General features: G+C 37.8%; 3 protein-coding genes across 4 annotated transcripts; 1 reads left to right on the top strand and 2 right to left on the bottom strand.

The window, feature by feature from the left end:
• The first annotated feature begins 18,408 nt into the window (after positions 1–18,408).
• On the top strand, positions 18,409–22,374 carry LOC104093849 (eukaryotic initiation factor 4A-15). Of its 2 annotated transcripts, XM_018770001.3 has the most exons (6): positions 18,421–18,568; positions 18,678–18,718; positions 19,319–19,388; positions 19,593–19,699; positions 20,041–20,471; positions 21,430–22,374. In XM_018770001.3, exons 3-6 carry the CDS (start codon positions 19,321–19,323, stop codon positions 22,063–22,065), a joined length of 1,242 nt encoding a protein of 413 aa, XP_018625517.1. In that variant the 5' UTR covers positions 18,421–18,568; positions 18,678–18,718; positions 19,319–19,320; the 3' UTR covers positions 22,066–22,374. The 2 variants fall into 2 exon arrangements, with proteins under 2 accessions (XP_009597977.1, XP_018625517.1); XM_009599682.4 differs by lacking the exon at positions 18,678–18,718 and having other exon boundaries at positions 18,409–18,568.
• A 5,251-nt stretch (positions 22,375–27,625) lies between these two features.
• On the bottom strand, positions 27,626–28,261 carry LOC138892271 (uncharacterized). The gene has a single exon (XM_070175976.1). It carries the CDS (start codon positions 28,259–28,261, stop codon positions 27,626–27,628), a length of 636 nt encoding a protein of 211 aa, XP_070032077.1.
• Positions 28,262–29,361: 1,100 nt separating this feature from the next.
• On the bottom strand, positions 29,362–36,156 carry LOC104093850 (casein kinase 1-like protein 2). The gene is made up of 14 exons (XM_009599684.4): positions 35,880–36,156; positions 35,727–35,767; positions 32,834–32,903; positions 32,577–32,725; positions 32,395–32,490; positions 32,232–32,302; positions 31,573–31,634; positions 31,414–31,477; positions 31,258–31,342; positions 31,057–31,183; positions 30,889–30,971; positions 30,755–30,818; positions 30,482–30,609; positions 29,362–30,127 (listed from the first exon to the last, which is right to left on the bottom strand). Exons 1-14 carry the CDS (start codon positions 35,953–35,955, stop codon positions 29,828–29,830), a joined length of 1,416 nt encoding a protein of 471 aa, XP_009597979.1. The 5' UTR covers positions 35,956–36,156; the 3' UTR covers positions 29,362–29,827.
• Positions 36,157–72,089: the final 35,933 nt, after the last annotated feature.

The raw sequence follows: 72,089 nt of genomic DNA, 5'->3' as shown, positions 1-72,089 counted from the left end.
CAAAGAGTATAGAAAGTATGAGCCAAAAAGAGAAAATGGAGTGCTTAAGGAAAGATGAAACCATCATATACCGATAAGTCCTACCTTGATCCAAAAGTCTTCATTACATTCCCGCAAAAGCCCTATATGATTTCAAGTTGAGTGAGCTTACATTAGTGGTGATTTACATAAGGGGCAAGCTTATGGTACTTAGAGCCGGACCTGTGACATTCTTTTGAGAGAGATGAGCGCAGTTCTTCACAATCCTTGTTTTGAGTGTTACATTCTAAAGTGAGATTTTCTCATGGAGAGTAGAGAAGGAGGAATTTGGGTTCCACAATGACCTATGTGATAGAACAAGCTTCCTTGGTGAATTAAGTCAACTTTTGATGCTCTAGTATCACATTAGAACTATGGTACTCAAAAGGTCAAAACATGGTGTTGTTGATAATTCATTTGTGTTGAGGGTAATTGTTAGTCCCAATTGATGCATGATTGATTCACCTTAGGCCAGCTGAAATGTCATTTTTTCTAGTGGAGGTGGGATTTGCCTTATTTGCTTGAGGATAAGCAAAAGCTTAAGTTTGGAGGAGTTGATAAGTAAGGATTTTAACCTATTATTTGCTCTCTTTTACTTGTGTTTTAGGCCAAAAATGCTTGAAGGTATTCCCGGAAACTAATGAAATATGCTTGCTTGTAGGAATTGTTCAAAATGAGCAAAAGGAATCAAAATCAATTCACAAAGGAGTCAAAAGTTGAATAAAAACCAAGGCTGGGCAAAGAGGTCTGAAGTGCAGACCGCACAAATATTGTGCGGCCGCGAAATCCATGATACGGCCGCGATCATAATTATGCGGTCCGCAAGAGGGAGATTCAGAGAGTGTGATTTTGGGCTAAATGATGAGCACAGACCGCACAAGAAATGTGTGGCCGCAAAAGTCCCTATGTGGCCGTAATAGAAATTACGCAGACCGAGATGACTGAGATTCAGAGAGCTGACAACTTGAGCAAAAGAGAGAAGTGCGGACCGTACTAGAATTGTACGACCGCGGAAGTCCCTTGTGCGGCTGCGATAGAAATTATGCGGTCCGCAAGATGAAGAATCAGAGAGTTAATTTCAAACCAAACTCAAGCAAGTGCGGACCGCATCACTTTTATGCGGCCGCATAATCTGGAGTGCGACCCCACTTAGAATTATGCGGTCCGCGAAAGTTCAGCTCAACCTAGATCCAAAAGAGAAGAACGCGGACCACATCAGAATTATGCGGTCGTGAAAGCAAGAGTGCGGCCGCAATCAGAATTATGCGACCGCACAACCTCTGCAGGGGCATTTTTGTTAGATATTTTCAGCTTAGTATAAATAGAAGTTTTTGTCATTTTAGGGGATGTTATTTTTGGTATGAGTACCTGAGACGGTTGACTTTTCTGTTTTCGAAAATTTTGTACTTGATTCACTTCTTAACATTAGATTTTCATTCCATAAATTAATATTATGGATTTTATCTTCATTTCATCTTTAATTTCTGTTATTTGCATGAGTAGCTAAACCCATAGCTAGGGTTGTGACCCAACCCTAGTGTGGGTATTCAATGGATATTTGATTTTAGGGCTTGAATGTGAATGCATTAGTGATATTTAGCCTAGTTCTTGCTAGAACTCAAGAATTAATGGTTGCAAACATTGATCCATGCCTTTATGGCTTAGTTTCTACTTGAGAAAGATGGACTAAGTCTAGGAAAACTAGGCTAACAAGGAATTGGGGTGAACTCAAGAAATTAATAGCCCCAATTAAAGGGTTAAACCTAGAGATAGTAATACCCGACTTGAGCTAATATCACTTGATTTGCATGAATACCAATTTGGACTTGAGAAAGCCAAATTGGGCAAAATCACTCAAATTACCGAGAGGTATAGAGTGAGTACCCATGTGTGATAGCTATATTACAATCCTAACTAATCAAGTTTGCCCTAGATTTTGCTACCTGCTAGGTATCCACCTAGGTAGAAGTCACTACCTTAGTCTCTTTAAACATTTGAAAAACAACAACAAAAATATTGTATTTAGTTTCAATTATTGCAATCTTTAGAGTAAGGTTAGAAGTAAAAATCAAACCCAAACTTGTGGAAGTGTAATTAGATTCAAAACCCGCATCTAGCTTAGATATAAACCTAATTCCAAATATTAACTCACTGTGGATTCGATCCCGACCTACTTGGGTTAAAACTGCATCGACCACCCTCGCTACTCATTAGTAGTGTAGGCTTGGACCCGATCAGTTGATCATCACATAATTCCAATTATATTGGGAGAAAAGCTACGTGACATTAGACCTAATTTTAGTATAATTATGAACGTAACTTGCGATAACGTTTTCCGACTTTTATCATACAACTTGTTTGACTTCAAAACTTATGACATATATATTATATGATTCAAATACCTTAAAACACGACCTCCTTAAATTATTAAGCACCCCTAGTTTTACCCTGAAAGTACGGGTTACAACATCTTTGATTCGTTAAACTTCTAACTTCTAATATTTGTTAACCACTCTTATACACCCCCGTAATATTTAAAACCAATAGAATTAACTTCTTATCATCTCAAAGATAATCTCTTCTTGGATTTACATTGACTAACTTATGATGCGATTTAACATACGTGAATATGGGTTGTAACACCCTCCCCTAGTAACATTCGTCATCGAATGTAAGGGTTTATGGGGAGTCTAACTCATCATGGATTTCGACGAAAATTTTTCGTAGAGTTTCCCCTATAAAATGGACACTAGCCAAACCTGCAAGTAGTTAAACCTAACCTACGTCCCCACAAGGCTATACAAAGCATTATAGATATGTACATTTACTATGTATCACCATTTTGTATTAAGGAAGAGTATTCTCAAGCTATTGTTTACCTCATAGAGCCATTTCAGTTTCCGTTGCATCTTACATTCTCCCGTCATCCTCGTTATCTAAGGATAAATAGAAAATGATTTAGGATATACGTACGAGGTAAAAAGTATACAAAAAGGGTCAGTTGTTAGGAACTTTCAATCTGGAATAGGTAAGGGTATTTAGACTTCAACACCTCTTCCGCTTCCCATGTCATTTCTTCCATATTCTTGTTCATCCACAATACTTTGACGGAAGCTACATCCTTTGTTCTCAGCTGGCGGACTAGTCGATCTAATATAGCCACTAGCACTTCTTCATATGATAGATCCTCCATAACTTGTACATCTTCGATAGGGACAATCCGAGAAGAGTCACCAATACATTTTCTCAACATAGATACATGGAATATCGGGTGGACGAATTCCAATTCTGATGACAATTCTAACTCATAAGAAACCTGTCCAATTCGTCGAAGAATCTTGTACGGCCCGATATACGGTGTACTAATCATATCAACTTACCCTTCTTCCCATAACTCATAACACCATGCATCAGAGAGATCCGTAGAAAAGCCCAATCACCTACCTCAAACTCTAGATGACGGCGTCAGACATCAGAATAAGACTTTTGCCTGCTTTGCGCTATCCTCAGTCATTCTTGTATCGCATTCACCTTCTCAATGGCTTGGTGAATCAAATATGGCCCATATAATTCTGATCACCGACTTTGAACCATCCAATTGGTGATCTACATCTCCTGCCAATCACACTTGACGAATAGTCATCCTAATTACCATTAAAATCTAGAACATAATCTCGTAACATATCTTTGAATGTCTAAATGGTACGTTCAGCATGTCCGTTAGTTTGCGAATGGAATGCAGTGCTGAGATTCACTTGTGTGCCTAAACCCTTCTGAAACAACCTCCAAAAGTTAGCTATAAACGGAGTACCTCGGTCTAATACAGTAGATACCGACACACTGTGAAGCCTAACAATCTCCTTGATATACAGCCTCGCATAATCTTCAACCATGTGAGTTGTCTTAACCGGCAGAAAGTGAGCAGATTTCAGAAGTCGATCAACTATCAACCATATGGAGTCGAGCTTATGATAAGAGCTAGGTAATCCAGTAATGAAGTCCATATTGATCGCGTCACATTTCCATGTCGGAATCTCTATATTCTGAATCAGTCCACCAGACTTCTTACTTGTTGACAATTAGGACACTAATATACGAATTTTGCAATAGCCTTCTTCATGTTGTCCCACCTAATACAGCTCCTTAACATCATGATACATCTTTGTCAAGCCGGGATGGATGGAATATCGGAACTGATAAATCTTTATCATAATCGTTTCTCGTAGCCCTGCCATATTAGACACACATAATCGGCCCTGATATCTTAGTGCCTTATCTTCTCCAATCTCAAAAGCTGTAATATTATGCTGCTGAATGCCCTTTCTCAATCGTACTAAGGTACCAGAGATGATTCTGCCGTATTCTGTATCGTAACACCTCCATCATCAGAGTCTAACAATCTAATTCTCATATTGGCCAGATGATGAAGCTCTTTAGTCAATACTTGTCTTCCTGCCTCAATGTGTACTAACTACTAAGCTGCCCATTGACTTACGGCTGAGATTGTCTGCTACAATATTGGCTTTACTGGAATGGTACAATATCTCGACATCGTAGTCTTTCAGTAATTCAAGCCACCGTCACTGCCTCAAATTCAACTCCTTCTGCTCGAAGATGTATTGTAAACTCTTGTGATCTATGTAGATGTAAACATGAATGTCATATAAGTAGTTCCGCCATATCTTCAAAGCATATACTACTGCAGCCAATTCCAAATAATGAGTCAGATAGTTCTTTTCATGTTTCTTCAGTTGTCTTGATGCATAAGCAATTACCTTCCCGTGTTGTATCAATACGCACCTCAAACATATACTCGAGGCATCACAATATACCACATAACTTTTGTTCCTTCTGGGAGAGTGAGGACTGGCGCAGACGTTAATCGATTCTTCAGCTCCTGAAAACTACGTTCACAAGTGTCAGACCACTAAAACTTGTTAGCTTTCTATGTTAACTTAGTCAATGGTGCTGATATAGAGGAAAACCCTTCTACAAACTACCTATAATAGCCTGCTAGCCCCAAGAAGCTGCGGACTTCTGACGGTGTTGTAGGTCTCGGCCAATTCTTTGCTGCATCGATCTTCTAAGTGTAGACACTAATACTCTCGTTAGATATCACATGTCCAAGGAATGCTACTGAGTTCAACCAGAATTCACATATGGAGAGGTTAGCATATAACTTACGATCTTGGAGGGTCTATAATTCTATCCGCAAGTGGCCTGCATATTCCGCCTTCGAATAGGAATACACCAAAATTTCATCAATGAATATGATCACTAACATGTCAAGATATGGTTTGAATACACTATTCATGAGATCCATAAAAGTTGTTAGGGCATTTATTAGCCCGAACGACATCACCAAGAACTCAAAGTGCACATATCTTGTTTAGAAGTTCGTCTTAAGATATCCTTCTCCTTAACCCTTATCTGATGATACCCTGAATGCAAGTCAATCTTGGAGAAATACTTGTCACCATGGAGTTGGTCAAACAGATCCTTAATCCTCAGAAGTGGATACTTGTTCTTTGTAGTAACCTTATTCAGATGTCGATAATCGATACATAACCTTAACGACCTGACTTTCTTGCGCACGAACAAGGGCTTCATTAGGCGGCTTCGCCTCCGCATCTCTAACGCGAACGAGATGATAATTTTAACCCTTCGAGATCATCTTCCTTGCCTTAATATAGGAAATAAACCTACCTTTCAGCATAATAATATTGCCCTTCCATTGAATGACGAGTTCACCGGGAAACTAAAACCTAACCATCTTCGTACGACAATCAAAGTTTGCATAACATTATGCGAACCAGTCCATTCCCATTATCACATCAAAATCAACCATTTCTAACTCAAATAAATCTATCAAGGTATGACGACTATAAATCATCACTGTACAACCTCTATATACCCTTCTAGCATTCATAAAATCTCATACTGGAGTGGATAGCGCAAATAGTTTACTTATCAATTCAGGTTCAACGCCAAACTTATTAGCCACAAAATGTGTAACATATGATAATATAGATCCCCGATCAATCAATGCATATACATCATAAGAAAACACAGACAATATACATGTGACAATATCCAAAGACGACTCGAGATCCTGTCATCCTGCTAGAGCATAGATTCGATTATGAGTACCGCTCGAACTCGGCACTGCACCTCTAGATTAATAAAATTATGAACTCTCGCACTAACCGATCTATCAGCAACACTGGTACACTGCCTCTGAGCTTAAGAGGCTACCAATCTAATCAACAACTGCACTGCATTCCGCATGTCCTAGTCTATTGTGCCAGACAGAGGAATTAGAGATATTGGGTCTCTCCTAATCTCCTTAAGAGGGGACATAGTAGATAAGGTCTGAGACAACATCTTGCTCTAAGCCTCACTCTGGCCTGCTCTGACTGGAGGCATGTTACATTTCGTGTTTTCGTACGTTAAAGTTTCGTCGTAAGTTAATCGACGTAGGCTCGGGAATGAGATTATTTTTGAGGTTATAAGTATTTATGTTATTTATAACAAGGGATAAGTAAATGCCGTGAAGGTTAAAGGGTAAACAAATCAAAGAAAATGAGTTTCGTTAAAGGTTGTCAATTTGGGATAAAGTACGGTCGAAGCTATAATACCCAATATTTATGGACTAGTGCCATACAAGGTACCACATGATCATGATAGTAAGGTATATAATGTGTGTTAAAAGTTATTAGAATTTTAAGTAATTTGAGATAATTCTTAATTATATGGATAATTAGTTAATTATTAATTTTAAGTAGGAGATTAACAAAGTAATTAGAGTTTGTGGATAAGCTTAATGGAGACCCAATGTGGCAGTAAGGGATTTAGGTAACAATGACTCTTTGGCTAAGGGCTAGGTGACATATTTAGGGAATTTGTTGGCTAAGTCATCACATAAAGTGGGGCCCACGCCTATGATTAAGACACATACATATGTCATTAAAGGGAAATGTATATGTTGTAAGGTAACATATGTAGCTTCATCAAAAAGTTCTTATGAGCCCACAATGATAAGATATCTTCCTACCCCATTAAAGTGTGATGTTATGCTTGCAAAGTAACAGATGGAGCCTCAAGACAATTCATATGAAACTGCATAATACTATAGCAGTGTGAAATTTTGATTCTAAGGGAGTACGGTACAATCTTTCTCAAGAATATCATATGGATTTTTCCCTACTTCGATCCAATGTTACATGTTTTCTCGCAATTGACGTGTGTTAGAGGGATTGTCAAGAGAATCGGTTCAGGTATGTTAAGGCTATCCCTTCTTTCCTTTTGGCATGATCCCTATGATACAAATGAAACGAGCAAATGCACAACTTTCATAAATGACTCTATTCATAGAAGCACTAGGGGTGCCTATGTTCTTGATTCCCCGTGTGTCTTATTAGTATATCTCCTGTTCATGGGTCTCAGAAAAATATGTAGTTGATAAAATTTATCCGAAGACATATTGATTTTATCAAATTTCGAGAGATTTTATTGACTTACTTTTCATTGCATTCATTTATACATGTACATTGACCCATAATCAGATGGCGTTATATATATATATATATATATATATATATATATATATATATATATATATATGGGGTATGAGGAAAGGTTACGACGTTATATACGCAGCACCACCTGATCAGTTAGTATATGTTGATGATTTCGTCCACAGAGGCCGAGATGATATGATGGGATGCCCTCAGAGGCTTGATGATGTTATGTACACATATACCCATGCGTGATACAACATTTATACACATACATGACTTTATAAATATTTCAGGATTCACAAAGTTATTTAGACTTACAGGCAGATTCCTTTACTCCATGTTTTATTTATGTCTTTTATGTACTGATTTTCATGCCTTACATACTCGGTACATTATTCGTACTGATGCTCCTATTTCCCGGGGCCTGCGTTTCATACCCGTAGGTACAGGTAGACAGGCTGACGGTCCCCCTATTTAGGATCCTTGATCATCGAGAGTTGGTGTGCTCCACTTGATTCGTAGCTATTATTAGTTTTGGTACGCTATTTTTGTATGTAAATATGGGTATGACGGGCCCCAGTCCCATCCTTTATACAGTTATATACTCTATTAAAGGTTTGTAGACAGTCAAGTATAGTTGGATAGTATGTGGCCTTGTCGGCTTCTAGTTTTGGATATATAGTTATCTATAGCAGCCTTGTCGGCTCGCCCTACCGTATTCCGCATGTATATGTATATATGTCTTTTGGACATATTTTCCTCACATATGTTATTCACGTGACACAATTGTTTATTGACAGATGTTATTCATGTTTATATCTTAGACGCATGCTTAGGGGTGTTCGACAGGTAGGAATCGGGCACTCGTCATGGCCTATTGGTTTGGGTCGTGACAAAAGTGGTATCAGAGCAGTTCTTTCCTAGGGTTGTCTACAGACCGTGTCTAGTAGAGTCTTGTTTATGAGTGTGTTGTGCACCACACTTATAGACATGAGGCTACATGATATTTAAGATGGTTACTTTTCTTTCTAATCTAGATTGTGCGATAGAACTGAGTCGTAAGTATTCACTCCTAATCTTTACCTTATTTATGTTCTTAGTGATGCCTATTATTACTAGATGACAGGCGCCAGCCGCTAGCACGGGTTAGAAGGCTACGAAAGTGTTAAAAGGAGATATAAGCTACACTATGGAGTCAGACCCATCATAGATCATGTGTTTTATGGAGGATGATCCTTCCGAGGATCCATATGAGTCATCTGTTCGAGTAGTTTCGATTTCGCCGGTAGCAGATGGGGTGAGAGGAGTTTCGACCTTACCAAGGCCCTTAATTTCATTATCAGGGCCCGTTGATCAAGGTATAAGGGGAGTGGTACACGGATTGGCACAACAGGATTCCCCTCATGTTCAAAACTATGTCAAGGTATTTACAGACACCAGCTCTTCTTAGGTTCCAAATAGTCCACAGTCTTAGGAGTCCGTCAATCAAGGTTCGTCTGTGTATGTCATGGGCTATGCAGAGGAAGAGAAGAGTAGTCGGGCCAAGAGGAGGAAGGTAGTTGATAAGGATATGAAGATTCCGCTTCGAAGTGTGTCTGATCGAGGCTCTCATATAGGACGAGGTGAGGACCCTCTACTGTAGGCTGCCTCCAGATATCAACTTTTGGTTAGTGAGCTCCACTTCTTCCTGAAGTATTACCAAGTCAAGGTTATGTATATGTTAGGTTATTTTATGAGGACGTCGGGAGCCCTGTCCAGACTTATATATATTATGGTCATGCTTTCTTAGAGGTTTTGCAGACAGCATCCTATGTATAGTTTTGGGTATGACATGTCTACTACCTTATCAGCCCCTATGTATCTATATAAACCTTCTTTTTTGAATTAGTTATGCGAGTTAAGTTCTAATATTGTTACTTTTATATATATATATATATATATATACCTTATCAGCCCCTATGTATCTATATAAACCTTCTTTTTTGAATTAGTTATGCGAGTTAAGTTCTAATATTGTTACTTTTATATATATATATATATATATATATATATATATATATATATATATATATATGGCGTGTAATGGCCCGTGATAAGTTTGATAATAAACAAGGATAAGGTACGTGGCGCTCAGTTGAGTAGACAGGTGAATAAGGTGACGATCAAGAATAAGTACCCGCTCCCGAGGATCGATGATTTATTTGATCAGTTGCAAGGTGCCAAATGTTTCTCGAAGATAGACTTGAGGTCCAGGTACTATTAGGTAAGAGTTAAGGAGAAAGATATTCCGAAGACATCATTCATGACCAGATACATGCACTTTGAGTTTCATGATTGTATTTATCGATGATATATTGGGTTATTCCTGTTCAGAGACTGAGCATGCAAATCATTTGCGTACTGTGCTCAGAGTTCTACTAAAAAAGGGGGGAAGTTGTATGCAAAATTCTCTAAATGTGAATTCTGGTTGAATACTGTAGCTTTCCTAAGACCCATACCCAAGCCCATTAGTGGGGCCATATAAATATAGATATATCTCAATTGCACTTAGAAAATAATTCATAATCCATCTCTCTCTATTGCAACATGAAGAAGCTCCAAAATATCAGCCCAAGATCTCTCACAAAGTTATCCTAAGGTTCAAGACCAAACTCACAAGTTGGTAAGATGATTTCTCTCTTGGAAGATCAAGATCACCTAGTTATCCCTCTACTTTGTGGTTTGGGGGTAAAGAGCTTATTTGAGCTTGAAGTAAAGCTTAGTTGGATGAGTATTCTTACTGCTAAGGTAAGGTTTAACTTCTCCTATGTATATTTAAGATCATCTATGTATATTTAGTTCATTTGATAAAGGAAACTTATGAAGTAAGTTGAACCTCATGATTGAAGTGTTATAGTTACTTGACTATTTTGGAGTTGAATTCTTGATATTTTATGGCTGGAAGTCAGTATAAATAACTTAAGAATACTATTGCTATTGTGGTTGATGTGTTTGGAAGAAGAGAATACTTGGAAAGTGCAAGTTAGAACTTGGTTCAATAAAGACTTGGCCTAGACTCACTACACCGACAGAGGTTCGTAGATTCCTCGGCTTGGCAGGTTATTATAGGATATTTGTAGAGGGATTTTCTTCGCTTTCAGCACCATTGACAAAGTTGGCACAGAAGGGAGCTAAGTTTCAATGGACTGATGCTTGCAAGCGGAGTTTCCAGGCATTGAAAGATAGATTAACTTCAACACCGGTTCTAACGCTCCCAGAGGGAACCGATGGTTATGCTATCTATTGTGACGCTTCAGGCATTGGATTGGGTTGTGTACTGATGCAGCATGGTAAGGTTGTAGCTTATGCTTTTAGACAACTAAGAAATCACAAGAAGAATTACTTGACCCACAATTTAGAGTTAGCCGTGGTGATTCATGCACTAAAGATGTGGAGGCACTATTTATATGGCATTCATGTTGATATCTATACGGATCATAAGAGCCTTCAGTATATATTCAAGCAAAAGGAATTGAATTTACGACAAAGGATATGGTTGGAGCTACTGAAAGACTATGACGTTGATATTTTATACCATCCAGGGAAGGTGAATGTAGTAGCCGATGCTCTCAGCCATAAATCTATGGGTAGCCTATCATATTTACAGCCAGAAAAGAGGGGGATGGCCCATGAGATTTATCAGCTAGCTAGTCTTGGAGTTCGATTACTGGACTCAGGTGATACCGGAGTTACTATTCAGGACACGGCAACATCCTCTTTAGTAACTGAAGTGAAGGAACGCCAGTACGAGGACCCTGTGTTAGCTCATTATAGAGATACAATCCCTCAGAAGGAGAAGACACCATTTGAGATTACAGGAGATGGGGTCCTCAGATAATGATGACGATTATGTTTCCCTAATGTTGCAGGGCTGCGCCGGCAGGTTATGGGAGAGACTCACTATTCTTGTTATTCTGTCCATCTAGGAGCAACACAGATGTATCATGATATCAGGGAAATATATTGGTGGGACAGAATGAAAAAGGATATAGCGGAGTTTGTTGCTCAATGCCCTAACTATCAGTAGGTTAATATTGAGCATAAGAAACCCGGTGGATTATTGCAGGCTATAGAGATTCCGACTTGGAAATGGGAAGTAATTAATATGGATTTCATCGTAGGCTTACCTCGTACCCAGCGTAAGTTCGATTCTATATGGGTGATTGTTGATAGACTTACAAAATCAGCCTATTTTCTGCCCGTTAATACTACATATTTCGCATAAGATTATGCAAGGCTTTATGTTAAGGAGATAGTACGACTTCATGGTGTCCCTATATCTATTATCTCGGATAGAGGAGCTCAGTTTACAGCTAATTTCTAAAGGTCCTTCCAAAAAGGATTGGGGACTCAGGTAAGTCTTAGTATAACCTTTCATCCCCAGACAGACGGACAGGTTGAGCGTACTATTCAGACACTTGAGGATATGTTACGGGCTTGTGTGATAGACTTCAAGGGTAGCTGGGATGATCATCTGCCGCTTATTGAGTTTGCGTATAATAATAGCTATCATTTTAGTATTTATATGGCTCTATACGAAGCTCTTTATGAACGGAAGTGTAGGTCACCTAAAAGATGGTTCGATGTTGGGGAAACTATGTTAGTAGGACCAGAATTGGTACAACAGGCAATCGAGAAGATTAAGCTTATACAGGAAAGGCTATTAACAGCTCAAAGTCGTCAAAAGTCTTATGCGGATAATCGATGACGAGACTTGGAGTTTCAAGTTGACAACTGGGTATTCCTAAAGGTATCACCGATGAAAGGTGTTATGAGGTTCGGTAAGAAAGGAAAACTTAGCCACCGAGTGGACCATATAAGATCATAAGCAAGGTAGGCCAGGTAGCATATGAGTTAGACTTGCCTTCTGACTTGGAGTCTGTACATCCAGTCTTTCATGTGTCTATGCTCCATAAATGTATCGGAGATCCTTCCAGAGTCATGTCAGTTGACGATATTCAAGTCGTAGAGCAGCTATCATATGAGGAAACTCCCATTGTTATACTAGATAGACAGGTTCGGAGATTGAGAACTAAGGACGTAGCTTAGATTAAAGTACTTTGGAGAAACAATAATATGGAAGAAATGACTTGGGAAGCCGAAGAAGACATGGAGTCTAGGTATCCCCACTTGTTTCCTCTTCCAGAGAAGGATCCGACTGAGACATCACAACCTTAAGGTGCGTGTATGGATTCTTGTGTTAGTTGTGGTCATTGGTCGTGTGAGGCTATTGTCGTTATTGGTGATTGTGGCAATATGTAGCATTTAATTATTGAGTTTTCTATAGGAAGGGTTGGCAGTAGTACTATTACAACGGCAACTCTACCAAAATTTATATAGATCCCGGGAAGTTAAACATTCGAGGTCGAATGTTTTTAAGGGGGGAAGAATGTTACATTTCGCATTTTCGTACGTTAAAGTTTCATCGTAAATTAATCGATGTAGGCTCGGGAGTGAGATTACTTTTGAGGTTATAAGTATTTATGATATTTATAATAAAGGATAAGTAAATGCCGTTAAGGTTAGAGGGTAAACAAATTAAAGAAAACGAGTTTCATTAAAGGTTGTCAATTTGGGATAAAATACGGTCGAAGCTATAATACCCGGTATTTATGGACTAGTGCCATACAAAGTACCACATGATCATGATAGTAAGGTATATAAAGTGTGTTAAAAGTAATTAGTATTTTAAGTAATTTGAGATAATTTTTAATTATGTGGATAATTAGTTATATTGATTTTTAGTGGGAGACTAACAAAGTAATTAGAGTTTGTGGATAAGCTTAATGGAGACCCAACGTGGAAGCATGGGATTTAGGTAACAATGACTCTTTGGCTAAGGGATAGGTGACATATTTAGGGAATTTGTTGGCCGGTCAGTCAATATCAGTAGGGGTCCTCTTGCCTAAAAAAAGGAGTCAGCCCAACATGGACAATGATAGGCAGACCAAAGATTTACGCAGTCGTTGCGTCCTTGCTTTGAGCACCGGCATAGCAGAATTCGAATCCGCTGGCTCAGATGAGTGGCTCTTGGCTTCGTAAACATATCTATGTTGTTACTTTCTCACTACCAGAATCACCATTTGGCAGGGCTACTAGGACTTGGGTCTCTCTCTTGGGCGGGGCATCAAGTACATCTATCTTTACCGATTAACCAATTTCTAAACGCTGGAGTAGATCCTAAAGAGATACCACTTCCTCATGAATTTATCTTGAATCGAGATCTTTTGGCTCAACTTTATCCCAGTTTGCCGAGGGAGCAACCCCATTTTTCACCTTGAATTGGTCAAAATATGCGGAATTTCTTACTTTTCGTGGAGGATTAGATCCTGTAACTGGGGGTCTGTGGCTGACTGATATTGCCCATCGCCATTTAGCTATTGCATTTATTTTTCTCGTTGCTGGTCATATGTATAGAACCAATTTCGGGATTGGGCACAGTATGAAAGATCTTTGAAATCCTTGATAGTCTGGAAAGGGAACGCGAATCTAGCCACCACTTTCTTTATTTAAAGAAAAAGAAAGAGGGTGCGGGTCAAATCCGCATCTTTGCGCCCTTTACTTACTTCAAGGGATGGTGCGTCCGATACATGATTGGTTAATGACGATTCTCAACAGCATCTGTAAGATCTCGAGGCTTACTAGACGGAATTCGATCAAAAATGAAAACTTTGGATATTTTTCTTAGAAGGAGATGAACTACCTATAGATTTGTATGTAAGTGCACGATAGGTTACGGTGTTATATACGCAGCACCACCTGATCAGTTGGTATACGTTGATGATTTCGTCCACAGAGGCCGAGATGATATGATAGGATGTCCTCAGAGGCTTGATGTTGTTATGTACACATATACCTACGCATGATACAACATTTATACGCACATGCATGACTTTATAAATATTTCAGGATTCACAAAATTATTTAGACTTACAGGCAGATTCCTTTACTCCATGTTTCATTTATGTCTTTTATGTACTGATTTTCATGCCTTACATACTCGGTACATTATTCGTACTGATGCTCCTATTTACCGGGGCCTGCGTTTCATGCCCGCAAGTGCAGGTAGACAGGATGACGGTCCCCCTATTTAGGATCCTTGATCAGCAAGAGTTGGTGTGCTCTACTTGATCCGGAGCTGTTATTAGTTTTGGTACGCTATTTTTATATGTAGATATAGGTACGGCGGCCCCCAGTCCCGTCCTTTATACAATTTTACACTTTATTAGAGGTTTGTAGACAGTCATGTATAGTTGGATAGTATGTGGCCTTGTCGGCTTCTAGTTTTGGATATATAGTTATCTATAGCAGCCTTGTCGGCTTGCCCTACCGTATTCCGCATGTATATGTATATATGTCTTTTGGACATATTTTCCTCACGTATGCTATTCACGTGACATAACAGTTTATTGACATATGTTATTCATGTTTATATCTTAGATGCATGCTTAGGGGTGTTCGACAGGTAGGAGTCGGGCACTCGTCATGGCCCATCGGTTTGGGTCGTGATAAGGCACCTGACTGGTACCCTCTCCCGCAGTTGTATCAAGTCGTCTACTAGTCGTTTGTTTCCTAGTCAAAGGCATCGTTGAAAGAAAACAAGGTAAATATTAGAGATAAACACTTAAGACTCCGCTCTCTAACTCACGGTGTAGATTTAGAAGGAAGGTAACAACCCTACATGTCCTGTAGCCTCCTGATTATAAATGTGGCACGCTACATATCTATAATCAAGACTCTACTAGACACGGATCATAGACAACTTCTAGGACAGACTTGCTCTGATACCAAGTTTGTCACGACCCAAACTGGAGGGCCATGACTGGAACCCATGCCATATTTGTCGAGCAGCGACTGGCATTTTATCTAACCTTTCTTATTATCCGTAAGGGCCGACGAGGCTAGCATAAATGGTAGACATGAATTATAAACAACCAACAATGACAGATAACGACATGAACATATGTAACATGGGCCGACAAGGTTGTCATAAAGCTATATATAAGGTACGAGCCGACAAGGTCTCCATGATAGACTATACAACAAAAATCAGCCGACAAGGCTATCTAAAACTATACATGAGACAACACCTATCTGTGATCCTCTAAAGAAACATAAGTGCTGTAACATTACCGAGACATGATCCCGACTTACCCATAATTTCTATAATAAAAATACATACCAAGACCACGACAAGTCTGAAGAAGGGATCTCGCCAATAACTGCTGAACTGGGCAGCCTACTATAGTGGGGGAGCTTTATCTACTTGTCTATCAAAATCTGCAGCACGACATGCAACATCCACAAATAAAAGAGACGTTAGTACGAATAAAATACTGAGTATGTAAGGCAGGAAAGCATAAATAAGAATAATAATGTAAAGAGAGATATAAAAGATACAACCTGTAATATCGGAGTGCCTCTAAGGGCGACTAACATGAAATGTGTGTGTGTGTATATATACACACACACACACACACACTTTAAAAAACATACGCCTTTGTGGGCATCATCATCATCATCATATTATACCCAGCCATAATAGGCTCCGTAAAAATGTACTCGGCCATCATAAGGCTCAATAGAATCGTACTCGACCACGTGGAGCTCGGTAAAATCCAACTGATCAGTGGTTGCACAATAGGTTCCGTACCCGGCTGACTATAGAGCGGCTCGGTAGAGTAAAATAGGTACATATATATAATGCATGTTGGACTCATAAAATCACATTTTGAACCTTTCAGAGTGATGTAAGGTCGGTAACCTCCGTATATATTATTAGAGCTAACTCGTCATTATGAATCTTATAAGAATCAGGAAATACCAATAACATTTGATAACATAATAATGAGAGAAGCAACATCAACATGAATCATTCCATAAGGAGGGAAACGATGTAAGTATTGTTAGTTTCTAAGAGTGAAGTATATTTAGAAGCTTGTTCGTTTACATTACGTACAATCGGAGTCGTGCAAAATAAAGAAATGGATTGCCTCACATACTTTGTATATACTGCCGAACCTCAAGGTATGCAAACATCACTGCTCCTTAGTCTACAATAAGAAAAATGATACTATCGTTATCGTTTAAGTGTCGTAACTATTAATATCAATCACAACCTATTTTATGATAAAATGGGCAGCACCTCTCCTATTTATATGACTTCCCATAAGTTACAACAATCACCAAACAACCCAAATAACATCAACAATAATCATATTAAGCCTCTCAAACAGTTTAACAATTGTTACGAGCGGTAAGCTCGGTTCATGTCTAATAACACTATATTTCGAATCCTTCCCCTCTTATTTATATTCAGGAAAATGTTGATAATAACAACACAATATACTCAGGTTATTCCATAAATTTTCCAGCCATAAAACGCTGCAAGAACATCTCCCAAATAGTCCAACAATCAACATACTAACAAGCCTTCCGATAGATATCTCACAAGTTCTAGCTTCAATGACTTAGCAGTAACTTGGATAAGCTTAAATACATGAAGAGTAAGAGGTTCCTTACCTTCAAACAGATAGAAAAACTCCAATTTGAGATTACTTCACCACGAAGTATCCTTCCAACGCAACCCCAAGAACAAGGAAGAGAAATTAGCAGGCACTTCGAGTTTCTCGACACTAGAATTACTTTGAAATACTTGAAATCACTTAGGGTTGATATGAAACCCTTGAGAGAGTATTTTTCAGAACTTAAACCACTTAAAACACCCCTCCCCCCAAACACACGAGCTGGAACCACCACACCAAAATCAGCAACCACAAGAAGAACAAGAAACTCACTAGCATCACGGGATTTGCGACACTTGATTTGTGTTGTTTGTCCTTTGTTTGGGTCTTGAATCACGAGATAACTTTGGGAGAAGGTTTGTAGGTGTCCGAGTTCCGGAGAGAGTGAAAAATAATGAGTAAAAACGAGATGTAGGCGTCACATATAAATCAAGATATTTCCACCGCCTCAAGTGGATCCCAACAGGACTGACTACACAGTCTCACAAAAACGCGAATATGTCTATACTCTGATTTCTTATTGATGAACGGTTTAATGCATTGGAAACTAGACTCGTAGACCTCCAATTTTGTGGGTAGATCATCCCGTATTTCCAATTATATTGGGAGAAAAGCTACATAACATTAGACCCAAATTTTAGTAGAATTGTGAACGTAACTTGCAATAGCTTCTTCCGACTTTTGTCATACAACTTGCTTGACTTCAAAACTTATGATACGGATATTATATGATTCAAATACCTTAAAACACGATCTCCTCAGCATATTAAGCACCCCTAATTTTACCCCAAAAGTACGAGTTACAACATATTTGATTCGTTTAACTTCTATTTTCTAATACTTGTTAACCATTCTTATACACCCTTGTAATATTTAAGACCAATAGGATTAACTTCTTATCATCTCAAAGATAATCTCTTTTCGGATTTACATCGACTAACTTCGACGCAATTTAACGTTCACGAATATGGGTTGTAACATGGTTGTTTCACGTTATGTAATCATTTATGTTTTTCTGATTTAATATTTTTTAACAAAATCATTATATTCACTCGTCTTAGCCGCGTGATATGTCACTTTGTGCACATCAATTATGTCACCGCTGCATAAGCATGATTAACGGTTAGACGCTTGTTAATGATTATATTTGTTTAATGTCAAATTAGGCACGAAGTCCTACTTGTGTGCTATTTCTTGAACCAAAAACAAAAAAAAACAATGTTTCTCTAAGGAAGCCATAAAAAAATCGGCACGTGTAGTTGTGAAGGGCAAAATGGTGAAAGCAGAAAAAGAAGGCAACGCTTTTCGTTACTTCTGGAACCCTCGCACTCACACACTTCTTTCCTCTAACATCGCAGTCTCCCTCTCAAAAACTCCCAATACGTTCAAGATCCGAGGAGCTTGCGGAAAACCCTAATTTTCATCACTTTCTCTTTTGTCATATCTCCATCTTACTTTCATCTTCAGGTACGTTTCCGTTAGCATCGCGTATATGAAACAAAGTTGAGATTTTGTGGCATTTATTTAACTCAACTATTACGTACAAGTGCATAACTTGTGATATTGAATGCTGCAGAATTGGTACTTTCGAGCGAATGAGGGCCTAGTTTGTAGAAGATTGTGAACAACTGTTACTTATGGATTTTAGCCTAGTTTTCTTTACCTACTGTTAGGACTTATGGATTGAATTCGTCATTCTTGAACAGAGAATTATTTCACAGTCTCTCATTGCATTTCTCTGCCTATTCTTTTAGCTGGTAGGTTAGGTGGTGGTGTGAGAACGAAATTTAAACAAAAACATTTAAGTTAATTTCCATAAGAAGTAAATCTTTTTATCAAATCATTGTTGCATGTCAATTATGGGTTGAAACAACCAGATAAAGACTAGGAATTTGCAAATTAAGAACTAACCAAGTAACGATTTGTTTGAGAATCACTGTAGAAAAGATGAAGATCTAAACTTTGTCTTCACATATAATATTATGTAGTTCATTTTTCCTTCTCAAATTCAATGGTGCAGTTCTAAATGTGCAACTGGGGCGAAATAGGTGTTTTAACATTCTCTAAGTCAAAGCATAGTGAAATGAACCAATGAATACCTGCTCATTTGTAATAAGTTCAGTCAACTTGTCTTGAGTTATGGTGATATCAATTATTTGATAATGTTTAATTTTATCCATGATTCTTTGTTGCTGATGTGCTGTGAATGCTTTCCAGTCATGGCGGGTGCAGCTCCAGAAGGATCACAGTTTGATGCTCGGCAATTTGACTCAAAAATGAATGAGTTGTAAGTAGCAGGAGCCAATTATTTTGTTGCTCTCTAATTATGCATCTATAGAAGACTGCACTTGCTTCTTCCTCATTTTTTTTTTGTTTTTTTCTGTATTTATTACTCGAATGAGTTCTGATGCATGCATTTTACTTATATATGCCACGCTATACTTTATAGCATGGATCCAAAAAACTGACTTTTCTTGGATTTTCATTGTAGGCTTTCAGCTGATGGGCAAGATTTCTTTACTTCATATGATGAGGTTTATGATAGTTTTGATGCCATGGGTTTGCAGGAGAACCTTCTGAGGGGCATTTATGCATACGGTTGGTTGAAACATTTTTCCACTTTTCTTCTGCTTGACTAATGCATGCATTATAAAGAAGAAGGGGTGGTGGACTGTTAATATTCTAGGTACAACTGAGTACTTCTGTCCCCTGTTGTTTTGTGACATTTCAGTTTGTGGTTCTGGATCAATGTGAATGTTGTCCTTTTGCTTAACCAATCAAGAAAAGGAAAAAAAATATGAAGAAAGAAACAATGGAATTGCTGCACATACGAGCTCTCCCGCTGATATTGTTATAGTCGGATATTCTCTTTGTTCTGGGCATTGTTCTATCCATTAATCAGGTTACAATGTACTTAATATTGGACTATTTCCATGTAGGTTTTGAGAAACCCTCAGCAATCCAGCAAAGAGGAATTGTACCCTTTTGCAAAGGTCTTGATGTAATTCAACAGGCGCAATCTGGAACTGGGAAAACTGCTACTTTTTGTTCTGGAATTCTGCAGCAACTTGCCTATGAACTGCTGGAATGTCAAGCTTTAGTCTTGGCGCCTACTCGTGAGCTTGCACAACAAATTGAAAAGGTCATGAGGGCACTTGGTGACTACCTTGGTGTGAAGGTACATGCATGTGTGGGAGGGACCAGCGTACGAGAGGACCAACGCATCCTTTCAAGTGGTGTTCATGTTGTTGTGGGAACGCCTGGACGTGTATTTGACATGCTGAGAAGACAGTCACTTCGCCCTGATCATATAAAGATATTTGTATTAGACGAGGCCGATGAAATGCTTTCCAGAGGTTTCAAGGATCAGGTCAACTATTTTAGATTGAAAACTGCCCCTCTGACCAATATGCTTTTTCTCTCCCCCATACATGTGTGCATGTTTCTTTGTACATCCGTACCCTCTTGACATATCTGTAGTGTGAAAGGTTCTCCAACCAGTAAGCTTTTCTGAGATTTTTGTTATTATAATCTGGTGCAATGAATATTTTCTTTTGTTAGTTTTCCATCGTACATGAAAATTGTGACTTGCGAGAAATGGTCCAATTGCTTGGTGCCAGGAGAGGGAGGGAGGCTCAGTTAATGGGAAAGATGGTTGTAGTGCGCAGTGCTGTTAGAGTACTCAATAAGCTCAAAATTTTAGTGGAAAGGGACACGAACAAAATCTCTGTTTTCTCTGTATTGTTATCCTTTCTTTCATATCAAGTATGTTGAACTAAATCCATGTCTTCATTCGCCTAACTATGTGATGTGATAATTTCGTTTTAGCTTTACACTGTTGTCCAAGTTGTTTGGGGCCGAGACATAGTTGTTGCGCCGTTGTAATTGGGTGTGATTTTCTTTTTATCCTTCCCTTTTCCTATGGTGTCTTGAAGGTCTTTCAACATTACTACTCCCTCTGTTTCAAAAGATTGACACTATTTCCTTATTAGTCTGTTTTAAAAAAAAAGGCACCTTTCAATATTTCCTTAATAAGAAGCATTTATAGCCACACAAATGCTATGGTAGGTTTCAGACCACAAGTTTCAAAAGTTTTATTGCCACACAAATGTTATGGCTTATTTAAGACCACATATCTCAAAAGTCTTCCCTTCTTTATTAAAGTTTGTGCCAAGTCAAACTAAGATAATCTTTATTGAAACGGAGGGAGTATGAATTAAATTAGAACCCCCCCGACACACACACTTGCATGTGTTTGTACATCCACTGTTGTCGACATGACTTATTTGCCCCAAGATTTATGCTCGTTCAACTCTTTTTGCCTCCAGATCTATGATATTTTCCAGCTTCTGCCTCCTAAGATTCAGGTTGGTGTATTCTCTGCTACTATGCCTCCTGAGGCACTTGAAATCACAAGAAAGTTCATGAACAAACCTGTAAGGATTCTTGTGAAGCGTGATGAGCTGACCTTAGAAGGTATCAAACAGTTTTACGTCAATGTGGATAAGGAAGAATGGAAGCTCGAAACCCTGTGCGACCTGTATGAAACATTAGCCATTACACAGAGTGTGATCTTTGTGAATACCCGTCGCAAAGTTGATTGGTTGACAGATAAGATGCGAAGCAGAGACCATACAGTGTCAGCTACCCATGGTGATATGGACCAGAACACTAGAGATATTATAATGCGTGAATTCCGTTCCGGGTCCTCCCGTGTTCTCATCACTACTGATCTTTTGGCCCGAGGAATTGATGTCCAACAAGTCTCCCTAGTTATAAACTTTGATCTTCCCACGCAGCCTGAGAATTATCTTCATCGTATTGGACGTAGTGGACGGTTTGGTAGGAAGGGTGTGGCCATCAACTTCGTTACAAAGGATGATGAGAGGATGCTGTCTGATATTCAGAGGTTTTACAACGTTGTTATTGAGGAGCTGCCAGCGAATGTTGCTGATCTCCTGTAAAAGCTTTTTCCTTGCTTCAGTGGCAAAAATATAGAAGCTGGTACTGTTTGGGCGGGGTTCTCTCTCCACACATATACCTCTTTTCTCCCTCCGCCCTCTCCTTTCATTTTCATATTTTCGTTGTGTAATGAATGTCTAATTTAATGGTCCTAGTGTCTGAGATTATGAACTTGTGAGTAATTTACACTAGCGTTGTTTAATCAATCACTATATTATACATTGGTGTAGCTGCTGCTAGTTTTTGACATCAAAGGGTTGTATCTGAAGTACAATGTCAAAGTATGAAATCATTCACGTTGTACTTGCAAAGAGATGCTTCAATTGGGACGGCAGATTTGAAATTGGGAGACAATTTCTCTACTACAAACAATTTTAATGTACTTTGCTAATGCAGTTCCCGAATTGATTCCAAGTCTTTATATTCATGATTAGAAATCATTTGTCTAAAATTTGGAAATTATGAATACTAGGTAGTGTTGGCAAAATGGATAAAAATAATAATTAGTCATCCATATTATCCATTAAAATATTAGTTGGATAATGAACTTTTTAAAAATGGGTCAAATATGGATAAAAATCATATTATCCACTTAGAAAATGGATAGCCAATAGATAACTAATGAGTTTAATTTTTACATTTGTAAAGACTCAAATTGGGGGTTACTCAAGTTTGGGAGACTAGAAATTTTCTCAAAAGTGAGCATATTCAAGAAGCCATGATAATATGGATATTCATATTATCCACAGGTCAACCCATTTTCTATCCGTATTAAATATAGATCGGGTTGGATAATTTATTCGTTTTGCATTACCTGTTTTCGACCGCCCATATCCGATCCGACCCTCCCCGCCCGTTTGCCACTCCTCATACTAGGTGTAGATATAAATTGAGTTAGAGATGCAATGAATATTAAGTCTTTTCATTTGACTAAGCCTTGCATAGAATTATCCGACATTTATACTAGTTAAAAATTGTTATGAAATATAACTCAAATTAACAATATAGAACAAGAAAAAACAAGCTAAGAGATATAGAGAGAAAGGGAGAAGAGATTTTTATTTCTTCTTTAATTGTGTGTATTTTTCTATCTTTTACAAGACCTTTATATAGACATGAAAAGTGAATAAAATATGTCATTGAACATAGAAAATATGTCATTGAATATGTCATTAAGCATTTGAGATGAATATCATGGAGGAAGAGTAGACATCCACCATAATTTGATATTTCTTATAACACTCCCCGTTGGATATCCATAGATAATGTGCATCGTTAAAACCTTATTAGAGAAAAAAAATCCTAGTGAAGGAAAAAGAGTACACATGTTTAGAAATACGCTTTTTGGTTGCCTCATTAAAAACCTTGCAAGAAAAACCCAGTGGGACAAAACCTTGTAAGGGAAAAAGGGTACACCGCGTATTAACTCCCCCTGATGAGAGCATCAATTCACATCCTTGAGCCTTCACATCCCAATCTTGTACACTAGTTTCTTGAAGGTTGACGTCGGTAGAGATTTGGTGAACAAATCAGCCATATTTTCACTTGAACGGATATGTTGCACATTGATATCACCATTCTTTTGAAGATCATGTGTGAAAAATAATTTTGGTGAAATGTGCTTTGTTCTATCTCCTTTTATGAATTCTCCCTTCAATTGAGCTATGCATGCTGCATTGTCTTCATACAAAATTGTGGGTAGTTTGTCACGCTTCAAACCACATTTGTATCGAATAAGGTGTATTACAGACCTCAACCATACACATTCTCGACTTGCTTCATGAATAACAATTATCTCAGCATGATTAGATGAAGATTGATTGCTTAGTCGATCGCCAAGATATTGCAGTGCCTCCATATGTAAACATATAGCCTGTTTGAGATCGAGCCTTGTGTGATCAGATAAATACCCAGCATCGGCATAACCAACAAGATCGGGACTGTAATCATTGCCATAAAATAAGCCCATATCGGTAGTCCCTTTTAGATACCGCAATATATATTTGATTCCATTCCAATGTCTCCTTGTAGGAGCAGAGTTATATCTTGCTAAGACATTAACTTAAAACGTTATGTCAGGCCTTGCGGTGTTATAAAGATACATTAGCACACCAATTGCACTAAGATATGGTACTTCAGGACCAAGAAGCTCTTCATTCTTTTCTTGAGGTCGGAACGGGTCCTTATTCACATCAAGTGATCGAACAACCATTAGAGTACTTAATGGATGTGCTCCATCCATGTAAAACCGTTTCAATAGCTTTTCTATGTAGGCAATTGATGAACAAAAATCCCGTTTGCCAAATGTTCAATTTGCAAACTGAGACATAATTTTGTCTTTCCGAGATCTTTCATCTCGAATTCCTTCTTTAAATAATCAATTTCCTTTTGGAGTTCTATAGGAGTTCCAATAAGGTTTATGTCATCAACATATACGGCAAGTACAACAAACTCCGATGTTGTTTTCTTTATAAAAGCACATGGACAAATGGAATCATTTATATAACCTTCCTTTAATAAATATACACTAAGGCGGTTATATCATATTCTTCCTGATTGTTTTAGATCATACAAAGATCTTTGCAATTTGATTGAAAACATTTTTCTTGACTTTGAATTATGTACGTCAGGCATTTTAAATCCCTCGGGAATTTTCATGTATATCTCATTATCAAGTGAGCCGTATAGGTAGGCTGTATCCACATCTATTAAATGCATGTCAAGCGTTTCATGGACAGCAATACTAATGAGATAACAGAACGTTATAGCATCCATAACAGGAAAATACATCTCTTCATAATCGACACCAGGCCTTTGTGAAAATCCTTGTGCAACAAGGCATGCCTTATATCTTTGTACCTCATTTTTCTCACTCATTTTACGTACAAAGACCCATTTATAGCCAACAGGTTTAACACCATTAGGTGTTTGGACTATAGACCTAAAAACTTCACGTTTCGCAAGTGAATCCAACTCAGATTGGATTGCTTCTTGCCATTTTGGCCAATCACATCTTTGTAAACATTCTCCAATAGATTGAGGTTCGAGATCCTCATTATCTTGCATAATGCTAGATGCAACATTGTATGCAAAGACATAATCTACCACTATATTCAATTGATTTAAATTTGTCTCAATATCGATTGGATTTATTGATAGTTCCTTATTTTTTTGAGTCTCAGGCTCATCGATATCCTCATGAATTTCAGGATTGGTTAAATCATGGGTTTCTTTATGAGACTCTTTCGTAGTGTCATCTTGATCATTTATTTTCCTTTTCCTAGGATTTCGATCCTTAGAACCCAATGGTCTGCCACGCTTTAGACATGTTTTTGACTCATTAGCTATGACACTAGAAGATTTTTCAACAGGGACATCAATACAGATTGGAACATTCTCTGCACGGATATGTGATTTCGTTATCCTTTTCAGATCCGTAAATGCATCTGGCATTTGATTTGCTATTTTTTGCAAATGGATAATCTTTTGTACCTCTTTTTTCACAAATAGAGGCACGTGGATCAAGATGAGATAATGATGGATTTTTTCACGAAATTTCCCATTTGATTTCGCCAATTTCTCCCCCTAATTTGGGGAAAAATGCCTCATCGAATTGACAATCTGCATATCGAGCAGTGAACAAATCTCCCATTAATATTTCGAAGTAGCAAATAATGGAGGGCGATTCAAACCCAACATATATTCCTAACCTTCTTTGGGGAACCATCTTGGTACGATATGGCGGTACTACAGGCACATATACAGCGCATCCAAAAATTCTTAGATGAGATATATTAGGTTCATGACCCAAAACTAATTGCAACGGGGAATATTTCTGATAATTTGTCGGCCTGAGACGAATTAGCATTGCTGCATACAAAATGGCATGACCCCAAACAGAAGTGGGTAATTTCGTTTTCATGAGTAACAGTCTTGCTATCAATTGCAGACGTTTAATCAAAGACTCTGCAAGGCCATTTTGAGTGTGAACATGAGCTACAATATGTTTCACTTTTATCCCAATTGATAAGCAATAATTATTAAATGCTTGGGATGAAAACTCAGCAGCATTATCAAGTCGAATAGACTTAATTGGATTATCGAGAAACTGTGCCCGTAATCGAATTATTTGTGCCATTAATTTTGCAAACGCCAGGTTGCGAGATGACAATAGGCACACATGAGACCATCTAGAAGATGCATCTATTAAGACCATAAAATATCTAAACGACCCACTAAGTGGATGAATAGGTCCACAAATATCCCCTTGTATACGTTCCAAAAACGCAGGGCACTCAATCCCAATCTTTGTTGGTGATGGTCTAATAATCAACTTGCCTTGATAACAAGAAGTGCAAGAAAACTCATTATTTAAAAGAATATTTAAATTCTTTAATGGATGCCCATTTGAGTTCTCTATAATTCGTCTCATCATAATTGATTCAGGATGTCCCAATCGATCATGCCAAAGTACAAAAGTATTGGAATTAGAAACCTTTTGGTTTACAATAGAATGTGCCTCAATTGCACTAATTCTTGTCCAATACATACCACAAGATAAAGATGGGAACTTCTCAATAACCCTTTTCTGGCCAGAGACATTCTTGGTAACGATGAGATATTCGAGATTATTCTCATCTATTGTCTCAATATGAAATCCATTTAGACTGATATCTTTAAAACTCAACAAGTTCCTCTTGGACTTGGAAGAGAACATTGCATTCTCTATGATAAGTATTGTTCCCTTAGGCAGAGTTATATTAGCTCTTCTAGAGCCTTCAATTAGATTACTACTACCAGAAATTGTAGTAACATCTGTCTTACACATACCTAAATGAGAGAAATATTTCTTCTCTTTGAATATTGTATGTGTTGTACATGAATCAATTAAGCAAATATTTTTACAATTGAACAGGTTTGCTTTGAAAGATATCCATATTTGCTTCCCATGGTTTGACATACAAAAGAAGTATATGAATAAATATTAGTATTTTTAGAGAAAAAGGAAAAGAAATAAAGTTAAACCAATAATTCAATATTGACCTTTTAATGCATTTTCTAGCAAATTCTAATTATTATACAAATAATTACGCAGAAAAAAATAATACAATTATAAGTACATTACACATATGACTAATACAACTACAACAAATTTATTTACATGTATAAGTTATTTGCATTTTCCTATACATTGTGTGAAAAATAATTGATCTGTGTAAGAAAAGAATATACTTAGTTGCTTCTCTTTTCTTTATTCATAATATTTCATCCATGTACATGAAAAAAATTAAGGATGAAGTAACAAAAGTTGTTCCAGGGTGTTTGTAAACCTCTTCTTAAAGAGAATTAAAGTAACGTAAAGAAAAATCAAAAGGCATTAAAAGATAAGTGAGACTAGAACACTAATTACTTAGATATTACTCATTGTTTGTGAAATTTATGAAATTTAGGAAATACATATATTTTTAAAAACTACATAAGAAGTATTATTAAGTGCAATAAAAATTACAAGATGTTTATTCATTAGATACTACAAATAGGAAAACATAAAAATCAAACTGCTCAATCATCTTTAACCATAGATCCATCACCGATCGAGTGGTTTATTTTTCTATGAGGGTGCTCAAAAATATCTGCCACATCCAAGTGGGTGATGTCAAATTCATTGTCATTGCCAAAATTAGCTTCAGGAGCTTTATTCTTTAGAGATGCTTGATAAAGCTCAACCAAATATTTTGGTATTTGACAAATATTTGCCCAATGCCCTTTTCCACCGCAACGATAACATTCAGTTTCTGAACCATTTGCCCTTGGCCCTTTCCACTTTTGGTGGTTATTTTTCTTTAGGGGGTGATTAACACCAGGAAACTTTTTTCCATGGCCACGACCACGACCACGACCACGAACAGGGTCACGACCTTTTCCACACTTAGAATAATGAGAATACACCTCATTCACTTCAGGCAATGGTGTAGACCCAGTGGGTCGATTTTCGTGATTTCTCATGAGCAAGTCATTGTTTCGTTCAGCCACAAGGAGAGGAGAAATCAACTCAGAATACTTCTTGAAACCTTTCTCTCGGTAATGCTGTTGCAAGACCATATTGGAGGCATGAAATGTTGTGAACGTTTTTTCAAGCATATCATAATCAGTGATAGTATCTCCATCGAGTTTCAATTTAGAAGTAATTCTGAACATCGCAGAATTATATTCAGAAACAAACTTAAAGTCTTGGAGCCTCAGATGAGCCCAATCATATCGTGCTTGTGGAAGAGTGACCAACTTTAAGTTGTCATATCTTTCCTTTAAGCCATTCCACAAAACAAGTGAATCTTTGACTGTGAGATATTCTATCTTCAACCCTTCATCAAGGTGATGGCGCAAGAAAATCAAGGCCTTAGCACAGTCTTGGGTAGATGCTTTATTTTTGTCTTAATGGCGTCTCCAAGACCCATTGCATCTAAATAGATTTCAGCATCCAACACCCATGTCATATAGTTCTTACCCGAAATTTCAAGGGCAACGAACTTTCTTTTCATAATATCAGTCATAATTAAAAGAGGAGAAAAGTTATACCTTAGTCTTCTCAAAGAGCTTCTTGAGACGGTAGAGTCTCGTGCTGATAACGTGTTATGAAATATAACTCAAATTAACAATATAGAACAAGAAAAAACAAACTAAGAGATATAGAAAGAAAGGGAGAAGAGATTCTTATTTCTTCTTCAATTGTGTGTATTTTCCTATCTATTACAAGGCCTTTATATAGGCATGAAAAGTGAAAAAAATATATCATTGAATATGTCATTAAACATAGAAAATATGTCATTAAGCATTTGAGATGAATATAACGGAGGAATAGTAGACATCCACCATAATTTGATATTTCTTATAACAAAAATAATATTATTGGGTGGATAGTCAAGCGCTCAAAAGTTGATCCAAATATTACCATTATTAAAAAGAAAAGAAATTCCTTAAGAACTACCAATTTCCGCATAGATCTATGTTTACTTTCCCAATGCAAATCAAATTTCGCACATTCAGGTTCATTTAGTTCAAGTTGATTTGTTAATGACATTTAGGAAAGGACCTATAAAGTTCTAAATAATTCGAGACCACCTTTCTCAATATATCTAACACGCTGAGAAAACTAACATCCAAAAGGGCAATCTGATAAGAGGGGTACTTCCCCTGTTTTACCAACTCTGGCCATATGAACGTCGAAACTTCGTCCGCACTCACCTTGGGGACGAAAACGAAGAGATGGGCGTAAACTTTGACTTTGTTACAAGATAAAATTGAAGGAAGATAAGATTTTGCACATGCTTGAAAACTAAAGCATTAACAGTACCCAGAATTTGTGAGAACTACTGAGTTTGCACTCTAAGTGACATTCGACCAAAACATTACTATGGACCATCTTATCTTAGTATTACAACGACTCAATATACAGTTTCACTAGTCCCCATCATCTGGATGAGGTTTAAATATTATGGAAGATGCCTGATTGCACAGGCACCAAAACAATATAAAGAGCCATGCACGGCAATGAGCTTGTATTGAAACCACCTGACTCCCTGCATTAGAGCACTCATTCAGATCTATTTATTTCTTATAGATCTTTGCTTGAACGAATCACACTCTAGATCCCTAAATTCCAACCCGAAATTCAAGAAAAATCAACTTTTAGGGCCTCAATTCTACCTGAGGTCTAGCACACTGAGTCAGAAATTTACAAGAATGTGATGAAAGGGTTTCCAATCATTAGTGACCCCTATCTTCCTCATCGAAATGTAAACTCTCAATTCCTTTGAGTGTGGTTTCATAGTTCTTTATACCAGAAGTATTCCTGCCAGATGAAGCATGTTTAGCGTCTGATGAGCCAACAAATGGGGAGCTTCTCTGTCCACTTGATATTTTGTGCATGGTTGCTGGACTTGCCTCAGGCGTTCGAGAACGTGTAGGATCAGAGTCATTTCCCATAGTGAAAGTCTCTCGGCTGCCAGAGACTAGACCTCGCCTCAATGATCCACTTGATCTTCCAAGGAAAGTGGAGCTTGACAACTGCAAAATTGGAATGATTCATTATAATCTGGGGGAAAAGATCACTTATGGCATAGACCACGTTTCCATTTCAACAATGTAGAAACCTAAGAAACACACATCTCTATTATTATTATTTTCCTGGGATTAAGGAAATACAGAAATAGTATTCTTTGTCCAAGGTGATAAGCATCTGAATTCTGTAGCAAGAGTTATATTTGAACTAGCAACGCAGTTCAACAAGAAGACAATTACACTGCAAGATTTTACTACTCTTGATTATGGACTGATCTCTTTCCCAGAAATGGCCCTTTGAGAGCTCCAAAATTTAAAATCTTATCAAAGTTCATATTTGATCCAACAACTCAAACTTACCATAGCATCCTTGCTAGTAGAATCATTTCTGAGAGGACTTTTCTGCTTGGACAAACTTCCTGCATTTATAAGCGGTCCAGAATTCCTCCTTCGAGAAGGATCTGCTGGTTGTCTTCCTTCTTCCTCACCTGCAAATGATTGAGAATCGGGGTGAGGAAAATCCCGAATGAAAGAGAGCACAGAGGTCTTGAGCAGTACCCATGTGTAGGTGAGGAAAAGCCAATTTTCTCAATTTAGAACACAAGAATTAGGACAGGTACACTGGAAGATCACCTGACTGCCTTTCTGCATTAGGGATAGCTGGAGGCATGCCTGAGCTGGTTCCAGCACCAGCACCCTAATAAAAAACAGCCATCATAAGATATAAGCTCTGCACACAGGTAGAAATATGATATTCCACCACTTACAAGAGGTCGGGAAGGAGGAGCTGCAATTTGCGATTGCTGATACTTCAAAATGGTCCAATCAAAAACATAGTCAAACTGAAAGCCTGCAATGCAAATAAAAGTGTAAACGGGAGCCTAGATTGAAAATTATCAGTTAAAAATAGAAGCATCTCAAAATTCATCTTAGACCTTCGCGGATGAAGAGGTCACGAAATATTCTCTTCAGATAAGCATAATCTGGTTTATCCTCAAAGCGAAGTGAACGACAGTAATGGAAATATGATGCAAATTCAGTAGGATAACCCCGGCATAAAGCCTGCAAAATTGTAAACCAATTCTCCATACAGATGTCCAAGTAGAATCCAATCACCAAATCAGAAAATAAATTACCTCAATAGATGTTGACACCTTTTTTTCACTAATTTTCTCATACTTCTGCTTCTTAGTTCCTGCTTTCAACCCCTGCCAAGGAAGACTGCAATAAAAAGATGTCAAACACAAGCTGAATAAAACAAGAGCGAGGAAAGAAATTGCAGCAAAATTTACCTTCCTCTTAGGAAGTACATGAGGACATATCCAAGAGATTCTAAATCATCCCTCCTGCTTTGTTCTGTAACAGCGGTAATAGCATATTAAGTGAGAAACACAGCAGAGTTAAACTGCACAAAGAGTGAACACACAAATATAAATAACAGGGACACTTACCAATACCAAGGTGAGTATTCATGCTAGCATATCTTGCAGTGCCAGTCAAGTTTTTGTTCTCTCTGCAGTGTCAAACACCATGTCTTATAAGGCACAGGCAAAATACGATACGCAAATGACAGATAACTGAATGCATGTGCATGCACACAGAAAAGAATTCAAGGACACTCTTAACTGTGTTGCATTTAACAGTCTTTTTAAATGGAATATGCGCATATCCCCATCATAAGAATTTTCAGCAGCACCAAGGCAAATGTATTTGTTACATAACAGATCCTACAGAAATGCACTTTGAATTGGCTTAGCATCATCTATCTGTCATTATCATATAACCCCAGCTGGAGTCTTTTTTCTTTAAGATACATATAACCCCAGCTGGAGTTTTACATTTTCCTAACTAGAGCAAAAAAGAATTATATCTGTTTCTGTCTTCTCTAATTATTTTTTTGGATAAAAATTTGTCAGTAATTAACAAACAAAACATTCTTCATATTACATAATATCCAAAGGTATGGAACCTTAGTTGTATAAACGGAATGCTCAGCCTTTCTCTTCAGCTGGGAATGCTAAGCTAACCAGAAAAGACTTTTGCACCTATCAAAATCAAGAGGAAGAACGAAATGGGCGGGGGGGGGGGGGGGGGTATACTATTAAATTACCTGTAAGGTATGTGTTGGTGAGTTGAAGTGTCTCTGTATTTCTTGGCCAGACCAAAGTCGATTACAAAGACCTGCATTTTAAGTCAAATCTAAGTACAGTAACACAAAATCCTGGGAATTTGTGAGAACAAAGAGTTAGAAAATAGTAATAAAAATAAAGGACCTGATTTGCACGCCTTCCCAAGCCCATAAGAAAATTGTCCGGTTTAATATCGCGGTGCAAAAATGATTTAGAATGAACAAACTCAATGCGATTTATCTGCAGTAAAAATCAAAATAGCCATGTCATCACCAAGTTCAGGTAGGATTACTAACGTCAGAATAAGAAACATTATAAGTGTTAACCATTTGATCTGCAAGCATCAGAACTGTCTTCAGGGAAAGTTTCCTGCTGCAAAAGTTAAATAAATCTTCAAGACTGGGTCCGAGCAAATCCATGACTAGAACATTGTAATTTCCCTCCACACCAAACCACCTCACATTTGGAATTCCAGCTACAACAGAAGTATCACAATTAGAACCCCTAATCATAGAAATGTAGTCAAAAGTAGAGTAAAGAGAGAGAAGGTTTGTTTTTCAAAAAAGACAGTAGAAGTTATTACTTCCTCCCTGCAAAATCCTGTACAACTTTGACTCATATAGCAACTGAGGATGCTTTGTTTTGACATTTTCCTGCAAAATCACCAGCATTTATCACACACTAAATTACAATGGAAGAATTAATGCACAAGTCATTCACATAGTTGGAGCCAAAAAAGAAGAAAGAGATGAAGACACACATACACAAAGAGATAAATAAAAAAGATGAACGCTTGCAGATATGTAACATCTTAAAAGTATTTGCGACACAAACATATGCTATATATGGGGTTCTATCCATCTTTTTCCCCAGTTCAAGAATCAACTGATAGTTTATGTTTCAAAGCTATGAACAATGATGTTATGTAGTATGCATGTTGGCGGCTGTGGGCAGTGGGCACCAGCAGTTCCATTTCACTTTGTGAGAGCACCATTTGCCAAAAAGGAAAAAAGTAGACCAGAAATTGGCCTATATGCACCAACTTTCTTTGGGGTGGGGGGATTGGTTAGAGGAAGGGGGAGAAATGAGTTCATCCACTTGTGGAACTAAATAATGAAGCACAAATTTCTCAATTACCTACTTGAACTCAAGCAAAAAAGACTATTCTGTTAGAGCATTCCCTGTCTGTCTGAGCAATTGAACAAGATGCCAAAACTACATAAGCTTTTTAAACCTAATCACCTCCAGATCACCACATTCCGTGTTAGCTTTAAGGATTGACCGCTCAAACTAAAAACATGCGCAATTAGAATGTCTGTAGAGAAATCAAATCATAGTTTACTTGTTCCTCTTATGTAAATTTACAGAAAACAGGAGCTAAGCTCCCGTTTGGCCATAAATTTTGGCAATTTCTTTTTCTTTTTCAAATTTTTTTGAAAACATTGTTTATTCGTGGAATATTATGATCAGTTTTTGAAAAAGAATTGGAACAAAAATTTTAAGTCCCCAAAAACGGGTTTAGGGTAGTTTTTGAGTGAAATTTTTTCTTCCACTCACAAAGCTTCAGCTTTTTTTTCAAATAAAATGCATGTCCAAATACAACTTCAACTTCCAAAAATTATTTTCTAAAACAACTCCTTTTGCAAGTTTCAATCAAATCAATGTCTAAATGCTAGCTAAGAAAATAGAATGATTATAAATCCCCACAAAGGGCAATCCTAGTCTAGTTGGATTGTTTCATTCTTTAAAGTAAATGCTGTCTCCAGCCAAAACCGGCAGCTGATATTTTTTATTTTTTCAAAAAGGCAATGCTGAAGTTAAGAAAAAACTGTCATATTTATGCCACAGAGCTTGACCATGCATGATGTTTAAGAAAAAGGGAAGACTTTTGACATGTAAGGTAAATAGATGCAAGATACAAACATCACAGTTAATATTAACAATTTAATGAAAAATGGTAACGGTTCTACATGTCACTTTCTATTCCTCTCCTAACAAGTCATATCAATAAGAGTAAATTGGGAATGTTAAGATCTAATAATCTCCAAATACAAAAAAGTGCCAATCTTTTCATGACAAAATAAAGAAAAGAGTGACATAAACTGATACCCGCTTGAGGTGCCGAAGGGTTTTATTTCTGAAACCAAGAGGGTTTTTTCTGACACCGTCAATGGTGGTTATAAAGAAGTGTGTTTTGCTATGGGGCTGCAGGAAATGAGGCTAATTTTGGCCAAACTGCAGAGGTAGTACATTGTTCTCTCCCAACGGTGGTACTGGTCAGGAGAGTGAATCTCGGTAGTCTGCTATAACTTCCGATGCTGTAAAAGGGTCTTCACTGAAATATCCCAGAGCGCACAAGACAAAGAGCTTCTTTAGATGCTAAGTGCAGCATGACAAGTCCCCAGGCAAATGAAACCACTACTCGCAATATGCCTTGTGTACCAAAATACCCAAACAACATTTCAGTGTTCACCTTCCTTGAAGTCCCCTGCCTTGTCACGCAGCCCATCCCAAAGCCACAACTTCACAGTCTGCAGCTTTGAGGAATTCTTGGGGAGATGAACACTGGAAATAATTTTAGCGGAAGCTGTGATATGCTCAACCAAAACCCTGTTTAGAATTGGGATAACATTTTCCCATGGCTGGTGGGTGAGCAAAGATTCTGGAAGGGCTTTTTGCCTCTGTTATCTAGAAGGGTAGAGAACAATCTCCGACAAGGGTTTCAGGGTTTCTTAAAATTTATGTTGTCTTTGTTTGCTCACTTAGCAAACATCTGTTAGCTTCAGTCAACCAGGGACCAAAATTGTACACTAAGTTTAATTGAGGGTCAAATGTGCTCAATCGAATAATATGGGGACCAAAAGAGGAGTAATGCAAAATAACTAAAGGACTAAAACTACTATTTCCCCGAAAGTTTTCTTGCTTTAAGATAAATCCAATGATAAATCATGCATAGCATACATGCTCAACTTCACAAACAATGAAAAATGCATACTATACAACAAACTAGGAAGCAAAAGCCTTCATTCACATGTACTTGAACAAATCGAAAAGACAGTATGATATAATTGAAGCTCACAAAATATGCAATTACATCAACATGTTACGCTACTAAGTCATCAACTAACTAATTTGGCACATAAATTTCTACAAACAGCTTATTTCCAAATGAATCACGAAGCCTTTCTGCCCTAAAAGGGGGATTATCACTTATGTTATGACCACTGAGGTACAAATCGTCACTCTGGAGTTCAATTCATCTGTTCTTGATAACTGAACTATCCCTTTGGGGACAGCATGCGATAACTTTGACACATAATTGTTAACTTCAAAGTCAACCATCAATAAAACACATACTACTGATACTTACAGAAAAACACATAACAGAAACAAAAAACAACTTCCAATAAACTGTAAATTCATTTGCAACAAATATTCAATAGAACTACACTTAATTACTAAAAGAAATCACTTACCAACTTAATTGCTACTTCCTCATTAGTCTGTATATTAGTACCTGCACCACATAATCATAATTAAAAGAACAAAAGTAAATAAAAAATCAATCAATCAACATAGACAAGAAATAGAGTGAAAAATCTTTTGCAAAAAAAATAAAAAAATCAAACCGAGATAGATCTCTCCAAATGATCCACTGCCAATTTTCCGACCCAGTCGATACTTGTTCCCAACACGAGGCTCCATCAAAACCCTAATTTCGTCACTGAATTTCGAAAAGCTTCCAAAACCCTAGCTTTTTAAAGCAAGAAACAAATACATGAACTCAGTACAAAGATCTAAAAAGGCATCGAAGTGTGATTTTCTCTCATCGCTGTCTATCTACAAAAGCTAGGGTTTGGTTTGAAGAAAATAGAGAGAGAGAGAAAAAAGAATCTTCAGTGTTTCTCTCTCTATATTTATATACTTCTTGCACATATGCTTTTCCCTTTTCGGTTTTTTCCATCTTCCTGAGTTTGCCAGTGAAGCGCGTTTGTGAGAAACAATTTTTGGAGGGTGAACCTACGCGTTGAGATGACGCGTGACGGAAGGTTCGACTGGAATGGGGTAGTCCAACATTAGGTGTTACTCTGTTGGTTATGTGGATTGTGGGGTCAGGAAAAGTGGCATATGCACACATCGCTGGCAAAAGGCTCGTGTGTCACGTGACTTGGTTAGTGCTTGGCTCTGTTTTTCTTTTTCTTTTAAAGAAGTATATATTACATTAAGAGTTCATCACAACTATTATCAAAGATTGTCGTGCAATGAATAAGATTCATTTACTATTAGTTAAATCTCTTCTTAATTTAAAGATTTTAAGTTAGGAACTAAGTGTTCCAAATCATTTCTGAACCTCTCGAGATTTGAACTACTCATACCGACAAGTTACAAAGTACCAAATGAACATACAGAAAGTCTCAAATAGAAAAATAAGGTTCTAAAACTTAAAACGACTGATTGATTCATTACAACGAAGAGGTGATGGTGTAAAATCTAACGAGAGTGTTTGTAGTAAAGGAAAATATGCCTTAGAAGCCCCTGTGAATGAACCAGGTTCTTTTGGTGCTATTCAATTTATTTAATACATTTTATTTGTTTGCAGAAAAAAAATATGGGAGAAAAATGAATCAAGATAAGCTATTCCGAGAGACCCACATTCGGAAGAAGAAGAACGTCTCTGATCCATATAAATGGGTCGAGGACCGAGCTGAGACTACTTTGGAGCTTTCAAATTTCCTGAGAGTTAATAATTTATGTTTATAATATTATTTATATACTAATTTTATAACTTAAATGTAGGATCTCTTTAAAATTAGCTTGAAGGAATTCCATCACAGTCATCTAACAACTAATCTTGGCGAGGCACCAGGACCTTCGAACAAAGTTGCTGAAAGACTTTGATTGGAAGTTGTTGGCTGTCCAAGAAAGGGGATAACATATTGCCTTCCAGAAAAATTATTTTATGGTTACAAGTGTGGATTACAAGGTATGGGGACCTCCTCACAAACACTTTATAGGGAGGCTATCTCGGCTATGGATAAGACGATCGCAGAGCTTTCGTTCAAGCTTAAATTAGCAAAGGCTAGAGATAGGTGTAGCGATTAACAGTTTGATAGACTTCAGGCTCAACTAAAAGCTCTCCTTGAGTCTGGAGCTTTTTCATTGCCTCGTTCTTATGAGTCATCGCCTAACGCTTGTCCGCCACATCATCGTTCTACTCGTGTGGAAGATGAAGGTTCTTCAAGTGACGGAAGAGATGCAATACAAAATACTCCTTGAATGATTTTTGTATTGCTAACTCTTTCTTGAACTGTATTGTGCTACTATTGGTACGTTTATATAATAGTATTAACTTGTTATAGTTCTATTGAGTTGGTATATTCTTGTTGAATGTTGTAATTTATGGAGATTGACTGATATTATTTTAATAGGAGTTTTGGTTGAAAACTAAATGTAGTGGGTGTTTTGGTTGGAGAATTACGTTGAGGAGATGGTTGTAGTATTGTAGATTGTTTGATATCGTCGTTTGGTTTGATTGACAATAATTTGGTACTGAATGTAGGCTTTTGTATTATACTTATCTTTTTGGCAGGTGGTGTAGCTATAAAACAAGCACTGCCTGCCAAATCATTACCTAGAAAACCAAGTAAAATCGATCAGTATGCTAAAAAAAATAAAATTATTAAAAATCGATCGATGTCGGTCGGTTACTTAGCCAAAAATATTTCAGACATAGTTAAATAGCTAACAAAATCAGTCGGTTAAAAAGAAAAAAAGAAATTATTAAATTTTGACCGATAATGATCGGTTCTCTGCCAAAAAATCTAGAATAGTTAAATGTCAACCAATATCGGTGTTGGTTGCCTGATAATATTCAAAGTAAATTCGTCATGGTACATGTCGACAGTTAAATCTTGTTGGATTTAAACCCGTAAAAATATTTGGGTTGTAATTCAATTTCAAAAACGTAATTATCCAAACAAATATTTGTCCTAAATCCAATATATAGGGATATAATTAAATTTTGGTCTATCTGGACTAGTCCATCTTGTCGGACTACAAATGATAAGCCCAAGGTCTATGCCATATGTCAAATGACATGACACACTAAGTCAGTGCAAGGGCCACTAAAATCATGTCACGTGCGTAAGTGATGTGGCATGCCAAGTCAAATGCAAGGACCAATCAAATGTCGCCAATTGTTCAAAATGACATGGTTCAACCAAATACATACAAGCTTGTCACATAGCTTTAGTGATAGGTTTAATGACTCAAGTTGGCCAATCAAATTGGAGAAAAAGATATGTATTTATCACAAATTCTCTTCGCCTACAACAATAAATACGGGTCTCTATAAGGACAAAGGAGGATAAAAAAATACATAGAGAAGCTCTCTTTTCATAAGACTTGTGGATCACCACCGGAAAAGATAGGGGAGGAATACTCCAAGGGTCTGCGGACGATCATACAGCACTACCTTGAATCCTCTATGTCAGTTAAAAGACTTACTCTTGAGGTTTGCTACTGCCAATGCATGGATCTGCACAAAATATATAAAAATATAATATGAGGATGGAATAATGCATACTTAGTAAGTATCAAGACTAATCCCGGTAAAGTAGTGGCGAGGTTCAAGTCATGCAATACTAACTAATCAAATAAATATGTGCAATTCATAATTGTTCAAAAAAAGGCTATAACAAAAGAGGCAATATCATCAAATATAATTGTCACGACCCAAAATCCCACCAAAGGTCATGATGGCACTTGACCTCCAAGACTAGGTAAGTCATTCACACTAACAACATTCAATCATCAAAACATAATATAATAAGTCAGAATCATCATAAATAGTGGAATAAGTAATCAACATAAGACAAAACAGCGATGCACAATACCAATTCCCAAAATTGGTAGTATAGAGTCATGAGTTCTAAACCGAATGTATAACGAGTCTCAAAGTATAATATTGTCTGAAAGTAATACAACAATAGGAAATAGGGGAAGGGTAATCCAAGGGTCAGTGACAGTCATGCAACACTACATTGAGTCCTCCTGATCAATGAGCGTGCTCAGTCTAGAGGTCCACTGCAACTAACAGCCGAATCTGTACAAAAATATGTAAAAGTATAGTATGCGTATGAGACTACATCTACTCAATAAGTATCAAGACTAATCTCGGTAAAGTAGTGACGAGGTTTAAGTCATGTGATACTCACTAATCAAAGAACGTGTACAACATATATATAATAACTTACAATAAGGATATAACAAGATGCAATACTATCAACTCAACAAACATGAGATATCAACTCAACATAGGTAAATTCATCTTGACAATCAAATCATCAAATAATAACAGAGGTATAGGATAGCATGTTAAATGCAACGTGAAAACATGTGAAATGCATGACAAAGCATAAAGAATTTACTTGCACGATCAAGAATCCCACCCTTATACTCCACTCATCATCAACCGAGAATGCTACCCTTATAATCTACTCATCATCACCGAGAATGACACCCTTATACTCCACATCGAAATCAATCATATCAACCAAAATACCACAATCCGCGTGTACGCCATCAACAGAGAAACTTGAGATGATGACCATAGGGGATGGATCCATATCCACACGCTGCACGGCAAAAACCTAGTGCCATAATAATAAGCGCAAGACAAAGACCTTATGCCATATTGGTAACCATATCATCATAATGGCATGACAAAGACCTCGTACCACAACATCATCACAATAACAATATCCGTATGAAAGAGACCTCGTGCCAACATCCAATTAATCCGCTCAATATGTTTATATGTGCCATAATCATAACAAATTCAAGATAACAATTTATTCATCAATAAGATATAATTCATCAATAAGATGCAAAAGGACATGGAAATAGTAAAGTGCAAATGTGTGCTCAAGATATAAGACGTGACTACGACTAAATCAATTTTATAGTAATTCAACAAATCTCCATCTTGGCTAATTAGGAGATAATAATCATAAAACATGATCTCTAGTATAAAATGATAAGCTCATGTAGTCATACAAAGGATTACACATGTATCATACAATACACACAATCAAATAGCACAGTAGAAGCCTAGAATCTAATTCAATCATTTTTCATACATAGCACCCGCATATACGCTCGTCACCTTGCACATACGTTGCTTTACATACATAGCAATTAGACGATTATGGTCAAATCCTAATGGTTATTCCCTCACACAAGATTAGGCAAGATACTTACCTCAACAAGCCCAACTCAACCCTCTAAAATGACTTTCCCTTAGAAATCACCTCCAACCGGCTCGAATTTAGCCAAAAACAAATCAATAACATCAAGTAATGCTATAAGAATCAATTCCAAATAATAAAGCATCAATCTTTATTCAGTTCCCAAAAAGTCAACAAAAATCAAGCCCGTGCCCACACGGTCAAAAGCCGAGTCAAGGGGTAGATTCCGACTACTCATAAGCCCACAAGTCTAAATATGTGATTAGATTTCAAAACCAAGTCCAAATCATAGCTCAAAACCCAATTTTTATTTTTCAAAATATAGTCAAAATCCCCAAATTTCTCTTTCAAATCACATAATCTAGGTGTAATAATTCATGGGGAAATGATATATATTATCAAAATCATGTAGAAGTTACTTACCTTTTGCCTTGTGTGAAAATACTCTTCAAAAATTACCCCTCTCCAAGTCTAGGGTTCAAAATACGAGATAATGGGTCTAAGTCCTAAAATAGCTCTTAATAACCAGCCGCAGAAGTCGCAAATGCGATCAGGGGTTCGCAAATGTGGACTTCTCAAACTCGACCAGACCATCACAAATGCGATGTTTGCAGCACTAGCAAATTTTCCAACTTCCAAAACTTAATCAATCCAAAACTCACCCGAGCCCCTCGGGCCCCATACCAAACATCCACACAAGTATATAAATTACATAAGAACTCGCTCATAAGTTCAAAGCATCAAAATAACATCCATAACCAAGAATCAAGCACCAAACACATGTAACATGTCTTCAAGTTTAAGAACTTCAAAGATTCACAACCAAGTGTCTGATTCATGCCTAAAAACTCAGAATGCAACCAAACTTCGCACACAAGTTTCAAATGACAAAATGAACCTATTCTAAGTCCCGAAATAACAATTTGAACCCGATATCCTCAAGTCAACTCACGGTCAAACTTGTAAATTTTCCAAACCTTCAAATTGCCAACTTTTGGTAAATAGAGCCAAAATATCCTAGGAATCTCCAAATTCAAATCTAAATATATGCCTAAGGCCAAAATCACCATACAAACCTATTGAGACCATTAAATCAAGAATCCGAGATCGTTTATATAAAAGTCAAACCTTGATCAATTCTTACAACTTAAGCTTCCAAAAATAGAATGAAGTTTTCCAATTGATCACGCCCAACTCTAGAACTAAAAAGGATAAACGGTCGTTACAAATATAATCCAGTCTAAAAGTCCGAATGTCGAATCCCACAAAGAACTAAGGCTTAGCTACAGTTGTTCAATATCACAAAGAAACAAAAGTTCAAATAATTTCCTAGTTATAAAGATTTGATTTTTATTTCTAATAATTAACTAACAAATATTATAAAGCAGTAAAATTATCAACTAACATGAATGAAATTGGATACAAGCCTAAGGAGGTCTAGAGTTGTAATTTTCCCAATTGTCGGAATCCTTCCCGCTACATTTTATATAATTTCGCCTAAGTATTCTCTACCGATCGTGAGTACTTCAGGTGTCGTAATTCTCTTCTTAGCAACTACCACAATTTACTAGACATATTCTTCCGAACTACGCTAGCTGGTACTAATTCACCGCTCACTAAGATCGCACCAAGGTTTCGTTATTCATAATCCCACCTTTAAACCCTCCGTATTGATTCCTCACATACGTTAAGAGTGATATTGTTCAACAACTACCTAAATATGTACCCTTTTCCAAGCAATACATACTAAATAGGCACAGTCAATTGATGGCCATTCAATCAACATCAATAAATACGTAGTTGAACAAGTAGAGAAATCCAACGGCTCAATTATATAAAAACGTAATAAAAATTCATCCTACAAAAGGTTTCATCAAAACCATAGATAACAAATTAGTTATTCATAATAGTATGCAAAACTACAATACTAAAATTCATAACCAATAATGAAAATAGGAAGAAGGAAGTAAAAAACTCGTAGAAGAATTCTCCGCCTTGCTCCTAGCGTGTTCTTTCCTCCTTAGGTCGAATACCCTCTGAAAAATGTCTCCCTTTTGGTCGAATATGCTCTAAAAAATGTCCTCCCTCCTCTTAGACATGTTTAGGGAGTATTTATAGGCTAGGGTTGAAGTCCTTGAGTCCACATCTGGGTTGGAGACTTTTAACCCGCGACTTTTAATTACCGGGCTATAGACCTCGCGAAGCCAGGCTTATAGCGCGGTCAAGCTGGCTATAGACCTCACGAAGCCTGGTCTGTAGCATGGTCAAGCTGGCTATAGACCTCGCGAAGCCTAGTCTGTAGCGCGGTCAAACTGGCTATAGACCTCGCGAAGCTTGGTCTGTAGCACGGTTTGTGTACTTGGCATTTTTGAGCTATTTTCTTGCATTTTCGTCCTCTTTTTGTGCAAACCTTCACTCGTCTTTGTCTTCCGATGCTCCTACACATAAAATAACATAATTTAGCTCAAAGGTCGCACAATTAACCACTAAACTAACAATATGTAAGGCGAGTAATGTACTAAAAGTATAGCATTTTGGCCTAACATCACCACCTCACACTTAAACGTTTCTCGTCCTCGAGTCAACCACCAATTCCTAGAGCACTTTATTTTCGTTTAGCACATCCGAATCACACCATACCTATGACTATGGTTGATAGCAACAATTAAACTTTAGCATATGCCTTCAACACACACTTCCCTTTTCTCCATGTCATACTTCAAAAATTTATTCAACAACAAGACAACATGCTTATAACAATCCTAGCTTCACAAACCGACTCAATATCACAATGCATTCGTGGCTTGAACACTTAACATCATAGAGACATCTAATAATGTCACCTATCCCTTGCGAAACCATGTGCCCTCACCACAAGAATAAGAGAGTATGTTGAATCCACACATTCGAATCAAATGCTCAAATATATTTTAAGGACTCACATATATCAAAGAAATTCCTCACTCTCACAAAGACGTCACATGCATGCACAAAGTACCATAGGCTTGCCCATTATGTAAACCTCCACTAATGTAGGCTTGCTCGATTTAAAATCAATTAGGACTTTTTCATGGTAATGTGGATTACCGAACGGGTAGGATATATTTTTTGGAATATTGGCTAACCCTCCTAAGCACTTTAACACATCACAAAATTAACTTTAAGTGCAAATTCCTCAATCCCAACTTCAATTTCACAAACAAGATCACACCCCAAAAATATTTCCTCTTTCTTTAAGCACTACTTTACTTTATACCCACTAGCAAGAACAAGACAATAATTTATTCATCTATATTTTTCCTTCTTTTCTTCTCTTTTTTTACTATTGTTTTCCCTTTTCAGTTTCCGCTAGTGGTGTATTATTTTACAAAACAAGTGCACCCTTATTTCTTTCATTGGTTCCACTCGAAAGCCATCCTACACTTAGTCCTTACTTCTTCTAGCGCTCATTTCACAATTAAAGTGCTTTAAGAGGTAAAATGATCAAAATAATGTCAAATAAGAACAAAAGGGTATAGGCTCATAATGTGAGTGCCAAATAAAAGTTTATAGGCTCAAAAGGGTTTACTAGGGATAGATTTTTTTTGTGGTAGACATTAAGTTCAAAAAGATTAAAGAAAGCCTAAAATTATTTTTCAAACCAAGCAAAACCTAAAATTTTGCTTCAACTCACATGTCGGGCAAGTTCTAGACTCTAATGTAATGACACGGACTATACAATTTCTCACCACACATGGCACATGACTCACTAAGGAAGGTTCCATTCCGATTCTCAAATAATAAGAGTATTCACGGAGCCACAAAATATTAAGCATTAAGCACAAAGTGAACACGAGCCAAAAAAGAAGAAGACATAGGCGTCAATAGACATGCTATCTAACTCAATACGGCATCATAAGCAATTTCAAACTATAGGGAAGGTAATACACATGATAGAGCCTAAATATGCTACTATCAAACAAGTCAAAAAGCGCCTAGGAATTTCATCTTACTTCTTTAATTTCCTAAATCCTATTCTACTCTAAAAATAAAAATCTATGACCCGGTTCAAACTACATCCCATGGAAAAGAACCGATGCACAAAGAAAAACTACGGGGGATTATTACTACCTACAAAAATAAAGGAAATATTTTTTCATTTTTTAAAATTTTTTTTGTTTTGTTTTTGGTCAAACTTTAAACCCTCAAGAAAATTGTCTAGGATATCCATCGTCGGGAAAAGTCCAATTTTTTTCGTTTTTCTAAAAAAGCCTTATTCAATTAAACTAAAACATCTAAAATAGCATAGAAAGTCACCCAGACAATCTCCTCACCCCACACTTAAAATTATGCATTGTCCCCAATGCACACCATAACTAATAAGAAGGTAAAAGAAACTCCCTGGTAGGCCAAAGGCCGAAGCACTAGCAACTCATGGGGTACTCAGACTTCTCCAGGCCTGGTCCTTCGTGCGGGTACCTCACACTTAGTTTCAGCCATCTAGTTTGCTGTTGCATCCTTCCAATAACTTTGCTTTCTATGCTCCTAGAAAATCAATAATCGACACTACAAAAATAATACAATTAATAAAAAAATAAAAATAAATAAATAAAGAAAGCAGTAAAGCTGGGTTGCCTCCCAACAAGCGCTTTATTTAACGTCGTGGCACGACATGAATCACTTTCTGCCTCCACTTCGAACTTATGAATTGGACCCCGACTTTTAATTCTGCTCTATGATCATGCTCTTGGGGCGATACAAATTGTTGCGAGCTAAAAATTAAATGATTCTTTATGTACTTTTTGGCTTTCAACCGAGGAGTGTCACTTTGCCTAGACGACCTTGAAAATTTCAGAATATCGGGCTCATCTATCTCTTCCTTTGACTCATGTATTGGCTCATACAGATCAATTTCCATTTCACCATCGAAACATAATGTAGAGAAGTGTTTGGAATGAGGTCCAATGCTCTCAAATACATGAACTTCAAAATTTTTAACCTCCTTAACACCAATCACACTTGAGTCAACTAAATTTGTATCTTCAACATCCCTGGTTGACTCTAGTATTACTTCTTCAACATCGGCATCCTCAAATTCTAGTTGGTTAGATTGTTGGTGTTCTACTGTGACCTCCTCCATTAGAACCTCAATTTCAGTATCTAATTCATGCTCTTCTTGGCTACTATCCATAATATTGGCTTGTTGAGCATTAACTGCTTCAACTAGTTAGTTCACTTATGCCTCCAGGTTGCGAATAGTAGTATCTTTCCTTTGTATGTGCAATTGTTTCTCATTATTTTGTTCCACAAGGCACCTTAGCATATCCTTGATCTCTATCAGGTCATCATCCCTGGGTTCTTTGTTCCTATTAACTTCACAAGAAAAAGAAGAACCATCAAGGTAAGGGGTTGGGGGAAGATAAGAGATATAAGTACAACCATGAAAGTGACCATCTTGACCGCCACACATGTCACACACATTCCTCACATAAGATTTAGTTGGTGCACATAACTCGCTCTCAGGAATATTTTGATAATTTTGCCAAGGATGGTTCCTCCACAATAAGCATAAGGAGGATCAAAAGTAGAATGACCAACATCAAAACTCTCATAATTCCAAGATTCCATGCCTCTCAAGTAAAAAAAAAACTTAAATAAAACAACAAAAAGTTTACAAAAATCATCAAATGGAAAAATGGGGCTCAAATACATAAAACGAACGACCGGATCGTTACAATAATATCAAGAGATATCAACTCAACATGGATAATTCAATCTTGACTAACAAGTCATCAACATATAACACATGCATCGAGTGACATGTTATAATTTAGCATAGAAGACATATAGAATGTATAATAAAGCATAAAGGATTGACTTGCATGGTCAAATCTTTTACCTTTATGTTCTAAACTCACCATCATCTGATTCTATATCATAATAAACCAAACTTCTCACAATTTATCACAACAGTGTGTACGCCATCAAGAGAGAACCATGAGAGAGTGACCCTAGGGGGATGGATCTAAATTCACATGTTGCACAGTATAAAATTCGTGCCAAAATAGTAACAATATTATCCATATGGCAAAGACCTCGTGCCATAACAATAACAATACCACAACAGCCGTACGGAAGAATCCTCATGCCTGTTCCAATTCAATGTGCTCAACATGTCCATATGTGCCATAGTCATAATAATTTAAAATAACCTTTCATCGTAAAAGAGATATATGCTCACAATTAATCAATATGATGCACGAGGACCTAATAATAATAAAGTGCGGATGTGTGCATGATAAGTGAAACATGACTACAAATAGCCCATCTTGGCCAAATAAGAGATAGCAATCTTAGAGATGGTCACTAGTATGAAAGGATAAACTCACATAGTTATAGAATAATTAAACATAAATCATAGAAAGCTCACAATCCAAATAAGGCATAATTAAAGCCTAAAGTCTAATCCGATCATGAATCATACATAACACCTGCATATACGATCGTCACCTCGCACATACGTCGCTTACATATTACAATTATGAAAACAAGGTCATATCCTAAGGTTTATTCCCTTACAATAAGGTTAAACAAGACACTTACCTTAACAAGCCACATCAACCTTCCAAAATCGCCTTTTCTTTAGAAATCACCTCCAACCAGCTCGAATCTAGCCAAATAATACTCAATAATGTTAAACAACATCATAAGAATCAATTTCAAACACTAAAGCTTCAATCTTTAATAAAATCCCAAAAGTCAATAAAAGTCAACCTAGGTTCACATGGTCAAACCCGAGTTCAAGACTAAATCCCGATGACCCACAACCACATCCAAATATACAATTAGATTCCAAACCTGAGTCCAAATCGGTGTTCAAAATTCCAAAATACATTCTCTTAAGTTGTAGACAAAAATCCCAAATTTGTTCAATCCCATGTTTTGATGTAAAATCTAGTGATAGATTCATGTAAATCTCATAGACAAAGGTTAGAATCACTTACCCCAAGCTTGTAGATAAAGATCTAGGTTAAAACCTTTCAAAATCGAGCTCCCAAGTCTCAAAAGTGGTGAAAAATGAAATAAAAATCCAAAAATCTTGTTTATATACAAAAATCTGATGTCACAAAGTGCTAGCGGAACTTTTTGGAGTGGGATGCACTTCTAACCCACTCCAAGCTTTGCAGCCGCAATCTATGTTGTGCGGTCGCAATCCAGTAGTGACTGCACTTCCGGCCTTCAGTAAAAATGACCATAACTCTTTGTACAAATATCTAAATGACAAATAGTTTAAATTTTTGGAAACTACTGAAATGGCTATAAATTTCTTTTTGGATCATCCTCAAATTCCTCATAGATTAGGAGATACAAGCTTGCGAAATCACACCAACAAATTTTAGATTTCCCGTTGCGACCCTCAATGCAATTCGCACTTTGGTCATTGCCCCCGCACACGGGCGATTGCGGTCACACTTGAGGCTTTGCCTCAGCAGTCTAAAAGTGCCCTCCGTACCACTGAAGTTCCAGAACATCATCAAAGTGTCGAAATACTCAAACTCGTTCAAAAATCACCCAAGCCTCTCGGGACACCGTATTCTAACAAGTCCATAAACACTATCCGGATCTATCCAAGGTTTCAAAACACATACCGAAACATCACATATAAGAATCAAAGACCAAAACACACGTTTAACTTTTTTAAGTTCATAAGCTTCTATCCTTCCAACCAAGCATCCGAATCATACTTAGGCACCTAAGAATGCCACCAAACTTTGCATACAAGTTCATCTCCCCCCTACAAACCTATCCACAGTCTCAGAACACCAACTGGAGCTTGTTAACCCAAAAGTCAACTATTGGTCAAGCTTAAGAGCTCTTCAATTCTTCATGTCCCGACCCTATTCCCACCATAGGCCTTGATGGCTCCCAATGTTGTCGTTAGATAAGCCAAGAATAAATCCACACACCGATCGCTAGTTCATTTGAAACAAGTGATGAAATAAATAAGCGAAATAATTTCATTTTTATAATAACTATTGACATTATCTTCAAGTTTAGAATATAATAAAAATATAAAATCGAATATCGTAACGTAAATACAATCATGAATAATGGTCTGAAATTCTCAAGACCCGGTGTCACAAGTTCATGAGCATCTACTGGATAATACAATACTACTATAATAACTGTCTAGAATAGAAAATAGACAGAATATAGTAAATTAATAGGAAGGGGACTCCGTGTGCTATGCATCGTAACATGGAATGCAACTTACCATAAATTCTCCTCAGCATCTATGCCTACGCGCTTGTATACTACCAAGTGTACCTGTCTCTGTACTTGCACAATTAGTGCGAAAGTGTAATATGAGTACGTAAATCAACGCGTACCTAGTAAGTATCTAATCTAACCTCGAAGAAGTAGTGATAAGGGACTGACATCGACATTTACTAGTGGTCCGATAATCAAATTATAATAGAGGTAGACAGGTATGAAGCATAGCAAGTGGAAACGAAAACAAATATATGTGTATAACATGATCCTCAACAGAAAAATAAATACGAAATCCTCAAATACCGAATACTACCTCGAATGGAATATATATGACTGATATCATGTGCAAATGTCAAATTTGAGTTAGGATACTTACATATACACTGACTACCTATCAAAATATTATGCACGATTCTACCGAGGTAAATGACCCGATCTTATAAAAGTGTTTCATAGTACTACTGAATGACCCAATCCCATAAGAGTACTACTGAGGCGAACGACCGAATTCCATAAGAGGGATTTACAATATCCTTCCATGGTCGTACAACCCGATCCATAGATGCATCTCATAATACTATCGAGGGATGAACAACTCGATTCATAACTGTATCTCATAATACTGGCGAGGTGAATGGCCCGCTCCCATAAGAGTAGTGCTGAGGTGATCAGCACAATCCCATAAGAATAGTGAAACTTTGGATGGGTCATCAACCCAACTTGCGAATATACGTGCAAGTTAAGAAATCAAGAAACTTCTGGACAAATAAGTACAACACGGAGTAAATTCGTAAGAGAAGGAATAATTTTTGCGGCTAATCAAGTAGCACGACAAGTCTCTAGAATAACAAAGCTCGGTACTCTACGTAAGTCTAGTCTTATGCTAAAACAAGAATTAGAGCATTTAAACATGCATGATTAACTAAAGTGGCAAAATTAAAGCATGGTGTAAATTTAAGTCTACCGGACATGTCAAAATCTAGCATATGCATAGACGCTCGTCACCTCGTACGTACGTAGCTCCCATAACACATATCATGTAGAAAATATTTCACCTAAGAGGATAAGTTCCTTCTTACAAAGTTAGACAAGAGACTTACCTCGCTCCAAAATTCGATAAACGGATCCAACACCGTTCTAACATCTCAACCAATGCCGAACAATCCAAAATTAGCCAAAGAACATGCAAACCAATCAAAATATACTCAAGAACCCATAATTTATCAAGTAGAAATAATTCCCAACCCTACGCGAAAAGTCAACCCCGGATGAAAATTTTCAAAAATAAATATTATTCATAACTTATATAGTCTATATCCATAAAATTATCCAATTTCGTCCATGAATTGACCCCCTTAAATCAAGGATTTACCATTTCTCAATTTTGAGGCTCAAAACCCCAATAGTTAGCATGTGATATAAAAACTATAATAATCATGGCCAGTTATGTATCACGAGGGTAGTGACATTGCACGAGACTCTAATCTTTGGAGTACTACTCACAGACTTAGCTCATAACAATACTATAAGTGTTTTCAGGAAGTACATTAAAAAGATAATCAAGTATGAGAAGTATAGCTCATGATTGAGGCAGGCAAGAGAACTACGGTGAAAGAAGTTCACTGCTTAGCCAAGCTAGGAGTTTGACTTTCGGGCTCCGAAGATGGTGGAGTTATTGTCCAGAACAGGACTTGTTCCTCCTTAGTAGCCGAAGTGAAGGAGAAATAGTTTGATGATCCATACTTGTTGCAACTAAAAGAGGGGATTCACATGCATAAGACGATGGCTTTTGAACAAGGGGGAGATGATGGTACTTTGACGTACCAAGATGGATTGAGTGATCCAGACATAAATGGACTTAGAGAGGGAGAATCATGTTAGAAGCCCATAATTCCAGGTATTCTATCCACCCAAGTTCCTCAAAGATGTATCATGATCTCAAGGAGATTTATTGGTGGAATGACATGAAAAAAAAGTTGCAGACTTTGTGGCCAAGTGTCCGAATTATTAGCAAGTGAAAGTCGAGCAGTAGTAAGCCTAGTGTTTTACCACATAATACACATATTCTTGAGTGGATATGGTAAATATGGACTTTATAACAAGATTATCTAGCTCATTTTGAAAGCATGATTTGATTGGGTGGTTGTAGATTGACTTACCAAGTTCAGTGCACTTCTTGTGCGTAAAGACCACAAATTCAGCAGAAGATTATGCCACGTTGTACATTCAGGAGATCATCCGATTGCACGGGACTCTGTTGTCCATCATTTTATATCGTGGTGCTCATCTTACAACAAACATTTAGAAGTCCTTTCAAAAAACATTAGGCATAAGAGTAAACCTCAACATAGATTTTCATCCTCAGACAGATGGCCAGGCAGAGCGCACTATTCAGATACTTGAGGATATGACCATGATTTTAAAGGTAATTGGAATGATCACATACCTCTCAATCAGTTTGCATATAATAACAACTACCATTATAGTATCAAGATGGCACCGTACAGAGCTCTGTATGGGCGAAGGTGTAGATCGCCAACTGGTTGGTTCGAAGTTGGTGAAGTAGTGTTGTTGGGACCAAATTTGGTCTATCAGGCTATGGAGAAAGTCAAGCTGATTCAACAGTGTTTGAATATGGATCAGAGCCACCAAAAGTCCTATTCAGACGTGCAATGTGGAGACCTAGAGTTTCAAGTTGATGATTAGGTGTTTCTGAAAGTTTTGCATATGAAAGGTGTTATAAGATTTGGGAAGAAAGGAAAACTCAGTCCCAGATACATCGGGTCATCCTGCGAAGGATCAGGCAAGTAGCTTATGAGTTAGAGTTGCCACCAGAATTAGCGGCTGTACACCCAATATTTCACATTCAAGTTTCCAGTATTCAGATCTCGTGTCATGACATTTATGTTTTCACAATTCAAATCTCATGTTATAACATTCATGTTAGTCCAATACTCAAATATTCATGCCAGGTTCGTACTCAGATATTGATGTCAGTTCAATGCTCAAATATTCATGTCAGTCTAGTACTCAAATATTCGCACTAGTTCAGTATTCATATATCTATATTAGTTAAGTATTCACGTATCCATGGCAGATGTCACACCCCGAACTTGGGGAGCATGACCGACGCTCAACCGAGTAAACCCGGTCGAGCAAGCCTACTTTACATCAACATCTCATCATAACTCACTCATGATTTATCATAACATAATTAGATCTTGACTTTCAAATTGACTGCATTTGGCTCAATGGCCTAAAATTCTCTTCATGATGGATACATAGCTTTATAAATAACTATAAATACTATGAACATAAATACATGACAAAACTCAAAACTTTAAGTACATGACCCACAATGTACATGGAGCTTTTATGACAATAGATACCTAAGTACATAAAACAAACTAGACTCGAATAACCACTGGAACTATAGTGGGCTCACCATTATCTGCTGGGGAAGAGGGTGTACTGCTATCAGTGATCAATGCCACCTGCTGTGGAACCACCTGCATCCATTAAAGATGCAGTGCCCTCGACAAAAGGGACGTGAGTACATATGCAAGTCAAACAGAACAACATATGAAGTTATGGTAACTCAAATAAGAGGCAAATGAAGTACATCAAGAAACTACGAAAACATCCCATAGAATCATATTTCAAGTCATATTATACTTGCATCATTATAAACTTCTTTTAGGATCAACTGAGCCATATGAACTATACATGGAATACATAATATAATGTAATTAAAATAACATGTACATACAAGGGCAATAAAAGTGGCACCTATTGCCGGCGTTAAATATGCGTCCCACTAGACCGTCCATATCCCTCTCTTATTTTACACCTATACATTTCATAAACCGTCCTTAGTGTTCAAATATCATATTATACACCTATGCATCTCATAGACCATCCACAATGTTCACATATCATATTATACACCTCTGCGTCTCATAGACCATCCATAGTGTTTATTCATACCGTACACCTATATATTTCATACACAATACATCTATGCATTTCATAGACCGTCCATAGGATTCATTCATATTATACACCGATGCGTTTCATAGACCGTCCATAGGATTCATTCATATTATATATCTATGCGTTTCATAGACCGCCCATATGATTCATTCATATTATATACCTATGCATTTCATAGCCCGTATTTCATATTCCACACTTTCATATCTTTCCTTTCATGGATCATCATCATAAATATCAACATATATAATATTCCAAAAATCACAACTTTAGGTTCATTAGTAATGAAGGCTTTAAACACAATAGATTTCTTTCCAAGAAGTGGAGTAAAATGAATCAAAGCGCAAGTTAAAATCATAAACGAGTAAAATGATTGGCAATCGAAATACTTTTCCCCAAAAGGGCAATACACAATTTCAACTCATAATTATGTAAGAGCTCAAACCACATTGGAAATATTTACAAAGCATGGCATTAGTTAAAACAGCCATATTTGGGCATGACTTGAGCACATAAGCTTTTAGGCAAATTTATTTTCGAAGTTAATTTGGAGCAGTTGAATCGAGGCTCATTTCATAACCTTTCTCGCATCATTTCATTTCATTGGCACCATTGGCCACTAATATAGCTTTCATTATTGGCACGGTAGCCACACTTTACATCTCCAATCCACTTCTTTCACTTTCCATCATCTTTATGGGTTATCATCAACAAGGCATTTCTAATCAAGACCTTAGGTACACATATGAACAATTAAGAGTCTTAAGCACATTGAATTTTTCTCATACAATTTGGCATCATAACTTTCATTTGAAACTCGACTCAAAGCCATAACATTTAAATACACAACCCATACTTTGAAAATATTCCCGAAGGATAACATAACATGATAAGAGCATTCGGAACACATATTGAACATATCTCTTTAGGCACAAAGCTTATTCAGAATAGTCAATTTATAATGAAAAACTCGGGACTTACAAGAACATCGTGAGATTCAATTCTAAGAGAAGATTTTAGCCAACATGCCTTGCTTGAGCTTCCCTTAGATTACCACAACGTCCCAACACTTCTAACAATTCCAATCAACTAGAGATATAACAAAATTGAACCATAATTAGGGAGACGTTCATGGTTTCATCTTACTTAGGCATTTCATCAAGCACTAGGTGTGCAAATTACACTACAAGGTTTCTATGGTGGAATCCTTTTATCCCACAATAAATCATTTACCCAATTTAGTTCGACAACCTCCCCACCACCCTTATGGGTACATTCATGTACAAAGAGTACCTCCCACACCTAAGAATCATACTTCTTATGGCCTACCATTAGTCCAAATCCTGAAATTTAGGGCTAGGGAGTAGAACCTTACTTCTTAGACGAAGATCTTGTGATTGGCTTCCTTGATTATTGAAGATTGGGGAAAGAATGGATGATTAGCATGCTAGGTCTTCTCCTTCTCTCTCTAAAATAGCTCTCTCCTCTCTCTAAAAAAATCATATTTTACCTTGTAAAATGACCCCCTAAAGTCTTATATCACAATAGGGTCGTATGAGAAATTTTCCAAAAATGACCCCCGAAGTCAATTATGTGGTGCAATTATGTGGTAGCAGAATCATTATGTGGGAAGCAAAATCATTTTGTGGGCAGCAGAATCGATTATGTTGCCAGCGGAATGATTATGTAGGCAACAAAAATTTTCTGCGTCCCGCAAAATGATTATGCGGCCAACATAACTGTTTTTCAAAATTTGCCCATTCTCTTCTTCACTTTGCGATGATGCGGTTCGCGGAACCGTTCTGCAGTCGCGAAATTGACCGCAGAATCACCTTCTTTTGCCAAAAATTCCCATTAACACTTTAGTACATTCTTCAACCCAAAAAGTCCGTACCGAGGCTCATTTTCTACAATCCTCAAACCCATTAGCCTACTTCGGCACCATGAAACCTTACATTTCTTGGATAAAATTTATGGGACCTTACATTCTCCCCCACTTAGGATCATTTGTCCTTGAATGAGGGTTAGGGCAAGCCAGAAAACATCCAATATGACTTGGCTCTTTGTTCACATTCCCAAGTCTCATATTTGACTAACTCCCCAAATATTCCAGAAATTTCGACAGAGTTTCCCTTGTAATTAGGCATATCCACCTATCAGACAATCTTAGAAATCAATCTTAACAACATATAGATAATACCACATTGCACCATATACATGAAAACAATACCAACCATGACTCTCGAGGCTAACTCTATGACCTTGCTTACCTTGGTCGTATCCTTGACTTTTGCTTCATCCATTACGAGAACAATTGGGCATCTCACACATTATGCCTACGATGTGCTTTATTCCTTTAATCTATAGGCCTTTCTCATTTCATAGCACTATGTGCAAACATTCCTTGATATTAACAAGGGAACTCCGAGACTAACTCGGAACCTTAACGCACAATCAAGGACATAAGAAGAGAATTATTTCCTAAATGTCGTTGTAGCCTCCCTATTATAAGTGTGGCCAGCAACACACCGATAAAGAGGGACTCTACTGACACAACTCCATGACACCTTAGGTTTCTTAAATCGTGCTCTGATACCAAGTTTGTCACGCCCCGAACATGGTGAGCATGACCGGCGCTCAACCAAGTAAACCCGGTCGAGCAAGACTACTTTACATCAACATCTCATCATAACTCATTCATGATTTATCATAACATAATTAGATCTTGACTTTCAAATTGAATACATTTGGCTCAATGGCCTAAAATTCTCTTCATCATGGATACATAGATTTATAAATAACTATAAATACTGTGAACATAAATACATGACAAAACACAAAACTTTAAGTACATGACCCACAATGTACATGGAGGTTCTATGGCAATAGATACCTAAGTACATAAAACAAACTAGACTCGAATAACCACTGGAACTATAGCGGGGTCACCATTATCTGCTGGGGAAGAGGGTGTACTGCTATCACTGATCAATGCCACCTGCTGTGGAACCACCTGCATCCATTAAAGATGCAGTGCCCCCGACAAAAGGGACGTGAGTACATTTGAAATAGTACTCGCATGAAAGTCAAACAGAACAACATATGAAGTTATGGCAACTCAAATAAGAGGCAAATGAAGTACATCAAGAAACTACGAAAACATCCCATAGAATCATATTTCAAGTCATATTATACTTGCATCATTCTAAACTTCTTTTAGGATCAACTGAGCCATATGAACTATACATGGAATACATAATATAATGTAATTGAAATAACATGTACATACAAAGGCAATGAAAGTGGCACCTATTGTCGGCGTTAAATATGCGTCTCACTAGACCGTCCATATCTCTCTCTTATTTTACACCTATACATTTCATAAACCGTCCTTAGTGTTCACATATCATATTATACACCTATGCATCTCATAGACCATCCACAATGTTCACATATCATATTATACACCTATGCATCTCATAAACCGTCCATAGTGTTTATTCATACCGTACACCTATATATTTCATACACAATACACCTATGTGTTTCATAGACCGTCCATATTATTCATTCATATTATACACCGATGCGTTTCATAGACCGTCCATAGGATTCATTCATATTATATATCTATGCGTTTCATAGACCGCCCTTATGATTCATTCATATTATATACCTATGCGTTTCATAGCCCGTATTTCATATTCCACACTTTCATATCTTTCTTTTCATGGATCATCATCATAAATATCAACATATATAATATTCTAAAAATCACAACTTTAGGTTCATTAGTAATGAAGGCTTTAAACACAATAGATTTCTTTCCAAGAAGTGGAGTAAAATGATTGGCAATCAAAGCGCAAGTTAAAATCATAAACGAGTAAAATGATTGGCAATCGAAATACTTTTCCCCAAAAGGGCAATACACAATTTCAACTCATGATTATGTAAGAACTCAAACCACATTGTAAATACTTACAAAGCATAGCATTAGTTAAACATGCGTATTATGATGCCCTGTGAGGTTTGTGTTATGCTCTGTTTGCTGGCAGGTGTTTTCGAAAAATGTTGAAGAAAACTATCCTTCTCATTTAGATCTTATATTATAATCTCCATGTCTTTCAGTATTCAGTCATCTCAGTATTCAGTCAGTTCAGTACCTCAGGAGTGCAGTAATCATGTATTCACGACAATTTAGTGTCCACATGTTTCTATCAGTCCCATTTAAGGTCCGGAGTTGGCCGTAGTTACAATCAGGACTATCATTCGAGGATGAATGATTCCAAGGGGGAGATAATATAACACTCGGGAAGTTTGGATTAGGTGTGGATGTGTTAAATTAGTATTAATGTGACATTTTAGACATGTGAAATCCTATCGGGATGAATATGGGTAGCAATAGTTATTTTGGAATCAAGACGCAGAGTAAGGTGCATAAGATTCCATAGAATCGACTAAGCTTATGGGAGTTCCATCTTACAACCTTAGACAGTGCAAGGCCATGAAAACTCATAGCCTTAGACAGTGCAAGGCATTGTCCAGGGCATTAACCTTAGCGCCCCTGACAGTGAAAGGACGTGTAGTTTTGGCGCCTCTGATGGCGCCTTGCACTGTTATTTTGGCGCCTCTGATGATGCCTCGCGCTGACGATGTTTATCCGAGTTACTTTTATTTCCTCCTCAAGTTTTAGGACGTGTACACTTATTTAAAAGCACTACCTCGTACCCCACACCCCAAAACACAAAACCTTACTCTAGAAAGGGAACATCTCAAGAACCTAACTCCGCCAAGGTCCCTCCATCATCCAAGGTAAGTTCTAACGATGATTCTAAGTTAATTTCAATTCTCCAACACCTTATTAACATGGGTAAGTCTTTCAAATAACTAGATATTCGATTAAGATATCATTGTTGAGCAAAGAAACCCTAGAACTCAAATTCCAGAGGATTGAACTTCAAAAAGGTAATGCTTCTACTCACTAATCATTTATAATGATGAATTGATGTGTTTTTGGGAGAATAGTAGATGGGTTTGACAAATGGAATCATATGAGCTATGCTAGGGTTTTGGGTTGTTGACTTAAGAGTGTTATAATCATTTGCGTGATGAGAAATGGAGTTAGTAACATCTATTTGGGATTGTAGAATTACCTAGAAGTAGTAGAATGAGAATTGGGTGAAGAAAACACCATTAATAAGGGCTATGAGGCTTTACGCACATAAGGTGTTTGATAAAATGCCCAAGTGACCAAAACATGAGTATTATTACTAATATAGAATCCTTTGACTTGTACTGCTATAGATTAAATTTTAAAGGGTTGCCGAATGTTATATTACACTCAAGAGCGGGAAGTTAAGGTTTGTGAAGCTAACTCTCTAAGTTTGGGAATGTTAATGATCCTCTCCACACTACGTTGTTTTACAACGTGTCTAATTGCCTCCGAAATATAGTTAAGCTTGGTTCCTTTGATAGTTGCAGGACTTCTATTCTCTAGCTTCGTAATTCGTTCATGACTTTCATTTTGAACGTCGTGAGCTCAGTGCATAATCACTATAGACTTGTGTTTGATGCCCATGGGTCTTAGTCTAGATTGCTCAGCATGTCATAAACAATTGAAGATTTAATTTTCATAATCAATTCATGAATACATGTCTCAGTCTAGTCCTATTCAGCGTTCCAATATCATGTTACTCAGTATGATTCTGTATTTCAGTATCACGTATTGCAGTATGATTCTCAGGTCCTACTTTTAAATCCTTGAATGTTGAACACCTGTATTTGGGCCTGAGGCCGTAGTTAATGCTTTATTATTCATATTTGGGCCTGAGGCGGAGGCCGTAGTTTATGCTTTATTCATATTTGGGCCTGAGGCCGTAGTTTATGCTTTATGCATCTTTGGGCCTGAGGGCGTAGTTATGTATACGTATACTTGGGCCCGAGGTCGTAGCTTGTGCACATATATATTGGGTCTGAGGCCGTAGTTTATTGAGATAAATATGTGGTTCGTCTTTCAGAAGAGGTAGTATTCATATCCTTACTTCCTTGTTCAGTTATAATTTTTCAGTTATCAGTTCTTAGTTATCAGTTATCAGTTCAATTATCAGTAATCACTTAAGTTATCAGTTCATGTTCTGTTTTAGTATTTACAGTTCTTTCTTTTAGTTGTTTTATATACCAGTGCAATTCAAATATATTGACGTCCCGTTCTCCCGGGGCCTACATCTCATAATGCAGGTAACAATTTACAGGTTGACGATTCAGAGCGCTAGGATTCTCGTACCAGCTATTTGGTGAGCCCTAGTTCTTCTGGGGCATTATCATTACTTTACAGTCTTTCAGTATTTATAGATAGTTAGTGTTTTCAATAGTTCATTAGAGGCTTTATAGACTAGAGTAACAATTAGACAGAGTCACAGGCTTTCCATGTTAAACAATGTTGGCTACAAATATGTTTCAGACTCATATTAGTGTTTTTGCACTCTGATTTATATTATTTGACTTTCAGTATATTAGTATGTGTTAGTTTATCTTCCGCATTCAGTATGTTATGATATTACATGTTGGTTGAGCCAGCCAGTTGGTTCGCTCAGTCATATGTAGTTAGGCACCGGGTGCCGTATTACATTCAGGCCCAGGTTCGGAGTGTGATATCAAAGGTTAAAAAGACGATTCGATATTTTTCTAAGGGGCTTCGTACTTTAGTATAATATAGATTATATTATTTTTCTAGAACGAAATTTTGTTGATACAAATATTGGCGCACCCAGTGGGACCATCTTTTTCTCTCATCTCTTCTCTCCAACAAACAAATTCGAAGAACACTAAGGTAACATCTTAGAAGTTCAACTCAAAGTCTGCTTCCTCAAAGGCTACCAAGAATTTCTGTTATTGTAGAAAACATCCTAAATGTTACTAAGGGAAGTGTGGGACCAGTCACAAGGAACCGATCCAAATTGCTAGGACAATGAACATATCAAGTGCAATCCAAATCTACTATTGTCTTTGGTTCATCATCTTCAAAAGGTATTAGATCCTTCACAAGCATTATCGCAGAAGGGAACAACGTAGCCGGAAGGGTCAAGAAGGTTCTTGCCCAACTTAGCTTGTCTAAGTCCAAGAAAACCTACCCGAAAGTCGATGATGATATCTTGAGTATTAGATTTACTCTGAATAACATGTCCAAATATCATGTTCATGAAAATCCTTTTTATTCTCCATCAACTAGTATGGTGATTACATGAAATGATGACCAACACTTCGTCCATAGAGGAACAACTTGCAAATTTAACAAAAGCGATTAAAGTCTTGACCAAATATATGAAAGATTAAGAAACTCGCTTTGGCAAGTTGACAGATAGGGTGGACGACCTAATGGAAGGAGATTCCATCCGTGCACCTAGGAAACGTCTAGTTGTGCAAGAAAAGATTTATTTTCTCGTAACACAACAACAACTTCTAAGGAAATCCCAGTCTCTTCCAAAGGAATGATTGTGGCTGATCAACTAAAGGAGTTCATCATGGGGACTATCAAGGATAAGTACATGGTTGCTGCCAAACCTTCTCTTACATATGTGAAACCATACACCACAAGGATTGATAGCTTAAAGATTCCCGTTGGTTATCAACCCCCCAAATTTCAGCAGTTTCATGAAAATGAAGTAACATGTGGTGTTTTTCGTCGAAACATGAAACAATGCTAGAACATGTAGTGATTAATTTGTCAAACTGTTTGTTCCATCCCTTTAAGAAAATGCTTTTCATTGGTACATAGACCTTGAGTCTGGTTTTATTGATAGCTGGGAGAAATTAGAGCAAGAAGTTCTCAAGAGCTTCTATAGTACAAGATATACACATGATGTAACTCTCAAACACATGCAAACAAAAAGGAGAGCCAGTTATTGAGTTCATCAATCGATGGAGGCATGCAAGTCTCAACTGTAAAGGTAGACTTAGTGAAGCTTCTGGATAGAGATGTGCATTCAAAGTATGCATTGGGATGATACATCTTGAAAGGCATAAAGCCTAAGACTTTTGAAGAACTTTCCACTCGCACTCATAATATGGAGTAAAGCATGGACACAGTTGGAGTGAAGGGCTACCTATCCACGAACCTCGCAAAGGCAAAGACAAGCAAGAAATCAAGAAAGGCGATTTTTTTTTACCCAAGGCCAAAAATAAAGAATGTATTAATGTCAATGTTTTGCCTGTGAAGTTCATGTCATGACCCAAAATCCAAATAGTGGTGATGGCACCTAACCCAACCCGCTAGGTAAGAACCGGTAGTACAAATCATGAGCTTCTAAGAATAGAGTTTACAAAGCGGAATTGAAATAAATACATAGTCTGTTTGAATAGTACATAAATAGAGCTTTTATAAATCTAAGGCTACCATGAACAAGAGCCAGCTATAACAGGAACGCATGTACATCTTCAAATCCGGCAACCATCGAGCACAACAACAAAAACAACCAATATCTGCACGCAATGTGCAGAACTGTAGTATCAGTACAACCGACCCCATGTTCTGAGTAAGTAACAAACCTAGCCTTAGGTTGAAAGTAGTGACGAGCTTCCACCAAGGTCGGGTCCGAAACCAATAGTCCACAACAGTCCATAACAACGTAAATAAAATAATACAAGAAGTAACTCAGAAATAAATTGCTTAGCTAAATCATGATTTCAAAAATAATAGTTTTTACTTTCAAGTACATCAGTAAAAACCCAAATCGTTTGCCGAAGTTGCCAAAAACATGAATAAGTTTGAAAACAATAACTTTTTACCCAAAATCCTTTCATTAATAAATGAGATGTTTCATTTTCTTTCCAGATAACCCGCGTAAAATCAAATGCATCACTATGCTCACCTGTCAAAAAAATGTGTGAGAAATTATGAATGATGTAATGCTGTACATCATGAGGAAAAATACATCTCTATGCCTGTATGTCATGTGTGCATGCCAATGCGATGCAACTTAGTGATAAAATCATAAACAGCCCCTCGGGCAGACCTCACAATCACTCGTATACAGCCCTTCAGGCTTACCTCACAATCACTCATAAACAGCCCCTCGGGTATATCTCACAATCACTCGTAAACAGCCCCTCGGGCATACCTCACTATCTCTCATGCCTCCCAGTCACTCAGCACTCGACACTCGGACTCAGTAGGCACCTGCGCTCATTGGGGGTGTGTACAGACTCCGGAGGGGCTCCTACAACCCAAGCGCTATAATCTGTACGGACAACTCACGTGCTATAATATCATATCAGAATCCGCACGGACAACTCACGTGCCATAATAAGCCAATAAGGCCTGCTGCAGGCGGGTAGCCCCGATCCATATAATAGTAATAATATATATAAAGCCAACATGGCCTGCTGCGGCATGCAGCCCGATCCCAAAAATATCCTCACAATCAGGCCCTTGGCCTCCCTCAGTCATCAATTTCTCCAGTCTCTCTCTCATGAGCTCACAATGTCATGAGAATAGCCCAAAAATGATGATATGATGTATCAATGAATAACAACAGAGACTGAGATATAATATGTAATGAAATGAATATGACTGAGTATGAATTTTCAATTTAAAATAAATAATTCACAATAATATGACCTCTGTGGGTCCCAAAATACTGGCACATAGCCTCAACATAATTTTTAATATGCTTTTCAGCTCAATTTCGTTAACATATAAAACCGCATGGAGAATTCCAAAATTATTTAACTACAAAATTTCACAGAAATAATTATGTCACAATTTCTATAGTGCACGCCCACATGCCCGTCACCTAGCATGTGCGTCACCTCCCAACAATTCACATAATACATACATTCAGGGTTCATACCCTCAACTTCAAGATTAGCAGAGTTACATACCTCGAACAATCCAAATCTAATGCCGAGCAAGCTAAACAATGCTCAAGAAATCCCATTATGCGTGTATCCACTTCCAAACGGCTCGAATCTAGTCACAATTAATTTTATTCAGCCCACGAAAATTATAGGAATTTATACCATATCAAAATACTAATATTTTCCACAAAATCCAAAATTACGACCCAAAAAATACCCGTGGGGCCCACATCTCGGAATCCGACGAAACTCACAAAAGACAACAACCCATCCAATTACAAGTTCAACCATACTAATTTCACTCAAATCCGACTCCAAATCGGTATTCAAACTTGAAAAAATCGTTTTGTGACATTATAGAAATTTCCTTCTATTTCTCTTGAAGATTCGATAATCTTACACCAAAAATGAAGATTAATTCATGAAATATAATCACAAGGGAGTCAAGAACACTTACCCCAAGTTGTGTGGAAAAATTCCTCTCTAAAATCGCCCAAACCGAGCTCCAAGATTTCAAAAATGAGAAGAATCTCGGAACCCTCGTTTTTAAACACTGCTCAAGCATTTCCGCACCTGTGGTGCCTGGGCTCACACCTACACATCCGCATTTGCGGAACAAATTGCGCGCCTGCGGACAAGGCCGTTCTTCCAAAACCTCACATCTACGGTGCACTTCTCGCATCTGCAGGCTCGCAGATACGCATTATCCTTTGCACATGCGGACTTGCGGATGCAGGCAATTTCTCACACCTGCGAGCACTGCCCAGTCCCACTCTTGGCCGCTTCTGTGTCTGATTTCGAGCACATGCAGCTTCGCACCTGCGATCAAAATATTCGTAGGTGCGATCACACCAGTAGGTAGCAGTTCTAGCATTTCCTTAAGTCCGAATTTGATCCGTTAACCATCCGAAACTCACCCGAGACCCCCGGGACCTCAACCAATTATACCAACAAGTCTCATAACATAATACGGACCTACTCGAGGCCTCAAATCACACCTAATAACGTCAAAACGACGAATTACACCTCAATTCAAAATCAACAAACTTTGAACTTTCAAATTCTATATCTAGTGCCGAAACACATCAAATCAATCCGGAATGACTTCAAATTTTGCACACAAGTTACATTTCACATTCCGGACCTATTCCAATTTCGAGAATCGGATTCCGACCCCGATATCAAAAAGTCAACCCCCGGTCAAACTTCCCAAAAATTCAACTTTCGGCAATTCAAGTCTAATTCCACTACGGACCTCCAAATAGTTTTCCGGATACGCTCCCAAGTCCAAAATCACTATACAGAGCTATTGAAATCATCAAAACTCCATTCCGGGGCCGTTTACACATAAGTTGACATTCGGTCACTATTTTAACTTAAGCTTCAAACCTTGGAACTGAGTGTTCTAATTCATTCCAAAACCTCACCGTACCCAAACCATTTACTCCGCTAATTCACACAACAATTGTAAAGTACAATTTGAGCAGTAAATGGTTAAACAGGGTTGTAATACTCAAAATGACCGACCGGGTCATTAAATTCTCCCCCACTTAAAATATACGTTCGTCCTCGAACATGCCAAGAGTTGTTTCCAAGCCCCAAATCACTATTCCATCTTACCTCGCACGTACCCGGGGGTAAACCCATGCCACCCTATTCGATATAGGATTGAGAACACAATACAACTGAAATCATTGATTTAACTTTAGGCCATAAACCTTGGAATTTAATCTCCAACCTTTAGAATTTCTTTCAAGACACGAATCTTACATTTACACACTATATGAGTTTGAACAAGCTGTATCAAGCCATAACCATAACCACAGATATAATCAACTAACATATTACACAACCCGTTTGCTCGTGGCACCATTCCTGATCATGGTGACTACTCCAAAACCAACCGATACTAGTATTAAACCCATATCGAACCAAACCTCATGCCAAAACCTTCGTACACTGTTAATAATAAAAGGAAACACGCGAAATGTCATGACCACTTACCAGATCAACAAGTCACGGAGCTCTCTCGCCCCAACCAGAACCATAATCGCTTTCTAAGCCGACTTTCAATATTATCCTTCCGAACATACCGTAATCAAACCTGATAGTACCCATTCTAGGTCCAATGATCTCATCTTATCCAAAACGACCACTCTAGTGACATGCCATATCAATACAATCTGACGCCATAACCCGTGCAATTCGTGCACCAATAAGCAACCTTCCAAATATACTCAAATCACAGAAAACTGATTCAGACGGGAGAACCGTCCCGCAAGCTCAACAAGTACCACCACAGCGCAATGCTAAGAACCTATCACACACGGCAGAACCAAAACACACGAATCTAACACAAGGGATCATATCTCAACATAACTCCACTACAATGCGCGACCCCATCCAAAAGCTGGTCCATATTATCTTCCTTGAGTCACCCTGCTCAAAAATCAATAACGACGGAGAGGCAAATGACAAAAATGACACACGAACTTCAAAGAACATAACTATTACGCAACCGATCATGCAATACCCAAATGCTCATCTCGCTCGAATTTCGCCATGAGGCTCCCAATAGAATCGCACCATTTGTACACATAACCAATGAATCACAACTCCTCGTAGCATAAGGGAGTAACTCACAGATCATTTCAGAACATGAATAAGTTCAACATCAACTGAGTGGCACGTCCCTCAACAATAGCAGTATGGGGCCAACCACCCCGGCTCGGTATAGAATACACATCTTAATTGGGCCTACCAATGGACCCCCAAATCAACTCTGGTCACCCACAGTAGATAAATAACCCTCAGAAAATTCACAACGATGGAGTCATAATACATACCATTATCTGGCTAGCTTCGTCCATGACTTCACCATCCGCAACCATAAAATAATCTGCTCTAAGTCCACAGAACACACGAATCACCATGTCTGATTCCATCTCCACCACTCGAATGTCTAACACATCTCTCATACACGATCATTCCACGAGGATATTTCTCCTATTCTTTCTTGCCACATAGCAGCGTCTTAAAATCAACAGTCGATCAACCAGGAAAATGCCGCAATACCTATAGAATATCCATAATTCAAAGCATAGTGCGTCTTCTGAAATGTATATTCTACTCACGCAATACCAAATAGTGATAGCATTCATCTAAGCATCGAAAACTGTTCATCCCCTATAAGAATTTATGACCTCCCTTTCAAATCTAAACCGTGACCTTGCACACGACAACCTTAATCCCACACAACACACCGCATCTATCATGCCATCATTTGAAAAATACGAGAACCTCGTAATCATTCTGAGTCACAAGTAAAATACAGATCCGATCAGCCAGAAGCCTCCCATTTGATCCCATCCGGTGAAAAATCACAATACTCAACATGCTCCTCAGGCCGGTAGGAAAATACCTATCTCAAACCGTGGTAGGAATACTCGAGAGTGCTTTGGAATCCATTTGCACATAATCAAGCCATCAGAGTTGAATTTCTCTAACTCAACCAATCCATGCAGGTCACCAAACCCAAGAATATTGCCACCAAAACATCTGTAACGTCTTACCACATCGTAATTACCCAAAAGACCGATCCTACCATTACCATATTGGTCCAGTCTACTACTCAGTTGTCCCATTTCTCCGAGTCCTTTCCGAATTTGCCTTCAAATTGATACTTCTCCTTGCTAAAACACCACGATCTTTAGTCACAACTCACCCCACAAACCTTAGTATAGAACCACAACGCCTTGCGGCCCTTAAGCAACTGTATTCTTCTTAAGCACCTCCATAAATACCACAACTGTAACACTCACTCTGAAAATACCTTAGGTAAATTTAAAAATTCCCCTTTCCTTTCTTATACTAAAATATAAAGTCCCTAGTCATACAGAATTTTCGCAAGTCCAGTCGCCATTAAATGCAAATCTCAGATTTTATCCATACACAAGTCTCGAGAATTTCTCAATTGCTATATATAAACTTCGAACCTATTGGAACTTTCTCGAGAGTCACCCACTTTGCTCAATCCAAATTACATCGCCCAAATGGGCCAAAAGACACGGCCCAATAGCGCAACAACACTCAAAGAATTAACTTTACTTTTAATACCACCGATCAAATTCATACTCCGTGGGCACTACGTCATTCACAAATAACAATTCACCCATCCCACAATTTTTATATACTCATAAAGTGCAATACAACCCGTATTCAGAAATTTCCTTACTCGAGTCATTCTCGAACTTCACCTCTGCAAGTTATAACTAATCCACCAGTATGCCTCAGTCCAAAACTAAACCTTTACATATAACCATGAAATTGAATTATCAATAGCAGGCTCCCCCACTTGGCTCAAAGCCATAAACTAAAACATTCCATAACTCACAATACCAATACTCTATTACTGCCATAATGCCACAATTAGTTCAACGAAACTTCGTCTCAAACTCATGCAGCGCTAACCATAAAAATACCCCAAATCATCCGTTAAGCTCGCAATTATTCTCTTGACACTCAAGTCAACTTTCTCAGCCAGGTTCAAATTCAAACCTCCACACATACGTCCTGCTGGCAGAAAGGAAATTCTCCGCTCACATATAAGGAAACATACCTACATAGATTACTCCGCAAGGGATAACCCACCTGCTTAGCCTCAAATTGGTATCTTGTTATACCCTTTTGCAGTCACAATTACTATGCAATCACTTAATCTTTCTAAGTCCAAACTCATTAACCAGACATGAGAATTTAATTTGCCCCAAAATTTAACACGTGAAAATATCTTTCAAAACATTAATACTCGAGGCTGTACATTACATCAAAACGAAAATCAAGCACCCAATGGCCTTTCTTTTACATTTCAAGGAAACACTTCTCGTCATATTCCAATCATCTTAACACATCCCATGGTCATATCATACCCATTATACCGCCATTCCACTGCTCATCAAGCCACAAATTCCACTGCAGGGTCATTACCGGACATATGCCTCCAATTGTACAAGTTACAACCGAAGCTACCAAGCTTAAGCTGCGGTCTAACCATGGCCTCAAGTCCTCCAAACTGTCCCATCACCAAAATACAAAATACTCACCTCGAACCTCGTCCATGGAATCACAAACCGGCGATGCACAGCTGATAACGAGCGCTCATGTACGCATACGAATACGTGGAAGGAATTCCAAGAGTTATAATTTAAGCTGAATCAATTCCGCACGATAAGGAAATAAAGATGGGAAGTATATATCCTAAATGCCCTGTAGCCTCTCGAAGATAAGTATGGACGTCATCATACCGATCGATAAGACTCTACTAGACACTTGCTCATGACTCGAACAACCTATGAACCTAGAGCTTTGATACCACCTTGTCACGACCCAAAATCCAACAAGTCGTGATGGAACCTAACCCAACCCGCTAGGTAAGCCAACTTTCAACTATCCAATTCCATTAATAATTATTAAAGCAATTTAAGTAAATAGAGATCTTAATATTATACATTCCCCAAGAACTGGTAGTACAAATCATGAGCTTCTAAGAATAGAGTTTACAAAGCGGAAATGAAATAAATATATAGTCTGTTTGAATAGTACATAAATAGAGCTTTTATAAATCTAAGGCTACCATGAACAAGAGGCAACTATAACAGGAATGTAGGTACATCTTCAAATCCGGCAACCATCGAGCACAGCAACAACAACAGCCAATATCTACACGCAATGTGCAGAAGTGTAGTATTAGTACAACCGACCCCATGTACTGAGTAAGTAACAAACCTAGCCTTAGGTTGAAAGTAGTGACGAGCTTCCACCAAGGTCGGGTCCAAAACCAATAGTCCACAACAGTCCATAACAACGTAAAGCAAATAATACAAGAAGTATCTCAGAAATAAAATGCTTAGCTAAATCATGATTTCAAAAATAATAGTTTTTACTTTCAAGTACATCAGTAAAAACCCAAATCGTTTGCCGAAGTTGCCAAAAACATGAATAAGTTTGAAAACAATAACTTTTTACCCAAAATCCTTTCATTAATAAATGAGATGTTTCATTTTCTTTCCAGATAACCCGCGTAAAATCAAATGCATCACTATGCCCACCTGTGAAAAAAATGTGTGAAAAATTATGAATGATGTGATGCTGTACATCATGAGGAAAAATACATCTCTATGCCTGTATGTCATGTGTGCATGCCAATGCGATGCAACTTAGTGATAAAATCATAAACAGCCCCTCGGGCAGACCTCACAATCACTCGTATACAGCCCCTCAGGCTTACCTCACAATCACTCATAGACAGCCCTTCGGGCATACCTCACAATCACTCGTAAACAGCCCCTCGGGCATACCTCACTATCTCTCATGCCTCCCAGTCACTCAGTACTCGGCACTCGGACTCAGTAGGCACCTGCGCTTATTGGGGGTATGTACAGACTCCGGAGGGGCTCCTACAACCCAAGCGCTATAATCTGCACGGACAACTCACGTGCTATAATATCATATCAGAATCCATACGGACAACTCACGTGCTATAATAAGCCAATAAGGCCTAATGCAGGCGGGCAACCCTGATCCATATAATAGTAATAATATATATAAAGCCAACATGGCCTGCTGCGGCGTGCAGCTCGATCCCAAAAATATCCTCACAATCAGGCCCTCGGCCTCCCTCATTCATCAATTTCTCCAGTCTCTCTCTCATGAGCTCACAATGTCATGAGAATAGCCAAAAAATAATGATGTGATGTATCAATGAATAACAACAGAGACTGAGATATAATATGTAATAAAATGAATATGACTGAGTATGAATTTTCAATTTAAAATAAATAATTCACAATAATATGACCTCTGTGGGTCCCAAAATACTGGCACATAGCCTCAACATAATTTTTAATATGCTTTTCAGCTCAATTTCTTTAATACATAAAACTGCATGGAGAATTCCAAAATTATTTAACTACAAAATTCCATAGAAACAATTACGTCACAATTTCTATAGTTCACGCCCACACGCACTTCACCTAGCATGTGCGTCACCTCCCAACAATTCACATAATACATACATTCAGGGTTCATACCCTCAGCTCCAAGATTAGAAGAGTTACTTACCTCGAACAATCCAAATCCAATGCCGAGCAAGCTAAACAATGCTCCAGAAATCCCATTATGCGCGTATTCACTTCCAAACGGCTCGAATCTAGTCACAATTAATTTTATTCAGCCCACGAAAATTATATAAATTTATACCATATCAAAATACTGATATTTTCCACAAAATCTGAAATTACGCCCCAAAAATTACCCGTGGGGCCCACGTCTCGGAATTCGAATAAACTCACAAAATACGACAACCCATCCAATTACAAGTTCAACCATACTAATTTCACTCAAATCCGACTCCAAATCGGTATTCAAACTTGAAAGATTCACTTTGTGACATTATAAAAATTTCCTTCTATTTCTCTTGAAGATTCGATAATCTTACACCAAAAATGAAGCTTAATTCATGAAATATAATCACAACGGAGTCAAGAACACTTACCCCCATTTGTGTGGAAAAATTCCTCTCCAAAATCGCCCAAATCGAGCTCCAAAATGAGAAAAATCTCGGAACCCTTATTTTTAAACACTGCCCAGGCATTTCCGTACCTGCGGTGCCTGGGATCGCACCTGCGCATCCGCATTTGTGGAACAAATTGCGCGCCTGCGGACAAGGACAATCTTCCAACACCTCGCATCTGCGGCGCACTTCTCGCATCTGCGGGCTCGCAGATGCGCATTATCCTTCGCACATGCGGCTTTACGGATGCGGGCAATTTCTCGCACCTGCGAGCACTGCCCAGTCCCACTCTTGGCCACTTCTACGGCTGATTTCGCGCACATGCGGCTTCGCACCTGAGATCAAAATCTTCACAGGTGCGATCACACCAGTAGGCAGCAGTTCCAGCATTTCCTTAAGTCCGAATTTGATCCGTTATCCTTCCGAAACTCACCCGAGGCCTCCGGGACCTCAACCAATTATGCCAAAAAGTCCCATAATATAATACAGACCTACTCGAGGCCTCAAATCACACCTAATAACATCATAATGGCGAATTACACCTCAATTCAAAATCAACAGACTTCGAACTTTCAAATTCTATATCTAGTGCCGCAACACATCAAACTAATCCGGAATGACTTCAAACTTTGCACACAATTCACATTTCACATTCCGGACCTATTCCAATTTCCAGAATTGGATTCCGACCCCGATATCAAAAAGTCAACCCCCGGTCAAACTTCCCAAAAATTCAACTTTCGGCAATTCAAGCCTAATTCCAATACGGACCTCCAAATAGTTTTCATGATACGCTCCTAAGTCAAAAATCATCATACGGAGCTATTGGAATCATCAAAACTCTATTACGGGGTCGTTTACACATAAGTAGATATCCGGTCACTATTTTAACTTAAGCTTCAAACCTTGGAACTAAGTGTTCCAATTCATTCCAAAACCTCACCGGACCCGAACCATTTACCTCGGTAATTTACACAGCAACTGTAAAGTACAATTTGAGCAGTAAATGGGGAAATGGGGTTATAATACTCAAAATGACCGGCCGGGTCGTTACAGTTCACCACCAAGGTAGTCAAGAAACAGAGTGTGAAGACAACTTCTTTGGAGGATAAGGCAAACTGAAAACTGACTCCAAAAGAAATGCTAGAGAAAGAGTACCCATTCCTTGATTCTGGCATTTCTGCGATCTTTGATGAACTCCTTGGACTAAAACTTCTTGAGTTACCAGAGAGGAAATGACCAAATGAAGAAAGAATGACCAATGAACCAAATTATTGAAAGTACCATCGATTGGTCGGCCACCTTTTGATAAATGATTCGTCTTCAAGGACAAAGTAATGGAGCTAGCCTGAGAAGGGAAGATCATACTTGAATATGAGAAAGCAGAAGCAAACAAAGTTTGTATCACTTTTGGCATGGGAACAACAAATTTGGCATGCTAAATCCATACATAGCTTGCAATATTGCTGAAGGACATCAAGAGAAAGACGAACCAAGTGTATTTCTGCCAAGAATGATCTAGTTTGGAGACTTTGATCATGTGGATGCAAATGAATTGCATCTCCTTATACGCCAAGAGAGCTGGTGCTAGTAGAGCGGGGATCCTCAAACAGAGATGGAAACCAAGTGGATCAACTTGACAACGAATGCTGGACTCTCGTGACTCATAGCAAACATGGCAAAGTAAGCTCACAAAAGGAGTTGGCTAAACGACAAACTAGGAAAAATGGTGAGAAAACCCAAAAAGAAAAACCAATTAAGTGGTCAAAGAAGGAGAAAATGAAGGGGTAGTACCACTAGAAACCACGTCTACCTGTATCATTAGAAGAAGTTTTACCAAACTTGTTCTGCACCAAGTTCATCTTTGATGACGTCAAAGCTTTGTGTTGCAATGTCGATGAGAAAGGAGAAAAAGTGCA

This window comes from Nicotiana tomentosiformis, chromosome 5 (assembly GCF_000390325.3).
Source record: "Nicotiana tomentosiformis chromosome 5, ASM39032v3, whole genome shotgun sequence".
Lineage (NCBI taxonomy): Eukaryota > Viridiplantae > Streptophyta > Magnoliopsida > Solanales > Solanaceae > Nicotiana > Nicotiana tomentosiformis.
Note: the sequence above shows the minus strand (reverse complement) of the source record. Positions and strands in the feature narration are given on the sequence as shown.

Coding starts and splice junctions, on each gene's coding strand:
- LOC104093849 (XM_009599682.4), top strand. CDS start 19,321: ATGGCGGGTGCAGCTCCAGAAGGATCACAGTTTGATGCTCGGCAATTT. Junction 19,389..19,592: donor GACTCAAAAATGAATGAGTT/GTAAGTAGCAGG, acceptor TTTTCATTGTAG/GCTTTCAGCTGATGGGCAAG. Junction 20,472..21,429: donor CCAGAGGTTTCAAGGATCAG/GTCAACTATTTT, acceptor TTTTGCCTCCAG/ATCTATGATATTTTCCAGCT.
- LOC138892271 (XM_070175976.1), bottom strand. CDS start 28,261: ATGTTCAGAATTACTTCTAAATTGAAACTCGATGGAGATACTATCACT.
- LOC104093850 (XM_009599684.4), bottom strand. CDS start 35,955: ATGGAGCCTCGTGTTGGGAACAAGTATCGACTGGGTCGGAAAATTGGC. Junction 31,478..31,572: donor GAATACTCACCTTGGTATTG/GTAAGTGTCCCT, acceptor CCGCTGTTACAG/AACAAAGCAGGAGGGATGAT. Junction 31,184..31,257: donor AGGTGTCAACATCTATTGAG/GTAATTTATTTT, acceptor ACAATTTTGCAG/GCTTTATGCCGGGGTTATCC.